Genomic DNA, 72,089 nt, shown 5'->3' on the forward strand with positions numbered 1-72,089 from the left:
TTTTGTCTCTGTCCTTATTAAGAACTACTTAATCATATGTGCATACAGTTGTCTAAACAACCACAGACCATTAGCTCCAGAGGTGTTATTCATGATCATCTGGCTCTACCTCCTTATCTTAGAGAGGAAGAAACTGACATCCAGAAAAGCAAATGTGACAGGTCCCAGAACACAGCTGGCTAGTGGCCCAACAGGGATTAGAACTCAGCTCAGCCAGTCAACAGCTAAAAGAAGGAGAAGGATACCCAGCCTCCCCTTACGCACAGATAGGGAGGCTCCATGTGTGCCCCGCCTGAGCCCTTTAGTAGTGAGCCAAAGGAGAGGAGCTCCTTTCCAGAGGGGAGTTGGATGTCTTCAATGATTCAAAAGATTATTTCGTATCCTTTATAGAAGTCTGACCCTGATACTGAGCATCTAATACTAAAAAACGAAGTGTCGCATATGTTTAAAACTTGCAGTGACACTGAGCTCCAGCCAAAGTTGAAAGGAGCAGCAGTGCTGTTTATTCTGTTCAAATGGGCATGCATCAGAGACGACTGCTGTTCTTTTCTAGTGCAAATAGAAGTAAATCGTTGGGTGCACAAAGCTGATCTCAGATCCCTATGATTTAACTGAAACACAAGAAAGATTTCCAGAAAAACACTAATTTTCCTTCTCTGCAAGAGATATTATTCCTTTTACTGGCTTCACATTTTGGTGGTTATTGAAAAAACAGAGAAGGGTAAACTTCTTTCACATAACTTATATTTATATAGGTCTTTATTGTTTGGGAAGTATTATCACATGCTATCTTGTTTGGAGTATAAAAGAAAGTTGTACACACTAAAGCTATTGAGATGAGCTCTTTATTCCAAAATGGTGCATGGATTTGAGACATCTACCTTTTCATAAAATCTCCTGCACGAATAAACTTGTAGCAGGCTGACAGAGTTCTGGCTTGTTTCTCTGATCTATTGCCTTTTCCTATGGTATTTAGGATAATACTTTCTGTGATCACGAGCTGGCTGTAAGTGGTGATACATGTAAGCCTTGTTTTCCTATTTCCTGGACTTTTGAGGTACACACTTTGTAGTCGTTATGAGGAAGCCTATTTCTGTGAGTTTCAGAACTTCTGGTACTTAAAAAAAAAAAAAAAGCTGCAATGTTTCCTGTCTAACATATGTCAAGTACATAAATAATACTTTTCGGAAGGCATCAATATTTTAAAAGTTAATATTAAAATTGGAATAATGGAAGCTCACACTGATGTGTTAGCCAATGCCCCGTGCAAGACTGCACTTGAGATTTACACTCTTGGCATTGGAACGCAGTGAGGGTCTTGGCCTGGTCAGAGGTAATGACATGGGTCAAGGATGCCAGGCATCCTGGCAGTTCCTCATACTGAGGGTGACAATTACTAGTAGCAAAAGTCATCTGCGGAAAGTGCTCTCCTCCACGAGAAGAACAGAGAGCGGATGTGGGTGGGGAATGGGTCACAAGGACTGAGTTCTGGAATTCATTCTCCTTAGAAATAGGTCAATTTTGTTTTTCCTAGGAAGTCCCCTGGGCAAAGACCCCATCTCCTGCACTCTTTCGAATATAAATTGACCCTGACAGTGAAACAACCTCCAACTTTTGCAACTCCCTTTGGGGAAGAGCTTTAAATACAAGTTTAGAAATGACCTTGGTGCTCTGGGGAGCTTGGGCTCAAGGTTGTAACCTCCCTTCGGCCCTGGGGCCTAGAAATCCAGAGACCAAAAGACCCAAGAAAGTAGGCTCACTGGCTTGCATTTCCTTTACTAAAAGAAACACTTCCCTGCATCCTGTAGAGCCTTTTCCTTCCCTGGGCCTAGTGTTACACATACCTGATGATATCCAGACAGAGCTAACCTCTGGACTCCATGAGAAGCCTTTTAGCTAATCATTCCACCCTTAATAGTCAAGCTGTCCAGAAGATGCAGATTGAACTGATGTGAATAACTTTGGTTTTGGTTTCTTTGAAGACTTTTTTTTTGCTCCTTTGAGGAAAATGAGATCTTCTAAATAGATTTTCCTTTATTGTTGAGAATTATGGGGATGAGGAAGAGAAAGAAATAATTCATTCTTACATTGATGAAGGAACATGCTAAGAATCTCAGAAACAAGACTGTATTGTTGGAAAATATTACTTAATAAATGCGAATTGTCTTCTGATAACAGAAACTTGCCTCACCCCACACTTTGCAGTTGTGGTTAAAAGACACACTATGTTCAAATTTGATTATTTACAGAATCAAAGGACACATGTCAAATGCAGATTGGGCAAAGTCCCTTCTGTTTGTGTTTTTAAACCAGATCAAAGGGGGCCCTTTATTTAAAACAATGACTGTAATGCTCAGCTTGCGTCCAGACACCAGTGATCCAGCCTGTTGGGAAGGGGGAAAGAAATGGTCTCTACACCCTCCCGTCTGCTTTGCAGGCTTTTTTCCAGATAAAGGGAGACTCATTTGCAAGGTTCTGACAGCCCAGTGAGGTTAGGACTATTCTCTAGGGCTAGTTCAAAGGGGATTTTGGGTGGGTGAGAGAAATGTCTTCTGAGCTCACCCCTTTTCTTTGGATGGCCTGAGTCTATATATAGAAGAGAATCTGCATACATGTAAAAGCCAAGAAAAATTGCTAAAATGCTTATTTAAAAAATTTCCCTCACTACTATCCAATGGGTTATATTAAGACCGTTTACCTACTAATCAAGTTGAAAGCCATGATCCTTGTCTTAAACATCTTAACATCTAAATATACAATGCTGGCAGAGTCAAAAACAGAGCTAAAAAAAAGGAGAAAATATACAGAGAGAAAACCTACAAAATGAGTTTAGTAATGGGATGAATATGGATGAATTTCAGCAAAAGTCTTAGGAAAGGCCAAACTAATATAGCTAACTTAGAGATTCTTGGATTTAAGGGAAGGAGATGTGTTTACCTCTTCCACACCTTCTAGTAGAAATATTGAAAAGGATTCTGGGATTCACTCCTAGGCCCTTTGGGTATCAGATTCATTCACTGATTTGACGATATTGATTGAGCACTTGTTATATGCCAGGCACTGTTCTAAGTACTTGTGAACCACAGACTTAATTCCCTGTTCTCATGGAACTTATATTCCAGTGAATATGGTGGACCAGATAATAAAATAAATATGTAAGTTCTGTAGTATGTTGGGAGGGGATAAGCACCATGAAGAAAATAGAGTGGGGAAATGGGAATGTGGAGTGCAAGGGTGTCGGGGGTAGAATGTGCCAGGGCAACCCTTGCTGAGAGGGTGACAACTGAGCAAAGGCTTGAAGGAAGAGGGGAAATTAGCCATGCAGATATCTAGGCATTTTAGGAGGAGAGAATAGCCAGTGGAAGGGCCCTAAAGTGGGGAGTGGAGAGGGAAGAAGAGTGGTAAGGTTGGAGACATAATATGGGGGAGCAGATGTGAAAGGCTTTGGAGGCCAAGGTGAGAATGTTGACTCTGAAGAACACTCACTCTGAGTGAAATGGGACAAGACACAATTTGACCTGTATTTAACATGAGTATTCTGACTGGTTTTGAGATTAGATTATGACGGGGCAAGGAGGAAGCAACAAAACCAGTAAGGATTCTATTTTCATCATCAAGACTAGCAATGGTGGAAGCTGGGACCACTGTGGAAACAGTAGAGGTGGTGGTAAGTAGTTACATTTGCAATATTTTAAAGGCAGAGAGAAGAGAATTTCCTGAGCAAGTGAATATGCAGTATTAGCAGGGTTGGATCTAGGATTTAAAGGGCCAGAGTTTATATAATTTGAGGGCAGAGACTGGCCAGATGTTTACTCATCATTCTCTCCTTGAGTACACAGAAAGACTTTATTTCCCACCTTTTCTTGCAGTTCTATTGGACCATGTGACTGAGTTAGGCCAATGGGATATGAGCTGAAATGAGGCGCTACTTCCAGTCTCAGGTCATTAAGAGCACATGTGTATTCTCCACCCTCTTTTTCACCTGTGTGGCTGGAAGTGAAGGACTCTAAGATGGTAGAATAATAACATGGAAACAACCTGAGTGGCTGAATCACCACTTGGGGGTAAGCAGGGTAGAAAGCCACCAGAGCAACAACAGACTATGGTGTGAACAAGAAACAACCTTTTGTTATTAAGCCCTTGAGATTTAGGGATTTATTAGTTATTGTAGAATGGTTATCCTTACTGTTATTGTCTAAATCTGAAAAGATGTAACACAATCTAATAAGGAGGAAATGTATATGCATAATATGTATATCTCCATGACCTGAGTAGTTCATGACCAACACGGAGAGATATGTTTGATACTAGCAACCTGGCATCCCACAAATATTTCCTGATTGGGTCTCTGGAGGTCATGAAAAAGTAAATATTGAAACCAAAAGAACAAAGATATTTTATAATTACCTAATATTGACGTAATTAAGGTTGACCTAAAATGCTCAAATTATTGGAAGTAGAAGTTTTTCTTAGTCTGGAAATTGTGGAATATAGGTATAGGATCAGTAATGAGAGAGAATAGAGCATTGGGCTTGAGCGCAGGCAGGCAGGGAGAGAGGTGATAGTAACCTCTGAGCAAGCATGTCAGCCACTCCAAGAAATGGAAGGATCTGAATGATTTGGAATCTCGGTTCTGCCATGCACAGAACCTGTGTGAGACGGTGGCCACAGATGAGTCCAGAAGCATCCATCACCATATAGGTTCCATAGGACTCCACAGCTCAAATGGGCACAGGCGACTGGTTCATGGAAGGATCGAATAATCTAATAGTGTTATAGCACAGTGAGCATGAATTAGATCACCAGGTTAATTATCTTTCCAGCTCTAAGTCTTGGTTTCATTTTCTGTAACAGGAGGTTAATACTTACTTAGCACATTGGCTGGTCCATGGTACATGATCAATAATTATAGCTATTGTTATCATCGTCTTCTTCATCATTATTGTCATTTTTCATATACTGAGAGCCGAAGTATTGTTATGAGAGGTCTGCCCCATGGAGTGTTGATGAGCATGTTGTGATGTGTTACATAACTAGCACAGGAGTACTGATCAATAAATTCCTATACTAATCACCCTGTGATTGAGGGTATGGCATAATTGGATTTTGGGTGGATTTTTAGCTGTGAACTCTACTTCAGTCTTTCTAAGGTCCAGCTGCATGGCTGTGGTGTAGTTCCTTTAGGGCTAGCTGAGGTTTCCATCTTTCTTATTTCCGGATATCACTCTATGGAATGTTCTCCTGCCATGACTTAACTCCAAGGGGGTCTCTGAACTGACCTGTAGTGCCAGAGCTCTTTGGCTATGAAGAATTCCCTTTACTGCTCTGGAGTTGTTTCCTCACATATAAAATTAAAGCACTCCTCTGGACCTATTTCACTGGCACTGGCTGATATGACAAAACCTTATAAACTCGGGGTATCTGGGTTTGATGCCACCGCATTGGCACATGTGCTCTTCACAATCATCACTGATAATGTAGCTAAGAAGACATCTGACGATATCTATTGGCCGTAGTCACAGAGAGTACAAATTATGACTGGAATGGAGTTGGCTTTTCTGTGATCCTCAGAATGGCCAGCTTGGAGAGATTATCTCTAAAGTCTTATTCTTGGCTTGCAAAGAAATCTAACTTATCGTATAGGTATAAGCATATGGAGCAGGATGTCTCCTGAACATTTTAGCCTGTGATCTGTCATAGCGATCACAATTTCACGATGAGAAAACCATCCCTTTTGGGGCACCTGGGTGGCTCAGTCAGTTAAGCATCTGTCTTCAGCTCAGGTCATGATCTCAGGCTCCCTGCTCAGGGGGGAGTCTGCTTTTCCCTCTCCCTCTGTTCCTCTCTCCTGCTCATACTCTCTCTCTCTCAAATAAACTAAAAATCTTAAAAAAAAAAAAAAAAGAAAACCATTCCTTTCTTTCTGAAGCCTTTCTAGCCTTTAGGAGATTCTTCACATAAACTCAGTAGAGAAAAGTAAAATGATTACAAGAATGGCATTGGAATAACAGGAAAGGAGACACGCTTGAGAGAGTTAGATTGTTTAAATTATTCATATTTGTTGTTATGTAAGGAGAAACTGCCTCTGGGTAATACTCTCCATTCACTGCGAAGTCCCTCTCTTGACCACAGAGAGTCATGATACTACACTTTTTTTTTTTTTTTAATTTTATTATGTTATGTTAGTCACCATACAATACATCATTGGTTTTTGATGTGGTGATCCACGATCCATTGTTTTCATATAACACCCAGTGCTCCATGCAGTACATGCCCTCCTTAATACCCATCACCAGGCTAACCAATCCCCCCTCCCCCCTCCCCTCTAAAACCCTGTTTGTTTCTCAGAGTCCATAGTCTCTCATGGTTCATCTCTCCCTCCAATCCCCCCCCCCCATTTTTCCCTTCCTTCTCCTAATGTCCTCCATGCTATTCCTTATGTTCCACAAATAAGTGAAACCATTTGATAATTGACTTTCTCTGCTTGACTTATTTCACTTAGCATAATCTCCTCCAGTCCCACCCATGTTGATGTAAAAGTTGGGTCTTCATCTTTTCTGATGGCTGAGTAATACTCCATTGTATATATGGACCACATCTTCTTTATCCATTCATCTGTTGAAGGGCATCTCAGCTCTTTCCACAGTTTGGCTATTGTGGACATTGCTGCTATGAACATTGGGGTGCATATGGCCCTTCTTTTCACTACATCTGTGTCTTTGGGGTAAATACCCAGGAGTGCAATTGCTGGGTCATAGGGTAGCTCTATTTTTAACTTTTTGAGGAATCTCCACACTGTTTTCCAAAGTGGCTGTACCAACTTGCATTCCCACCAACAGTGTAAGAGGGTTCCCCTTTCTTTTTTTTTTTTGAGGGTTCCCCTTTCTCCACAACCTCTCCAACATTTGTTGTTTCTTTCCCTGTCCATTTTTGCCATTCTAACTAGTGTAAGGTGGTATCTCAATGTGGTTTTGATTTGGATTTCCCTGATGGCTAATGATGATGAACATTTTTTCATGTGTCTGTTGGCCATTTGTATGTCTTCTTCAGAGAAGTGTCTTTTCATCTCTTCTGCCCACTTTTTGACTTGATTATTTGTTTTTTGGGTGTTGAGTTTGAGAAGTTCTTTATAGATCTTGGATACCAGCCCTTTATCTGTAGTGTCATTTGCAAATATCTTCTCCCATTCTGTGGGTTGCCTCTTTGTTTTGTTGACTGTTTCCTTTGCTGTGCAGAAGCTTTGTATCTTGATGAAGTCCCAAAAGTTCATTTTTGCTTTTGTTTCACTAGCTTTTGGAGATGTATCTTGAAAGAAGTTGCTGTGGGCAATGTCAAAGAGGTTACTGCCTATGTTCTCCTCTAGGATTTTGATGGATTCCTGTCTCACGTTGAGGTCTTTGATCCACTTTGAGTTTATCTTTGTGAATGGTGTTAGAGAATGGTTGAGTTTCATTCTTCTGCATGTGGCTGTCCAATTTTCCCAGCACCATTTATTGAAGAGACTGTCTTTTTTCCATTGCATGTTTTTTCCTGCTTTGTCAAAGATTATTTGGCCATAGAGTTGAGGGTCCATATCTGGGTTCTCTATTCTGTTCCATTGGTCTATATGTCTGTTTTTGTGCCAGTACCATGCTGTCTTGGTGATCACAGCTTTGTAATGTAGCTTGAAATCAGGCAACGTGATGCCCCCAGGTTTGTTTTTCTTTTTCAACATTTCCTTGGCGATTCAGGGTCTTTTCTGCTTCCATACAAATTTTAGGATTGTTTGTCCCAACACTTTGAAAAATGTCATTGGAATTTTGATCCGGATGGCATTGAAGGTATAGATTGCTCTGGGTAGCATAGACATTTTAACAATGTTTATTCTTCCCATCCATGAGCATGGAATATTTTTCCATCTTTTTGTGTCTTCTTCAATTTCTTTCATGAGTGTTTTGTAGTTCCTAGAGTATAGACCCTTTACCTCTTTGGTTAGGTTTATTCTGAGGTATCTTATGGTTTTTGGTGCTATTGTAAATGGAATCGTTTCTCTAATTTCTCTTTCTACAGTTACGTTGTTAGTGTATAAGAAAGCAACTGATTTCTGTGCATTGGATTTTGTATCCTGCCACATTACTGAATTGATGTATGAGTTCTAGTAATTTGGGGGTGGAGTCTTTTGGGTTTTCCACATAAAGTATCATGTCGTCTGCGAAAAGAGAGAGTTTGACTTCTTCTTTGCCAGTTTGAATACCTTTTATTTCTTTTTGTTGTCTGATTGCTGTTGCTAGGACTTCTAGTACTATGTTGAACAATAGTGGCAAGAGTGGGCATCCTTGACGTGTTCCTAATCTTAAGGGAAAGGCTCTCAGCTTTTCCCTATTGAGGATGATATTCGCTGTGGGTTTTTCATAGATGGATTTTATGAACTTGAGGAATGTTCCCTCTATCCCTATACTCTGGAGAGTTTTAATCAGGAAAGGATATTGTATTTCGTCAAATGCTTTTTCTGCATCAATTAAGAGGACCATATGGTTCTTCTCCCTCCTCTTATTAATGTGTTCTATCACATTGATTGATTTGTGAATGTTGAACCACCCTTGCATCCCGGGGATAAATCCCACTTGGTCGTGGTGGATGATCCTTTTAATGTATTGTTGGATCCTATTAGCTAGGATTTTGTTGAGGATTTTGGAATCCATATTCATCAGGGATATCGGTCTGAAATTCTCCTTTTTGATGGGGTCTTTGCCTGGTTTGGGGATTAAGGTAATGCTGGCCTCATAGAATGAGTTTGGAAGTTTTCCTTCTGTTTCTATTTTTTGAAACAGCTTCAGTAGAATAGGTATTATTTCTTCTTTGAATGTTTGGTAGAATTCCCCAGGGAATCCATCAGGCCCTGGACTCTTGTGTTTTGGGAGGTTTTTGATCACTGCTTCATTTTGATCATTACTGGTTATTGGCCTATTCAGGTTGTCAATTTCTTCCTGTTTTAGTCTTGGCAGCTTATAGGTTTCCAGGAAGGCCTTCATTTCATCCAGATTGCTCAGTTTATTGGCATATAGTTGTTGATAATAATTTCTAATAATTGTTTCTATTTCCTTGGTGTTAGTTGTGATCTCTCCCCTTTCATTCATAATTTTATTAATTTGGGTCCTTTCTCTTTTCTTTTGGATAAGTCTGGCCAGTGGTTTATCGATCTTATTAATTCTTTCAAAGAACCAACTTCTAGTTTCGTTGATCTGATCTACTGTGTTTCTGGTTTCTAATTCATTGATTTCTACTCTAATTTTAATTATTTCTCTTCTAATGCGTGGCTTAGGCATCGTTTGTTGCTTTTTCTCTAGTTCTTTAAGGTGGAGAGTTAGTTGGAGAATTCGGGATTTTTCTATTTTTTTGAGTGAGGCTTGGATGGCTATGTATTTCCCCCTTAGGACCGCCTTTGCAGTATCCCATAGGTTTTGGACCAATGTGTTTTCGTTCTCATTGATTTCCATGAATTGTTTAAGTTCTTCTTTGATTTCCTGGTTGACCCAAACATTCTTGAGCAGAGTGGTCTTTAGCTTCCAAGTGTTTGAATTTCTGCCAAATTTTTTCTTGTGATTGAGTTCCAGTTTTAGAACATTGTGGTCTGAGAATATGCAGGGAATAATCTCAATCTTTTGGTATCAGTTGAGACCTGATTTGTGACCCAGTATATGGTCTATTCTGGAGAAAGTTCCATGTGCGCTCGAGAAGAATGAGTATTCTGTTGTTTTAGGGTGGAATGTTCTGTAAATATCTATGAGGTCCATCTGGTCCAATGTATCATTCAAAGCTCTTGTTTCCTTGTTGATTTTCTGCTTAGATGATCTGCCCATTGCTGAGAGTGGAGTATTGAGGTCTCCTACAATTAACATATTGTTATCTATATGACTCTTTATTTTGGTTAACAGTTGGCTTATGTAGATGGCTGCTCCCATGTTGGGGGCATAGATATTTACAATTGTTAGATCTTCTTGTTGGATAGACCCTTTAAGAATGATATAGTGTCCTTCTGTGTCTCTTATTACAGACTTTAGCTTAAAATCTAATTTGTCTGATATAAGAATTGCTACCCCAGCTTTCTTTTGAGGTCCGCTGACATGGAAGATGGATCTCCAGCCCTTCACTTTCAGTCTGGATGTATCTTTAGGTTCAAAATGAGTCTCTTGTAGACAGCATATGGATGGGTCCTGTCTTTTTATCCAATCTGCAACCCTTTGCCATTTTATGGGAGCGTTTAGGCCATTCACGTTGAGAATGATTATTGAAAGATATGAATTAATTGTCATCATGTTGCCTGTGAAGACGTTGTTTTTATAGATTGTCCCTGTAAATTTCTGTTGTATAATACTCTTGGGGTCTTTCTCCTTCTATAGAACCCCCCTTAATATTTCTTGCAGGGCCGGCTTAGTGGTCACATATTCTTTCAGTTTCTGCTGGTCGTGGAAGTTCTGCATCTCTCCATCCATTCTAAATGATAGCCTTGCCGGATAAAGTATTCTTGGCTGCATGTTCTTCTCATTTAGTACCCTGAATATGTCTTGCCAGGCCTTTCTGGTTTGCCAGGTCTCTGTGGATAGGTCTGACGTTATTCTGATGTTCCTCCCTCTGTACGTAAGGAATCTCTTCCCCCTAACTGCCCTTAAGATGGTTTCCTTGGTTCTAAGATTTACAAGTTTTACTATTACATGCCGGGGTGTTGGCCTGTTTTCCTTGATCTTAGGAGGGGTTCTCTCTGCCTCTAGGACTTGAATGTTTGTTTCATTCCTCAGATTAGGGAAGTTCTCGGCTACGATTTGCTCAAATACATCTTCTAGTCCTCTCTCTCTCTCCACTCCCTCCGGGATTCCAATTATTCTGACATTGGAACACTTCATGGTGTCATTTATTTCTCTGATTCTATTTTCATGGATTCTGAGTTGTTTTTCCCTGGCCTCCTCTTTTCCCTTTTTATCTATTATATTGTCTTCCAGGTCACTTATTCGCTCTTCTGCCTCAGTTACCGTAGCTGTTAGATTATGTAGATTGGATTGGATCTCATTGATAGCATTTTCAAGTTCTGCCAATTCACCTTTTATTTCTGCCCTTAGAGACTCTATGTTGCCATTAATTGATTTCTCCATTCTAGCCATTGTCTTCACAATTGCTAGCCTGAATTCCATCTCCGACATCTTGGTTATATCTGCATCCATTTATAAATCTGCAGCATAAGTCATAATCTCTGACTCTTTTCTGTTTTGGGGGTTCCTCCTCCTAGTCATTCTGTTGATGGGTGTTTGAGGGAATGTATAGAGTCCAAGTTATTGACCAGAACCCAAGCAAGATGCACCTGTTTTCTTGGGACCTTAGGGTTGCTGGCCTCTTGTTTTCCCAGCCTGTCTTCTGCGGGAGGGGTCTGCTGCGCTGTTACTCAGGCAACCCTGTTTGGGCGGAGTTGCCCTGCCCCCCTGTGGCGGGGGATGGGCTCAGCGGGAATCAGTTTTGGGGGCTTTTGTTCTCTGGTGGCTTTCCCTGGCGGCTTTCCGCGTCTCTTCTGCGAGTCAGAGCAGAAGAGACCATTTCCAACCCTCTGCCTCAGAGCAGAGAGACTGCAGTCTGTTCTTCAGTGAGCTCTCCAGGCCACAGCATCTCCGTTTCTGTCTGTGCTGCTATAAACTGCAGCGGCCTGGGTTGTGCGCCCCTCCGCAGCACTCCCTGTCCTGCCTCCAGGTCAGGGCATGTCTCTGCCCTTTGTGCTTCTAAAACCGCCAGCCGCTCCCTGTTCACGTGCAGGCGACCCCGACACTCCAGGTTTCCGCCCCAGGGGCTGCCCTAAAGTCCTTTCCCTGCCACTACCGGTCTGTGAGTCTGTGCCAGGTCCCCTGCGTGCGAGACTGTCGCTCACCGGTGGTGTAGGATCCCCAGGTCAGACACCCTCCCGCTGCCATTTATCCTCTGATATCTGCCTGCGGAATCACGGCTCCCCGCTTTGTACCTCAAAACCAACTGCCTGCGATATTCTGTTTGTAGAGATCCAGATCTTCTTACATCTCAGGGTGGTTTTGTGGGTGCTCAGAGTGGTCTGGTAGATATCCAGCTCAATTCCGGGGACCAGTTGAAATAGGGTCCCCTACTCCTCTGCCATCTTTCCCCCCTCTCTTGATACTACATTTACTTGCAGTAAATCATGGATTGATGAGAAACACCTGCTCAGTCTCTTTCCTTTCCTGAAGGTACCATTTGATACCCGCCTGATCTAGGTTCTCTGCCCCAGATCTTTTGGACTGTGTAATTTCCATAGCTCCTGATTTGCATTATTTCCTCTCCATGCCTCTCCCTCCTTCCGTGCACCAGGGAGATCTCTCCAGTAGGGCTCGAGAGATTTCATGATCTTTGACAAAAGTCATTCAAAGGATTTCTCTATTTTGATTTCTCCTTCCTGGCTCAGAGTAGATGACTCTCCAAATTTAGAAAATGTGGTCTATTTTTGAGAGTGATTAGAACAAAGGTAGTCTGCTGAATGTCAACACTCCAGAGTCAAATCTGTTACTCCTAGGGTAAAGTGAATGGAATATAATCTGCATGGCTTTATTTTTTTTTAATTTTTTAAATTATTATGTTATGTTAATCACCATACATTACATTATTAGTTTTTGATGTAGTGTTCCATGATTTAATGTTTGCGTATAACACCCAGTGCTCCATGCAGAACGTGCCCTCCTTAATACCCATCACCAGGTTAACCCATCCCCCCACCCCCTCCCCTCTAGAACCCTCAGTTTGTTTTTCAGAGTCCATCGTCTCTCATGGTTCGTCTCCCCCTCCGATTAACCCCCTTCATTCTTCCCCTCCTGCTATCTTCTCCTTCTTTTTTTTTTTTTAACATATATTGTATTATTTGTTTCAGAGGTACAGGTCTGTTATTCAACAGTCTTACACAATTCACAGTGCTCGCCATAGCACATACCCTCCCCAATGTCTATCACCCAGCCACCCCATCCCTCCCACCCCACCCCCCACTCCAGCAACCCTCAGTTTGTTTCCTGAGATTAAGAATTCCTCATATCAGTGAGGTCATATGATACATGTCTTTCTCTGATTGACATATTTCGCTCAGCATAACACCCTCCAGTTCCATCCACGTCGTTGCAAATGGCAAGATTTCATTCCTTTTGATGGCTGCATAATATTCTATTGTATATATACCACTTCCGCTTTATCCATTCATCTGTCAATGGACATCTTGGCACTTTCTACAGTTTGGCTATTGTGGACATTGCTGCTATAAACATTGGGATGCATGTACCCCTTCGGATCCCTACATTTGTATCTTTGGAGTAAATACCCAGTAGTGCAATTGCTGGATCATATGGTAGCTCTATTTTCAACTTTTTGAGGAACCTCCATACTGTTTTCCAGAGTGGCTACACCAGCTTGCATTCCCACCAACAGTGTAGGAGGGTTCCCCTTTCTCTGCATCCCTGCCAACATCTGTCGTTTCCTGACTTGTTAATTTTAGCCATTCTGACTGGTGTGAGGTGGTATCTCATTGAGGTTTTGATTTGGATTTCCCTGTTGCCAAGTGATGCTGAGCACTTTTTCATGTGTCTGTTGGCCATTTGGATGTCTTCTTTGTGCCCTAAAATGTCTGTTCATGTCTTCTGTCCATTTCTTGATTGGATTCTTTGTTCTTTGGGTGTTGAGTTTGATAAGTTCTTTATAGATTTTAGATACTAGCCCTTTATCTGATATGTCATTTGCAAATATCTTTTCCCATTCTGTTGGTTGTCTTTTGGTTTTGTTGACTGTTTCTTTTGCTGTGCAAAAGCTTTTTATATTGATGAAGTCCCAATAGTTCATTTTTGCCCTTGCTTCCCTTGCCTTTGGCGATGTTTCTAGGAAGAAGTTGCTGCGGCTGAGGTCGAAGAGGTTGCTGCCTGTGTTCTCCTTTAGGATGTTGATGGACTCCTATCTCACATTTAGGTCTTTCACCCATTTGGAGTTTATTTTTGTGTGTGGTGTAAGGAAATGGTCCAGTTTCATTCTTCTGCATGTGGCTGTCCAATTTTCCCAACACCATTTGTTGAAGAGACTGTCTTTTTTTCCACTGGACATTCTTTCCTGCTTTGTCGAAGATTAGTTGACCATAGAGTTGAGGGTCCATTTCTGGGCTCTCTATTCTGTTCCATTGATCTATGTGTCTGTTTTTGTGCCAGTACCATACTGTCTTGATGATGACAGCTTTGTAATAGAGCTGGAAGTCTGGAATTGTGATGCCGCCAGCTTTGCTTTTCTTTTTCAACATTCCTCTGGCTATTCGGGGTCTTTTCTGGTTCCATACAAATTTTAGGATGATTTGTTCCATTTCTTTGAAAAAAGTGGATGGTATTTTGATGGGGATTGTATTGAATGTGTTGATTGCTCTAGGTTGCATTGACATCTTCACAGTATTTGTTCTTCCAATCCATGAGCATGGAACGTTTTTCCATTTCTTTGTATCTTCCTCAATTTCTTTCATGAGTATTTTATAGTTTTCTGAGTACAGATTCTTTGCCTCTCTGGTTAGATTTATTCCTAGGTATCTTATGGTTTTGGGTGCAATTGTAAATGGGATCGACTCCTTAATTTCTCTTTCTTCTGTCTTGTTGTTGGCGTATAGGAATGCCACTGACTTCTGTGCATTGATTTTATATCCTGACACTTGACTGAATTCCTGTATGGGTTCCAGCAGTTTTGGGGTGGAGTCTTTTGGGTTTTCCACATAAAGTATCGTATTAAATGCAAACAGTGAGAGTTTGACTTCTTTGCTGATTCGGATGCCTTTTATTTCTTTTTGTTGTCTGATTGCTGTGGCTAGGACTTCTAATACTATGTTGAATAGCAGTGGTGATAGTGGACATCCCTGCCATGTTCCTGACCTTAGGGGGAAAGCTCTCAGTTTTTCCCCATTGAGAATGATATTTGCTGTGGGTTTTTCAGAGATGGCTTTTATGATATTGAGGTATGTACCCTCTATCCCTATACTCTGAAGAGTTTTGATCAAGAAAGGATGCTGTACTTTGTCAGATGCTTTTTCTGCATCTTTTGAGAGGGTCATATGGTTCTTGTTCTTTCTTTTATTAACGTATTGTATCACATTGATTGATTTGCGGATGTTGAACCAAGCTTGCAGCCCAGGGATAAATCCCACTTGGCCGCAGTGAATAATCCTTTTAATTTACTGTTGGATCCTATTGGCTAGTATTTTGGTGAGAATTTTTGCATCCATGTTCATCAAGGATATTGGTCTGTAATTCTCCTTTTGGATGAGGTCTTTTTCTGGTTTGGGGATCAAGGTAATGGTGGCCTCATAAAACGAGTTTGGAAGTTTTCCTTCCATTTCCATTTTTTGGAACAGTTTCAGAAGAATAGGTATTAATTCTTCTTTAAATGTTTGGTAGAATTCCCCTGGGAAGCCATCTGGCCCTGGGCTCTTGTTTATTGGGAGATTTTTGATGACTGCTTCAATTTCCTTAGTGGTGATAGGTCTGTTCAGGTTTTCTATTTCTTCCTGGTTCAGTTTTGGTAGTTGATACATCTCTAGGAATGCATCCATTTCTTCCAGGTTATCTAATTTGCTGGCATAGAGTTGCTCATAATATGTTCTGAGAATTGTTTGTATTTCTTTGGTGTTGGTTGTGATCTCTCCTCTTTCATTCATGATTTTGTTGATTTGGGTCATTTCTCTTTTCTTTTTGATAAGTCTGGCCAGGGGTTTATCAATCTTGTTAATTCTTTCAAAGAACCAGGTCCTAGTTTCGTTGATCTGTTCTACTGTTCTTTTAGTTTCTATTTCATTGATTTCTGCTCTGATCTTTATTATTTCTCTTCTCCTGCTGGGTTTAGGCTTTATTTGCTGTTCTTTCTCCAGCTCCTTTAGGTCTAGGGTTAGGTTGTGTACTTGAGACCTTTCTTGTTTCTTGAGAAAGGCTTGTATTGCTATATACTTTCCTCTCAGGACTGCCTTTGCTGCATCCCAAAGATTTTGAATAGTTGTGTTTTCATTTTCATTGGTTTCCATGAATTTTTTAAGTTCTTCTTTAATTTCCTGGTTGACCCATTCATTCTTTAGTAGGATGCTCTTTAGCCTCCATGTACTTGAGTTCTTTCTGACTTTCCTCTTGTGATTGAGTTCTAGTTTCAAAGCATTGTGGTCTGAAAATAGGCAGGGAATGATCCCAATCTTTTGGTACAGGTTGAGACCTGATGTGACCTAGGATATGATCTATTCTGGAGGATGTTCCATGGGCACTAGAGAAGAATGTGTATTCCGTTGCTTTGGGATGGAATGTTCTGAATATATCTGTGAAGTCCATTTGGTCCAGTGTGTCATTTAAAGTCTTTATTTCCTTGTTGATCTTTTGCTTAGATGATCTGTCCATTCAGTGAGGGGGGTGTTAAAGTCCCCCACTATTATTGTATTGTTGTCAATGTGTTTCTTTGCTTTTGTTATTAATTGTCTTATATAATTGGCTGCTCCCATGTTAGGGGCATAGATATTTATCATTGTTAGATCTTCTTGTTGGATAGACCCTTTAAGTAGGCTATAGTGTCCTTCCTCATCTCTTATTACAGTCTTTGGTTTAAAATCTAATTTGTCTGATATAAGGATTGCCACCCCAGCTTTCTTTTGGTGTCCATTAGCATGATAAATGGTTTTCCACCCCCTCACTTTCAATCTGGGGGTGTCTTTGGGTCTAAAATGAGTCTCTTGCAGACAGCATATCTATGGGTATTGTTTTTTTATCCAATCTGATAGCCTGTGTCTTTTGATTGGGGCATTTAGCCTTTACATTCAGGGTACCATTGAAAGATATGAATTTAGTGCCATTGTATTGCCTGTAAGGTGACTGTTACTGTATATTGTCTGTGTTCCTTTCTGGTCTATGTTGCTTTTAGGCTCTCTCTTTGCTTAGAGGACCCCTTTCAAGATTTCTTGTAGGGCTGGTTTTGTGTTTGCAAATTCCTTTAGTTTTTGTTTGTCCTGGAAGCTTTTTATCTCTCCTTCTATTTTCAATGACAGCCTAGCTGGATATAGTATTCTTGGCTGCATATTTTTCTCATTTAGTGCTCTGAATATATCATGCCAGTCCTTTCTGGCCTGCCAGGTCTCTGTGGATAGGTCTGTTGTCAATCTAATGTTTCTACCATTGTAAGTTACAGATCTCTTCTCCCGAGCTGCTTTCAGGATTTTCTCTTTGTCTCTGAGACTTGTAGGTTTTGCTATTAGATGTCAGGGAGTTGACCTATTTTTATTGATTTTGAGGGGGTTCTCTGTGCCTCCTGGATTTTGATGCCTGTTTCCTTCCCCAGATTAGGGAAGTTCTCTGCTATAATTTGCTCCATTATACCTTCTGCCCCTCTCTCTCTTTCTTTTTCTTCTGGGATCCCAATTATTCTAATGTTGTTTTGTCTTATGGTATCACTTATCTCTCGAATTCTGCCCTCGTGATCCAGTAGTTGTTTATCTCTCTTTTTCTCAGCTTCTTTATTTTCCATCATTTGGTTTTCTATATCAGTAATTCTCTCTTCTGCCTCATTTATCCTAGCAGTTAGTGCCCCCATGTTTGATTGCACCTCATTAATAGCCTTTTTGATTTTGACTTGGTTAGATTTTAGTTCTTTTATTTCTCCAGAAAGGATTTCTCTAATAACTTCCATGCTTTTTTTCAAGCCCAGCTAGTATCTTTAAAATCATCATTCTGAACTCTAGTTCCAACATCTTACTAATGTCCCTATTGAGTAGGTCCCTGGCAGTCGGTACTGCCTCTTGTTCTTTTTATTGAGGTGATTTTTTCCATCTTGTCATTTTGTCCGGAGGAGAATAGATGAATGAGAGAACAAAATGCTAACAGAGTAACAATGACCCCAGAAAAATATACACTAAACAAATCAGAAAAGACCTGAAACTGGGGGAAAAAAAAGGGAAAGAAAGAGAAAAGAAAAAGATAAAAACAAACAAATAAAAACAAAACAAACAAAACAGAATATGATCAAATATGATCAGGCTGGTGCATAGATCAGTGCCACACAGTTCCAGAAAGTGGTTGCTTTTCTGTTCAGAGAGTTGTTGCTATTCTTTTCTTCGATCTCCTGTTGAGTTTGTAGGTGTTCAGAATGGTTTAATCCCTATCCAGCTGAATTCCTGGGACCAGACGAAATCCAGGTGTCCTACCCCTCCACCTCCTTCCCCTGCTGCATCTAGTCTGCATGGCTATAAATGGGTCAGTGGAGGCATTTTAAAAAAAATGCTAAAATAATAGCAATTGAACTGAAAATATAAAAATGAAAAGTAATAGAATAAAATAATAAAATATTGTACAGTAGTGATAAATATTAATTTCTTCTGAGATGGTCTTATCTTGATATGCAGAGTCATCCTTAGGTGTTTAGGAAAGATGTCTTTCAGTTTTATGATTCCCATTTACTATTTACATCACAGTCAATAAACTTTTATTCTGTTGCTCCTGTCTGTCTCTCTACTTCTCCCGGCTTTCAGGTAGAAAGTAGAAAATTTCTACTTTGTCAAAACATATAACATTTACATACATAAAATTTTTCCACTCTTTTTCTCCATCTTTGTTTCATTCTAAGCTCCACTAAATATATTGCGTTCTTAGCACCAGACTTTTTGCCAGTTTCTCCAGCCATCTCTCAGTTGGAAGAAACTTCTCTGTTAGCAGATTTGTCAGGAAGAGGCTACGAGCGCTGTGTTCTCTGAATTCTTGCAGATTAAAACCGTTTTTCTGTGCCGTCGATGGTTGAAGGAAAGCTTGCATAGATATAAGATCATGCCACTTACACTTTAAATATTTTACAAAAATATGCTTTGTAGTTGACAATAGTATATACATTGTAGGCATTTTCAATACATAGATTCAAGTCTTTTATTTTTAGAAAGAGGTTTTGGATGTGATTTTAAGTATGTTCAAATTAAATATATGTTGGATATTCTTTGTGATTTTTCTCTCTAAGATTTTTTTTTATCCTTTTATGCAGTTTCTTAGACATTCCTCTCTTGGATGTCTCTGACTACGTTTTCATCCAAATGTCTTTTCCTTTGGGAAACTTGTAATTTAGTGTTCATTTCTGAGATGAATTCTTTGAAAAAAACTCAATTGCTTTACCAAGGTCAATCAACCATTTTCACCTCTTTTTGTTGTTGTTCATTTCTTCACTGAGTTTCGAATCTCTGACTTGAGATATTCCTTCATTAAACATACTATTAAAAATCGTTGTATATTTAATTCATGTTGGGATGTAATGTTAAATTTTTTATATTTTTCCTGGTTAGTAATTACACATGTTTGTAGTAGGCAGAGGAGTGGGAACTAAGTTTCTTAGTCTAAAAGCCTGTTCATGCAGTAAGGTGATATTTCTTTAATAAATGGTGCCTTTTTGGGTGAGGGGGTGGGATATTTGGTGTATGTCTTTGTTTTTATTTTAATTTTTATTTTCCAGAAATTGCTTCTTCTTATCCTTCACCACCATGCCCCCAAGAGCTACCACTCCTGTCCGGGTCTCCCTCTCTCCCAGAATCTGCCTTTCCAAGACCACCCTCTCTGGTCATGCATTCTTGTAAGCAGCCTCCTTTCAGATTTTTAATAGTCACAACTCAGCTTTACCACCAGTGACCAGATCTGTTTTCACTATTCTTCCACTCAGGGTGGACTCTTTTGGGGTGTTTGTGTCTACATGCTGTCACTGACAGCCTTTTTTTTCTGTTATGGACTGAATGTTTGTGTCCTCCCAAAATTCATATGTTGAAGTCCTCACCTCCAATGTGATGGTATTTGGAGGTGGGGCCTCTGGAAGGTGATTAGGTCCTGAGGGTGGAGCTTTCATGAATGGAATTAGTGTTCTTGAAAAGATATCTGAGAGCTCCCTTGCCCCTTCCTCATTGGGAGGACACAGTCATCTGTGAGCCGGAGCAGACAGCCATCTGCAAACCAGGAGGTGGGCCCCATCAGATGCCAAATCTGCTGGTGCCTTGATCTTGGACTTCCCAGCCTTCAGAACTGTGGAAAATAAATTTCTGTTGTTTATAAGCCAGCCAGTCTATGGTATTTTGTTACAAAGGTCCACATGGACTCTGACACATCCTATCCTCCTTTCTGCAGGAGTCCCAGGCAGTCCTTGCCTGCCTCTCCATTCCAGTGTGAGATTTAGAAGCAAGCTCATGTAGTCTGGAGTATCTATTTCTCCATTTTCATGAAAGTAAAGTTTATAGTAGCCTTGGTCTTTGGGCATGGCAGAGAAGTGAGGATAGGTAACTTGACTTGGATAGGTAACTCCTTTTTGATCTCAGTGATTTGGTAGTGCCATAAGAATTGGCTTTAGAGAGCCTCCATTATCCCATGGGAAACTGGCCGCCCAAGGATGGCCTTGGCTCTAGAGGTCTTTATTAAATTGGGAAAAGGCAGACAGTAATGGATACCTCTATTTAGTGCCTACTGTGTCTGTCATTTAATCCCACATTCCCAAATGTCTTGAGTACAATCTGGTCCACAGTGGATGTTTATTGAATACTGATGAATTAAAGTGCAACAGGCAGTTTGTGTATGTATTATATCTGATTCCACATGGTGGGTTCTAATATCACCGGTGAATAGAGGAGGAAGCAAGGCTATGGAAAGGTGAATAATCTCTTCTTGGTTACACAGCTAGTAAGTAGCAGAGCAAGTCTGAGCCCAGGTCCATCTGGCCCACACTACACATTTTTTCATTCTTACTAGGCTGCCCTGGAGGCCTTAGGAAAGAAGTGTTGAACAAAATGAGGAGGAGAGGCTTGGGAGTGCAGAGAAAGGAACAGATGAAAAGGAGCAAGAGTTTTTAAGAGAGCAACACAGATAAAACTAATCAGGAGGTAATTTCCTTTTTCTTCATCTTCATCTTAATTATGCCAGGAAAGGGGACTCTACAGAAAGGGTGGAGTTGCTCCATTATATGTTGATGTGGTCACATATTAAGTCAATCTCATCAAAGTCTGGAAACTCCTAGATTGCTTCATCATATACGTATTGAAGGAACAATCATTCTTCTGGAGACCATATTGAAGGGAGAGCAAGAACAAGAGGGAGAGAAATGAGGACTGCAGATGCAGAAAGTTATCGGACTTGAACCCGAAGTTGTAACTTCAGTGACTTGTCTTTGCTACATGCTACAGTGTACAAAACACCTACCCATAAGTCACTGCTCTCAATCAGTCTCTCAAGGACGTGGGACCAATGTTATTAGCATAATTTTAAATACAGGGAGACTAAAGCATAGAGAAGTGAAGTGACTTACCTAAAAGTCACAAAGTAGAAAGCAACGCTGGGGCTAGAATTTAGATATTCTGATCCCTCGAGCAGGGCTTTTTCCACAGAGATATATTCAAATACAGAGTGACATGAGCAATGAAGGATTTATCATCACTTTAGTAACAAGCTTGATTTTTCAAAAATTTGGTGGGTCTATTTGACCCTCTCCTTTGGGTGAACAATCATCCCTCTTGCTTGAGAGAGACTCGATCCCTCTTTGTATTTTGTAAGATTAACCAGTTCCTGAAATAAGACAAAAAGTACTTTCTACAAGAACGACAATAAGTAGATTAACCTTATTTTCGCTCTTGAAGCTGATTAATGTCAATATGATTTGATTTGTTCCCTTTATTATGAATACTGTGATTTCCAGGATAATGAAGAGAGCAAATCTAAACATGTAAAAAGTTGATTCACGGTGATCTGGGTGGTAGTCCAACTTTTTGCCTCTAATATAGAGATCAGCCATTATTCTAGAACACAAAACTCTATAGGCTAAATAGGGGTCATGATAATAGCACCGTGTGGTCTATTTCTGTGGCTTTTGCCTAATCTGCTATTGTAGGACTTTACTATGCCCTTGTAAGTAAGTCCACACTCAGTATTCCTTATATTTTTTAGAATATCTTGGATGTACCCACAAATGCATCCTTTTAGCTATCACCTAGAAGCCATCGTTTTCTTCCTGTTTTCTGAGATCTACACTTAAGGCTCTGAGCCCTGTGAAGCAGCCAGTGTCCACCAGGGGCACTAGATTTTGGGTACTAGACAAAGGTGTCCCAGCTCTTGGTCATACTTAATCGGCATCTGAGTTTTGGTGACTGATACTTGCTGGGTGCTCTACAATGCTCTACCAGCACTGGTGTCTGTCTGCCCAAAGGGGTTACCAAGAGCTCCAAAGAGCACAACAAACCCATGGTGGCTGAGTCTCTCTCTCTGACCTTTGTGCTACAAGATTCCAAAGCTGAACTTCCTGATGCCTCCAAAGTCTTCTAGACACTCAAGTGACATAGTTGTTTCTGTTGTCACTCCTGGAGGGCCCAGAAATGAGTCCTTGGGGAGTGGGCCAGACACCTACCGATGTGTGCCTTAATTGCCCCTCCTCACCACTGGGGAGACACTGCTCTCACCCACGCGCTCTTTCTCCATGGTCTGTTCTCCGCCAGGAAGCTCCTCAGATCCTCACGCAAACATCCTCCTCGAGCCCCACTTCCTCAGCCTGGCTCTATGTCTCTCCTCTTTGAGCCTTTGAATTGAAACATTCTTAAAAAGTCAAATTTATACCAATGCCGGCTCCTTTTCAGTAACTTCCGATTAACCGCTCTAAAGTTATTTCTCCCCCTCAGTTGTTAAAAAAATTAAGTTTTTACTACCCCCTGAAATTGCAGCCTAAGGAGTTCAGTGGTTAGTGTATGACTACACTGGGGGGACAAAAGGCTCTTTTCCAATTAAAGTTAATAGTGGGATAACTTCAGACACACAAAGGGAGGAAAAGGCACTTATGAGTCACGGTGAGTTCAAAAGGAAAGCATTAAGGTGGAATCACAGAGCATCATGGGAAGGGCTATTCAAGCCACCATGTCAAAAAGGCTGATTAACAGCCGTTCCCAGTCGGCCTGATCACCAGGGAGTCTTTTTTTTCTTTTTTTAAAGATTTTATTTATTTATTTGATAGAGAGAGACACAGCGAGAGAGGGAACACAAGCAGGGGGAGTGGGAGAGGGAGAAGCAGGCTTCCCGCGGAGCAGGGAGCCCGATGTGGGGCTCGATCCCAGGACTCTGGGATCATGACCTGAGCCGAAGGCAGATGCTTAACGACTGAGCCACCCAGGTGCCCCTGATCACCAGGGAGTCTTACTGATAAAATTATTTCCCCTCCGGAGAGAATCTCCCTGAACCGAATAAACGTTTCACTTCTGAATAGGATTCATGAAAAGGCAGGGGGATGGTGGCGGCCAGAATAAAGAACCGCATTCATAGAGCGATTTGCCATGTGTAACTGGATCTTGTTTATCAGTCTTCACCCCCTCAATGAAGTCGAAATCTATACTCTGTTTTAAGTCATTAGAGTGCCAGCATTTCAAGTGACTTTCTGTGGATACAAAGTTAATAGTGCTAAAACATAAGGAAAGGTCATTCTAGATTATTTAAACATATTATTTTAATGCCTCACAACTTTCAAGTTAGTATTTTTAATAACATGTTAATAAGTCCTGCTACGTATGAAGGTTTAAACAGCTTAATGTTTGTAGTAATTCAACAATATTTTGAAATTCTTATTGTAAATGTTTCTTCTTCCTTGGATCCACTTGTTTTAAGACGTTTATATTGCCTTATTTCTTTTAAACACGCTTTCATTTCTTTTCTCTGTAAGACACAAGCAAACGGCATGCAGCATATATAGGAAAGGATGGAAACCATAAGGAGAAACTGTACAGTGAGGAAAAAGGGTATTTGTGTGTCACATAGGAGCACATTATTTAAAGGGGCAATATGCTGTGCCTGAGTCCTATAAATATGTCATCACTCCAATGAAATGATAATGAAGTATTTGTGACCACGTATTTGTTACCCAGGCACCAAACCATGACATCATAAGCTCAAATGACTGACATAATTGTAGGCGGCAGCTGGACAGTGAAGGAAGGAATCTCATATATATCTATTTCTGACCGCAACAGCTGAAATAACACTTTCTAAAATTAAATGCAATAAAATGATATAGAAGAAAATATAATGATAGTCAATGGCTGCGGGTAAAACAAAGGACCTTCACAAATCTTTGCCAAACACGGAATTCCTTTCCGAAGAAGTGCCGTCTTACATCAACAGAGTTTTTGCCAAGAAGTCCAATTAAAAACCTGCAAATGATCTGGGGGGACACCTATATTCAGGGACTGTCCAGAGAAGGAATTGGGAAATTTGGGCAGGAGCCAGGAAGGTAGCTGTAAGAGAGAACGGAATCTATGGCTCTCAGCCAGCAAAGCAAGGAGCACTGCAGGTGTCCAGGGAGGGCCAGGGTGGCTCCGTCCTGTTCAGAGCAGTTGGTATAGAAAGACAGCAGAACCTGGCGAGAGGGAGAGTAGGCTGCGGGAGGGCAGCTGGAGTAGAAGAAAAAGAGCCACAGAACAAGAGGATGGGGAGGACGTGGATATAGACCTCAGCTGGGCCTCCTCAACTGTTGGTGTCTAAGAGTTCATTTTGAACACTGATATTAGAATTTTCTAGATTGTTACTCTTTCTCCTTAGTGCAAATTCTTTCTGCCTCTCCTTAAAATCTTCACCAGGTATTTCTCTGAGCTTCAGAGAAGAGTGTCACCTGGGCTCAGAAATAAATGTGTTCACGTTCTTCTTGAAGCTCCAGATTGCTTGCGGGGTTTGCTGTCTGCAAATTATTGGAGGGAAGTATGCCAACAGCAAGTCTGGCCGTGATCGGGGAGAATATGCCCTGCCTGCTCCCGCCAGCACCCACACTCTCCACGGGCATGCGGGCTTGCCGCTTGTGTTTCCCACTGTGCATGGCAGAGCTATGTGGGGGGGAGGAAAATGGCCCCACCAATGCTCAGGAACTCACAAAGTCTCTCAAGAAAACTGATCTCCATCTTACCAAGGTGTTCAATATAGTACAAAGTAGGGGCAGACATTATGCCACCTTACATTATCCTTCTCTCTTCTACCTGTCTCTCTGGCACCACATACAGACCTCTTCCCACGTCATCTAGGAGAAAAAAATCCATCATACACAACGACTGTGTGTAGGGACCCAGGCCGGTGGGACAGAGGGCAGTGGGGTGAGGGCTGGCCCTGGACTCATAAACTCAAGCTCCGTTTAAGCGTGGCTGTGTCCATGACTGCTTCTGTATTTCAATCTTCATCATCAATGCAATGGATTCTTTCCCTAGTTCCAAATCCTCTCGTGAAATTTGCCATTAGTTCTCTCGAATTCTATCCCCAGTCTACGTCCAAAGTCACTGTTGTTCATTCCTGGAAAGCACCACATTTTTCTTCCTTGGTCCTAGAGGTAGGCAGCCACCTGGACTGTAGGTCCACTGCTGCCCCTGGGTATTTTGGTAAAGAGCTTTCTTCTAGTTTGGAAGGCAGAATAACCCTCTACCCCAAACCCGATGCTCTCACAGATTTCTTCATCCTACCTCTGAGCTCCTAGCTTTCTAAGGATCGCTCGGCTCACCTCTTCATTTTTAAAACCACCTACCTCAACCTTCATGTTAGGTATGTATGTTGGGCTTCTAACGTGAGACTAATGTGTCCCTCCCCTGTGGGAGGCATGCATTCCAGTTCCCCTCCCCCATTATCTGTTTTAAAGTCGTTGTGACGGTGGATTCATCTGACATGTCACAGTTAACCTTTTACCCTCTGTTGGGTACCTTCAAATGGGTGTTATGTTTGGAAGGTTTTGTCCTTTTCCCACGTTCTTCCTAGACAAAGAATTTTTTATATTCATTTCATTGATTTGCTTGAAGTCATAGAATCCTTTGAGAATTACGAATTATCTCTTCAGAAAAACATACATATTCTCATATTCATATAATATTGCATTTGATTTGACAACCCCCCGAAGTCCTATCTTGGGATATACATTAATCATCCCTGAACTGGATTTGGAGTTTAAATTAGCTTGCCGCTCAAAATCACTTCTTCCAGAAGAACAGTGGTGAGTGCTGGGTTAGACCCTCCTTTACATTCATTAGGTAAAGTAAATGTCACTAGAGCAAATATCTGTGAAAAGAAAGAAAAGTGATTAAGTTGATACATTGGATTATCTTAATGATTCTGTTGTAGCAGATAATAACTTATTTTGCATAACAGCGCTTGCCTTGGGTAAAACTTTCAGCGATAATGAGTAAATAAAAATGTCGCTAAATTTCCATAAGTTTAAATTTCAAACACTTGGCCGAAATGGGAGCAAGGTTCAAATAGCATTTTCACACGCTGATAACTTAGCAAGGTCTTAGGCTCAGTACAAACACTAGGGTGACTATGGAATTATAATTTATGAATTTGCTAGTTCTCCTTCCTTGCTGTGATACTTGGGTATCTTTTTTCATTCGGGACTTGGAGCCAACTAGCGTTCTTGTTGCAGAACCAATGAACATGTGTATTCAATGAAGTCAAATCCTAGTATGCACTGGATCTCCTACTGTGAGCCCCACTGGGCTTGGTTTGTGGAATTCTGGCCCAAGCAGTAAAGTGTATTCAACCAGAGTGGATTGAAGTAAAGTGCAGTTGGATATTCCTCCTTTCTGAGTCATTTCTGGGAGCAAAGTCTAAAAATTGATTTAATGTCTGTATCCCAGATAACAATTCAAAAATAATCTTTTAGCCCTAAGTAATGACCTTTATTTGTTAGTTTGAGGAAGAAGCCTACTCCTATGTAGGTTTAAAATTTCCTTAGAAATGCATATGTTATAGGAAAAGACTACTGTTCTCTCTCAGGGTCCCCACAGATTAAAAAGGCAATGGCCAAGCCATCGAATTCACCTTCCCCAGAGATCTCAACTGAGGGCTGGCTTCCAGCTTGAGAGCTTGGGGTGGAAATTTCAGGAATTTCTTACTGTTTGCCCTGCTTCCTGCGTCTGATAGACTGGGTCTCCTGGAAGCTCAGTGTTTTGGGTGGATTCTTTCAACATTGTTGTCCAGCTCTCTTCTTACAGCTGAGAAAACAGGCTCAGTGCTTCGTTCTGACTGAATCTTTCTACCTTCTCAGCTTCTCTTCTGTTCCTCTTCTCTGGCTGTACTCATCTCTGCCCCCAGCCCCCAGCCGGCACACACAAACAGATCAAAACCTGCTTTCCTTTGAATACTTTCTCCACCCCCAACCCCCAGCAGGAATAGAGTATTTATAACAAAAGAATTTACTCCATGTGTGCATAGCAAAGATATTCTCTGGTAATCTAAACTTATAGTTTATCTGAAATTTTTGTTGTTATTTTTCTGTTTGTGCAAGTGTGGAAATAAATGGGAGGGTCACTTTAAGGAGCCAAGTCAAGAATATTTCAAAAACAATCAAATGAAAAATTAAAAATCTAGTTTTTCAGCCATCAACATTATTTAAAAAAATCCATATGCAGAGTCTTGTGAATAATTACATCGTGTCTTCGAGGTTAACTAAGTGTTAGATGACCAAAGTCACCAAAAAAAATGCTTTCACAGGCTGCCAAAGTCAGCAGGGCACCAGCGGGCATCTGTAGCTCTCTCCTTTGGAAAATATGTTTCAGACAGTGATGAAAACGTAAACCACATAAACCACTTGGTTTCTAAGAGAACAAGTTTTGGGAAACCATGTTTTGGAATAAAGCCTCAATTTTCCATTTCAAAACAAAACTCTCCAAAGAAATGTTTTCAAATTATAAGGGACACTGAGGAGAGCATGCATAAAGAAGTCTTCAAAAAAGAAAATAAAAGCCTCAGTTAATCACGAAAGACTCGATTGCCCAACTAACAGAACTGGTGTTATAGGGTCCCTCTCTCCTGTCTCACAAAACCCCAACAACCAGCCATCACTTTCAGCCCAAAACTCCCTGAAATTTTCCTCTTAGAGATGAAGCTCCAGAATTTTATTAAAGTCGAAATTCTGATGGAAGAGGAAACACCAGGCTGTATGCTAATATTCACTGAGTTTAAGCAGAGGTGTTGCTAAGAAATTAGCATGGGAGCTGAGGACACTTACAAGAGTCAAAGGGAAAAGTTACAGAACAGAGAGTTTGGAGACATGGGAATATTTTGCCCATGTGACCAGGTCCTGTGATGTTGATTGCAGCCAGCACACCTCCATCCTTCCTCCTGCAAGGACCGGGTGGGGAACAGAGTAGGAACTGGAACTCTCTGAGCTCCCACTGAACAGCCCTGGGCAAATAACTTAGCTTCTCTGAGCCTCAGTTTCTTTCTATATAAAATGAAGTTATACCTGTCTTCAACCTGAGAGCATTATTAGGAGACACAAATGTGGTAACAAATGGAAGCATGCTCAATAAATTATTAAGTGCTGTTCAATCTTAAGGATAAGCTTACACATAATTTTGTTCTTTTCACTTTGTAAATAGAATTTATATTTTTGAAAAATTAAAAAGAACAGAACAAACTGTAAATGGTTTAGATGTACTCTATTGCAGCAATTAAATGCTTTTCTTTTTTGTTATTTTAAATAGACATTGAATCATTAAAAATGATTGAAACTCAGTGTCTATCCAATTTTAATATATAAAAGCAATGTAGGGGAAAATCTGAAGGTTCACCCAGAACTATGAAAATGAAAGAAGAGGTCATTACTTTAAAACTGTTACAACTAAGTGTAGTTACAGTGCTCTGTGTGTGTGTGTTCACATTAACTTGATTACCGTCAAATTTGAAAACAAATCACTCAGGCATACAACATATCCATTTCATAGCATTTGTTCAACCTTGCACGAACTTTTTTCCCTGTAAATGTCAAATATACAGAAAAAGACATACCCTTGAATGCAGAGTACCTGCTCAGCTCATTAGAGGACACACACTAAGCTGTCCCCTGTACGGATTGGTAACCTCCCCAAATCCTGCAGTGTATGCTCCTCTAAATAGTGTGGATATGATAAGCAGGGTCAAAAGGCAAATTTTGTCATGCTCTCTGTCCAGGCTAACACTTCTGTAGGCAGAAGACAGCTGATAGAGAGGATTTGGGGGACATGCATGTGCACGAATGACAAAGATGGGATCTGGTTGTTTAGCAACATATATCCCCAGAGCAAAGCCAAAGGACTGTGAACGGCAGCACCTGGTTCTGTCTCATATCTGTGCTTCTCCCCCCTCCCCCTGCCAGTTCTGATTATCTCCCAGGGGTGAACTTTTATCTTAAACCAGAATAATTTGCAAACTCTGAGTCTGTCTGAGCATGTTCAAATCCACCTCAAGGATTCCCAGGAAATTTTGTGAGTCACAAGTTTTCCTAACGTCAAGAACTCATTCCTAAGGTCAAGAACTCATTCCCAAGGTCAAGAACATTTACAGTCTGGCATACATGGTCAATTTTTCCAACTTCCCTGTGGTTGATTAAGGTCTGATTTAGTCAGTTCTTGGTTTTCCTTGGTTAGTGTCCCAAGTCAATTGCAGGCAGCATTCATTATAATTACAGCCTTCCATTAAATAATTCATTTTTGTTTCCTGAGACTTTTTCTAAGTGAACTGTGTGTTGACATTTAAAATTTGAGTTGGGGAAAAGTGGACATTTGCAGCTGCCCCCTGCTTTGGTGTGGATTTCTTTTATGAAATGTTTAAGGAAAGGCGCAGCCATCGCCAGGGGTGCATGTCCTGAAAACTCATGGAAAGCAGTGTGTCTGAACTGGAAGAATTTTAGAGTTTATTTGGTCCAACTTCTCAGATTGGAAATGAAGCTCAGACAAGTGTTTGGCCCAAGAATTCGATGCTGTGTGGCAGATAAGGGGCATGAACTCAGATTTCCAGTTCTTGGTCCTATAATTCCATTATACCACTCCTAACAGAAGAGGGAGAGAGATTATGAAGGATTCGTCTATTGCTTCACATTGACTCTGAAATATTAACTTGTTTCTTTGTGTAGGCGATGCTGTTGGCACCTCACCCATATTTCTTCAACAATCACGTTTCACAGGCTTGCTGGGCTGTTGCTTCCTCCTGGAAGCTTCAACAACTTCTTCTTCTTCTTCTTCTTCTTCTTCTTCTTCTTCTTCTTCTTCTTCTTCTTCTTCTTCTTCTTCTTCTTCTTTTTTGAGAGAGAGAGAGAGAAAATGATCAGTGGGGGAGGGGCAGAGGGACAGGGAGAGACAGAATCTTAGGTAGGCTCCACGCTCAGTGTGGAACCCGACTTGGGGCTCAATCTCATGACCCTGAGATCATGACCTGAGTCAAAATCAAGAGTCAGACACTTCACCGACTGACCCACCCAGGCACCCCCTCCTGGAAGCGTCTAGGATTCTTGGCCTGAGGGCTTCCAGGAAATGCCCTCAGGAGTAGTCCCTCAGCCAATGGTGGACTGATGAGCTGTCCTTCAGAGTAGGACAACTTTGAGGGGAGTTCTAAACCATCTCCCAGATGACCCCAGTGGGGTGGAGCCCCAGTGACCTGGTCATTAATGCACTCTGTGGGCTTTCTTCTGCTGTCTCACTTCCACGCTACCTGTGGCAGGCAGAATAATAGCCCCCAAAGATATCCACACCCTACTCCCCAGAACCTGTGAGTGCATTACCTTACAGGGCAGAGGGGACTTTGTAGATGAAGGTTTTGGGACTTGAGACAGGGAGATTATGCCGGACTATCTAGGTGAGCTTGATCTGATGGCATGAGTCTTCGAAAGCAGAGAACCTTTCCCAGCTGTAGTGAAAGACGACGAAAGCCTATTGAGATCAGTGTCAGACTTCCAACCTACAGAACTATGCAATAATAAATTTGTGTTGTTCTAAGCCACTGCAAATGTGATAATTTATTATGGCAGTAATGGAAAACTAATTCATTCCTGTACTCATTCCAGAATTACCTCTGAAATAAATCTCTTGCATTTAAACCCTTGTCTCAGGGTCTGTTTCTTGGGGCAATCCCCTCTGCAAGGTGCTATATGGAGTCCTCTATTGCTACCTATTCTTTATATACCTTAGCTCCCCAGTCAGGAATTAGACTTCTGTGTTTCTTAATGTGCCTCTTACGATTTAGTGTAATGTCTAGCAGTAAACAAATGTTCCATCAAATATGTGTTGATTCAATTGAAGGAATAAAAACATCCATTAATTAAGTTCAGCAGCTATATATGCCATCACGTGTTGGAGTAGAAGTGGATTCTTAGGGCAATTTCATCTCAAATGCCCTATCAGTAATTGCAATTCTGTTCTGGTCATGGCAACATTCAGAGTTTCTAGTACTAAGTCATAAACTTCTAGTACTAAGTCTAGTACTAAGGACCAACCAAAGAGGCACTTTGTTCTGAATCAGACAGCAAGGACTACTGTAATTAGCTTAAACATATATCTTGTACATTACATTTGAATTCATGACTTCGTTTGAAATAATAAGCACTCAGTAATTTTTCTTTTAGTGGAAATATGCTAGTAAATAGTCTTGATTTCATTTGAAACCACAACTCCTGCAACTTTTAGAATAACATTGGCAGAGCAGATTCCAGCTGTGGCAGAGACCCTGAGTTAGGCATTCTGAGTGCTCGCCAATATCTCGTTCTCCCCTTCTGAGCTCACAGAAGGCAGCACTTCCCAATCCCTGTGGTTGGACAGGGCTAGGAGATTAATTCTGAGTCAATGTCACCCTCTGGCTTGAAGCCCTTAATTGCCAATATCATACCCTCTCCTCACTTTCTTTTTTTAATGATAATCAAGGCGGCTGTGTGTTCCAGATGTTGTAGCTTCAGGATATGGAACCACCTTCAGTCTGGATCGGGTATAGAGGATAATTGCTCTGAAGATTAGACTGGGTTTGCAGTGGGCTTCACACCAAAAAGGAATAAGCCATTGATGTGCTAAACCGCTGAGATTTTGAGGTTGTTCCTCAGCATAACCTAGCTTAAATAGGCCCCTCCTAGGGTTACTATAAATATAGACAATGCCTCTTCAAAAGATCGGGGAAGGAAATGTAGTCTGTGTGAATGGTGTCCCCATGCCTGTGGCCTCGGATGTGTATAAATTAGTAAATATCACTCAAGTTGGATAAGTGAAATCTGGATGAGGGGGTGTATATACATTTTGTGAGCTACCGCATATTTCACATTAACAAAGATGGTGTAAGCCTACCTAAAGTTTATAACATCAACATCAGATTACTAGTGAGCCCACATATACTTTGCTAAGTTATATGTGGGCTCACTAGTAATGATGTCACCATCAAGAGACCAGAACCTCACCATAGTGAAGCTGTTGACATAGTTCTCCACTTTTTCACAAAATACATTTGATGCCCATGCATATAGGTAAGGAATAATAACTCAGTGTGTGTGTCAGTCTGAATGAGAATATTCAGTTGACTGGGAAGTGGAATTTTTAAATGTTTACCATATCAGCTATTCTACTTATCAATTCTGCCCAGTTTCAGGGTGATTTTCTTCTGAGTGAAACCATATTGCGTCACTCATATTGTATACTCAACTGAAGCCAAGTCAGTCTTTGCTGGCCATTCGTTCTGGGTTTCAAATTATCCCAGTGCTCTCAGAGGCCCTGAAGCAATGAATTTGCAATGCATTTAAGCACCTAGATCAGGATTTCTCAACTTGGCCCTGTTGGCATTTTGGGCCAGATAATTCTTTGTTGTAGAGGACTGTCCTGTGAATTGTAGGATGCTTAGCAGCATGTCTGGTCTCTACCCACTAGATGCCAGTAGCTCCCTTAGTTGTGAAGTCAAAATGTCTCCAGACACTGCCACATGGCTGCTGAGGAGGCAAAACCACCCCGGGTGAGAATCACTGGCTTAGCGAGATAACATGTAGGGACAAGGAATTACTTGACCACAGTATATATTATATCATAAACAAGATATACACTGAAGTTAAATTCAACTCAAATGGTACCAATAATTGTAATAAAGTGACAGGAAAGGTAACTGGAGTGTTTCATGGAGGGGAGAGGAAAGGATCTCTGCTCTACAGAAAGCAGTACCTCGAGGGTTTCAGTTAGTGTTTGTAGAGCTCATATTGCTAAAATTTTTTTTGGAATCAACTCTTACGTTTGCATAAACATACATTGATATCACCATCATCTCTGGAGGTAAATTGGGAATAAAGTATGGTGGTTCCTTGTTTCTCTTTTGGTTGTATATTTCACTTTCCCTCGTTCTCATGTTCTTCCTAATCTTTCATTCTCTCTTCTTCTCTCCTGACCCTTTGCTTTCCTCTTGTACCTCCTACTTTCTCCTCCCATTCATTAGGATATAAAGGAAAGGGCAGTGGTGATGATAGTGGATGTTTGTTGGTTATTCATCTGTCATTCACTTTCCTCTTCCTCCTTCCTAAGGGCACCCAGACTTTCCTTTGGTTGTTTAGCAGCCATAATTTTGGGTAGGATTTACTCCAGTGGTCAGCTCCTTAGGTGAGCTTGGACCACTCCTAGCCAGACTAATTTCACTGCAATAGCTCCAGTGACCAGTTCAGGGATTGGTGTATAACCCACAATAAGCCAGTCAGTGATCGACTTTCTCCTGGTCAAAGTGATTCATTCAGAAGTAGGCAAGTGAATGGAAGAGAACCAAATAAAATGAAGGCCAGAAACTTTGCCTGTTGGTTGGGAGAAGGCAAGGTCTATCTTCTGGAGAATGTGGTATGAGGTGGTATAACTGCTGTAGTTCTCTCTGCTAACGTGTAAGGACCTGTGGATAGAACTCACATATGGAAGTAAAAAAAGAGCTGAGAGAATGGGAGAGAAATGGGGTGCCCTGCCTTACTCCCTCTCCCTCAACTCTATTGACCAGTTGACTGAGGAAGAAAAATCATAGCCCTGGTTTATAAATGATTCCAGACAGTATGTTGGTGCTAGCTCGAAGAATGATGGATGGCTACATCATATGCCAAATAGGAGTGTCTATAGACGTTAGGGAAGGGAAATACTCTCAGAGGGCAGAACTCTGAACAATAACATCCTGTTGTTCTCTTTGTCTAGGTGACTAGATGGACAGAGGGATACACATATCTACACTGCTTATGGTTGACTGTATAATGCATGCTGGTTTGTCTGAATAGTCAAGGTCTTGGAGGGAAAAAAGAGTGGACAATGGTGACAAGGAAGTGCCTTGAAGGGACACATGGATGGACATCTCGGAATAAGCACAGTGCATGAGGACATTTGTGCCATGTGAATGACTCAAGAGAAAGCACTCACTGAACAGGAGGCTCTCTGGAATCACATAAACAATATGCCCCAGGACTAGGATTGCCCTTGCTATTATCACATGGCCACTCTGCAGTGGTGGTGGCCAGATAAACCTTGATTGGGAAAGCCCTTGTTATCGGCCCCTTCATAACCTCTGTGTTTGGATGGCAGCTTCAAAGCTACCGCTGCTCACTCCTGACACCAGCAGTAGGAATCTTCCCACTAGAGAAAATTACCATTGTTTGAGTACCTACGAGATATTGTTTATTTAACTCTCCCATCATTTCTATAAGGCAAATGTTTTTACAGTTCTTAGATAAGGAAACCAAAAATTTGAGAGGCAAGTTGCTTACAACCACAAAGCTGATAAGCAGGAGAGCCAGCACCACAATCCAGATCTGTCTGACTCCACAGCCCGTGCTCTTTTCGTGGTTCCTTGTGATCTCTCAGCTGCATGGGATAAGTGACTCTTGGGGGGGAGTTTAGGTCCACTTGGAGGCTTCTGTACCCCAGCTGGGACTGCCCCTTTGGAGCTGATCTGTGCTGCAACTCTGGGATGTTCATTCCAGTATAACTGGACTATGCACACTTCTCTCCACTGTGCTGCTATAGCCTACTCCAAGCCTTACTTTTCCCCATACCACTTATCACCTCCTACCATATTCATTTACATTATTTTGTTTGTTCACTGGCTCTCCACACCCTCCACCTCTCTCTTCCCCACTGGACTACAAGTTTCATGAGAGTAAGAGGTTAAAAAAGTAATAGAATTTATATTTTAGAGTAGTTTTAGGTTTATAAAAATATTAGACAGCAAGTGCAGAGTTCCCATATTCTTCTCACCCCCTTTCTCTCTCTCTCCATCCTTTCTTCTCCCCGTCCTCTCCAAATCAACCCCTGGTAGTCACTGATCTTTAACTGTCTATAGTATTGCCTTTTATAGAATGTCATATTGTTGGAATCATTATAATATGTAGCTTTTTTTCAGGTTGGCTTCTTTCACTTAGCAATATGCATTTAAGTTTTCTTTATGTCTTTTCATGGCTTGTTAGTTCATTTATTTTTATTGCAAAATAATATTCCATTGTATGGATATATTATGGTTTATCATTCACCTATTGAAGGACATCTGGTTGCTTCCAAGTTTTGACCATTATGAATAATGCTGTTATAAGTATTCATGTACAGGTTTTTGTGTGGATATATGTTTCAACTCATTTGGGTAAATACCAAGTGGTGCAATTGTTGGATCTTACAGTAAGAATATGTTTGGTTTTATAAGAAACACAAACTCTATTCCAAAATGGCTCTACAATTTTGCATTCCCACCAACAATGAATGGGAGTTCCTATTGCTCCACATCCTCACCAGCGTTTGTTGTCAGTATTTTGGATTTTGTACATTCTCATAGGTGTGTAGGGGTATCTTACTGCTGTTTTACTTTGCATTTCCCTGATGATGTATGATGTGAAGTATCTTTTCATGTGCTTATTTGCCATCTATGTATCTTCTTTGGTGCAGTGCCTGTTCAGATCTTTTGTCTATTTTTTTAGTTAGGTTATTTGTTTCCTTATTGTTGAGTTTTAAGAGTTCTTTGTATATTTTGGATAACCATCTTTAAAAGGTATGTGTTTTTGCAAAATTTTCTGCCAATCTATGGCTTGTTTTTTCATTCTCTTAACAATGTCTTTCACAGAGCAGAAGTTTTCAATTATAATGAAGTCCAATCTCGTTCAGTTTTTTTCTTTCATGAATTGTGCTTTTGGTATGAGAATAGGGTTTTTCACCTGTTTTTTTCATTGCTTTATCCTTAGCTCGTGAAACATTTCTTGGCGCATAGTAAGGACCCAATAAATATTTGTTGAATGACCAAGTGCTGTTACCTTGGGGAATTATATGCTTTCTTCTTTCTTTCTTTTTTTTCCAAGGGAAATACTCATTTACCGCATCACCCTTGAGAAGCAACTCTGGCCCAAAGCCCATCTAGTCAACCAAAGGATCTATAATGTTGATGTGAACATTATCTACCTGAACGATATGAATAGCTGCAGTTTAGAGTGTGTACTTTTTCTTTAGGATGATAGGATTTTGCGTCTCCTTTTTTTCTAAGCACCTTTGGTTAATGTGGGTTTTCACTCTCTCGGTTAGAATAAAAATGAAATAATAAGGCTAGAGTTTATGATGACACATAATATGCTAAGTACGTAAAACTAAAACATGATTTGTCTTTATGAAAGAGAAAGCTGGTTTGTGGGCCAGAATGAACATGCTTTTTATTCCCTTAAAGAAGTATGCTTGTGAAATTGAATTGCTGAGTAGACTCAAGAGAAGTTGTCCCACCAAGAATTGAGCCCCCCAACTACCAAAAGCAAGAGAATAGCCTTTCCTTCCTTCTTTCCTTCCTTCCTTCCTTCCTTCCTTCCTTCCTTCCTTCTCTCCTTCCTTCCTTCCTCTCTTTCTTCTTTCTTTCTTTCTTTCTTTCTTTCTTTCTTTCTTTCTTTCTTTCTTTCTTTCTTTCTTTCTTTCTCTTTTTCTTTTTCTCTGGAGAAAAGAAGTCAATAAACTTTGATTATATGTTCTGGAGATAAATGGAAAAAATTGATCCCTAAAAATATGTAGATGGGTGAAAGTCTGTGATATAGGTGGAGAGTTATAGAAATGAGAAAATGTTCCTGAATTTGTTACTCTTGACCAAGATGTGAAGGAAGAAAAATGCCGTTCAGTCTTTTAGAGAGAGAGACATCTCACGAGAAGCAGCCTGATAAGGTTTCATCATCGTTACACATCAGAGGATTCTGAAAACTTTGAGTGCATTGCATTGCACTGGTGCTAGAGTTTTAACTTAGGATTTTCAGGATTTTTTTAAGGAAAATATTCCTTTGCCCTAAGTATGAAAGAGTCTTTGGCTTTTCACTATCTTCCTACCTCATCAATGAACAGATGCACTGGGAGTCCTAGGAAGTACTAGGATAAGACACTGGAAAGGAAATAACCTTCCATGAACACTTTTGACTTTTTTGTTATAAAGGGACAAAGCTGAAGCTAAAAGAAGCCCGGGGAACTTAGCCTGCACTCATCCTAGAGTGTGGCCTCCTTAGATGTTGACCCTGGGTGCCTGCCTATGTAGCTTCTAAGGCAGTACCTGTGTTTATGGCAGCTCTGGAGGTGCATAGGCTGGGGCCCTTCAAGAAAGAACTTGCTATTCAGCTGCAAGGTAGGTAACATCCTCCACCTGCTGGCACCTTTGGGACCGACCTCTGTTTCCTGCCAGGACCACCTCTTCTTAGGTAGCCCCTTGAGAGGTTGTGTCCCAGAGCTCCCATTGGATTGGTCGTGGTGTTATCAGATCTGCATTGTGGTCTGAAGCCCCCTTGCCTAAACCTGCTTCCTCCTCCCTCCCTAGCATTTGGGAGAGATCTGCGGTTGTCTGAAGTCTTGTTGCCCAGTTCCAGCCCTTCTTATGTTATACCAGTCTCACTTCCAGCAGACCACTTGCACTCCTGATGTCTCAGTGTCTGCCTCTCAGAGGACCTTGCTGGCCCAGGGTCTTCTTCATTTCTAAACATTCTAAAAAACAAAAAACAAAAGCAAAAAGGAAAGACTCTGTCCATATAAATCAAGTTTATTGTAAAAAGTAGTCTAGGAGTATATGGTATAGAGGTAAACACTGTATAGAGCTATTCACATCTAACAAGCAGCGAATAAATCCTCCTCTCCAATTCTATCCAATTTAATTCTACTCCTCATAAGAGCAGTAGATTTGGTGTACATCTTTCTCCACATTTTTCTAGGCATATACACATACAATTTTGTATTACACAAGTAACTCCATAATACATGCATTGTTTTGCACCTGGATTACCTTTTTTTTTTTTTTTTTAGTAATATATCTTAGGGATTTTTCCATGCCAGGACAGTAAATCTGCCTCCATCTTTTAGCTGCATAATATTCTATTGTGTGGAAATTCATGAATGTTTCTTTTTCTTTCTGTCCTTCTATTTCCTTGTTTTTCATTCTTTCTTTTTTTCTCTAAATGAAAAAAAAACATAGAAATTGCTCACAGTAACAAAAATTCAAACTATGTGCAATGAAAAGTAAATGTTATTCTGTATCTCTGTATGCAAACCCCACTTCCAAGAGATTACACTTCTAACACTTCTTGATTTGTCCTGTTTTGATGGTTTCCATGATAACTCTTAGTGTTATACTTCTATTTCTTTTTTAAGTTTCTATCAAAATAATAGTTACCATAGCTAAAAAAGGCAACAACAATAAAGACTTGTAATGAGTAACATCATTTAAATGGGCTCATAGGACAGAATGAAGGCATGCACATGTGCTCGGTTCACCATCTTGAACCCAAAGTCTGATTACATGGGAAGACATCATGTTTAATACTCAAAGGCAGTCTTAGTTCTAATCCTGCTCTGTCACCTCCTGGCTGTATAGCGTTGGGCCCTATATGCTTCATTTTCCTTATCTCTAAAATTAGAATACAATAGTACTTAGCTTATAGGGTTTCAATGAATTGGAAAGAATGGCCTGTATTGTATATGTCAGGATTTGGATTGTACCTGTGGCACATACTGACCACATGATGGCTATGTCATCCTGGACCTCTTCTCAGGTATCAGTAAAAATGGGACTGGTCAGAGTTCCCTCCTAAAGTTACATGAGGACTCAATTAATGAAATAGTAATGTAAAAGTATGTAGCATACCATAGGCACTACATAAATGCTAGTTTCTCTCTTTCAGTCCTGTTAAGAATGTATGATTGCCCTAGACCTGAGAATCTTATATAGTTTTCCATGGTATCACTGACAGTTCATAAACTTCTCGATTGTTAAAGGAATGTCTATTGGGTCTACAATTATTTCATGACCGCAAAAACTTCAGTCTTTGATGAAGAAGAAAAAACATCTCTGATTCTAACACTGACAGAAATGCAGGGGAACACAAATTTTGTCTATTTCAAACTAATGTCTGCTTATTCATTATATGTCAAGGCTCTGCACATTTTTATTGATTATTGGAAGGAGAAATGTCATTTTATTTAATTTTCATGGTCATTATTATTTTCTTGGTGATTTGCTGTTCCCAGTACTAAAATTAATTGTAGTTGACTTTCTTAAGGTCATATGTATTTATGATTTTGATTAATTTGAAAAAGCATTCTAAATATGAAGAAACATAAAGATTTAGTATAATGTTTGCTTAGTTACCAATCTTCCTCACATATTCATTGGGATTAATACTAAACTTAAAAAATTTCCAATTATATTTGTGCAATAAAAGATTATCTGTTGCAGCTTCGAACATTTATGATGTAGTGCAAGAAGACATTCTAAATTTCTAGTTGATTGTCCAAAGTAAATAGGTTGGTTGATCCTGGGCGCATTGCCCTTCTCATGGAAGAATTATAGCTAAAGGAAAATATCAGCAGCAATATCATAGAACATTAACAAGTCTCTGTATTTAGAAAAGTAACCATAGTGTGGAAAAAAAAATCTTGAAGACAAAAGCACATCTGATGTTGGTACTATTTGAATTATTTTGTCTTTCATTTCTCTTATACCAAGTATCTTTGGCTGCATTTCCCAGAAGTCAATCCTAAATCAAGGATGCCAGTATAGTCAATTTATTAAGAGCATGGTCCCAGAGGAATCTAGTAAGGAAGTGGGTGAAGCAGGACAGGGAGTGGGAGGGTGCCAAGCCAGGGGACACTTTTAGCCTGGTTCTTAGTGCGCTTCCACAGAGGAACTCCCTAAATTGCACTCCAGAAAGAGTCCTGTCCTGAGTGTAAAGAGCTTTCATATTTCCTTTTCAGTCAGTCCCTGGATCTGTGAATGCCCAGACACTTACAGCTACAGAGACCGCAAATCTGGTGGTTTGAAGACAGTTCCCTCCAGAATGTCATGGGTGTGAGCTGTTGGCATCAAAGCACACAGCACCTAGGGGAGGGTGCACAGAATTGGTACCAGGAACCAGGGAAACTGGACCAAGGATAGTGTCTACATTGAGCAAAATTCTTAAAATTCGAACTTGAATTCTAAGTCAATATAGGCCAATTAATGGTATTGGGGGAGAAAACTAGAGATGTTTCTGGTAATACATATAGAGCAGGAAAAAAAACAGTTTAGAGATTTATGCAAATTCATTGTGAAAATTTTATCTATTTATATTTTAAAGTTCAGAATCCAAAGCACCTGAGAAAATGACAATGTATAAGAATTCTTAGAATGAATATGGCCTGGATTTACTTTTTCCAAAATAGTGTATCACTTAGTAGGCCTGCCATTTCTGTTTATTAAGGTAGATTTTAATTCACACCATGAATATTCACAGAAAATCTAACTATGTGTCATGTATTCTGTTGGGCACTCCGAGAAATATAAGAACTGTTCCATTTCAGCATTCAATTTGACTTCTAAAATAATCAAGTATGGGGAAACAAAGTCATTGTAATACGCTCTACTGTGGGCAAACAGGGAGTAGAGGGGGCCTAGCAAAGAGGGAGAAGGACTTTCACAGGCTACTTGATGCATTCAGTTAAAACTCGGAATTATGACTACATGAGTTATGTCTCCAATAAACACAAGTTCTACCAATCTGCTCATGTGCATCAATGGTCATCCATGTAGGGCACTGCTTCTCAAACTGATGCATGGAGAGCTTGCAAAGACACCGATTTTTCAGATCTCACACTAAGAGATTTTGATTCAGGGTGTCTCAGAAGGGTCTGAGAATTTGTATTGCTAACAAATTCCCAGGTGTTGCAGACACTCTTGGTCTTTGGACCACATTTAGAGTATATCATTAATGTAAAAGCTCTTGCATATGTTTGCAGACTATTGGATTGTTTTTCATTGGGAACTGCAGTGGGCAGTGGCACAGCAGAGTCATTTTTCTAGAGTTGGCCAATTGGTAGATCAGCTTTGTTTTTCCTTCTTTATCCTAAGGTCAATATTTTGATGTGACTATTTTAATAAGGCAAGAAAGTGACTTCATTGTGTCTTTCTGCTTATTACAGAGATGTCAGCACATGCATATTTAACTGAGTACTGAGGGATCTTAGAAGTAAGAATCATATTGCTACTACCTTGCTTGGAATCATATTGCTATTACCACTCTTGGTCAAACACCAATGCATCCATTTTTGTTCCTTTGCTTTCAACAACATAGGCTTCTCTTGTTCACGTGAAGTAGAAAAGCTAGTATTTTTAAATCAGCTTTAGGGTGCCATTAGATCTATCTGGAACAGTCCAAATGTATTCTCAACTAATATTGTTTTATTTGGTAAGATCTTAGGCTAAACTATTAATTGGTTAGAAATTCTGAACTCTAGTAGGAACCTCTGACTTTCTTGGTTTCACTCCCCATTTCATTCTCATTGCTGATCAACACTTTCAAGAGAGAGGACCTCCTATAAGAGTCAAGGAACACCTAAGCTCCAGGGTCACAACGAGACCACTATCACAGGAAAATGGATTTTCTAGAGCAGGAATAGTAAGACTGCAAAGAGAACCAAACTAAGGAAAAGGCAAGATAGTGGTACTTCTTACACTGAATTGGTTGTGGACCCCTTGTGCTCCTGGGGTTCAGAGAAATGCAGTTTAAAAACAATCACACTGTGTTTTAAATGATATCACTTAGGTGATGATTTTGTGCCAGTAGATTTTGTACATATAAGAAGTGCAGGGACATGATAGAGTGGCAATACTCAGTTGCAAAATGATTAGCAAGCAAATTAGAGTATGTTTACTGTCTACTAATTTATTTTAGGTTACAGATGACATGAAAATAAAATTAAGGGAACACCCTTCTGGAAAACTTCTGGACATATGATAACAAATCTATGGACCTACATAATCCCATTTGAAAATCATGTTCTGGTGGATCTTTTGGATTATGTTTCCTCTTTGGATTGATTCTCCATTTCCTCTCCCATGGGGTTGTTATAATGAGAAGGCTGGTCCTTCTCTCTTCTGAAGGAGGAATATCTTTGCCTTGACTCTCTCTTCCCCCACTTTAGACAGCCATTTGGGGATGCACTCAGAGGAAACAGGGCAGCTCTGTTCTAGGTGTTAGGGAGAAACGTTTTGCCTGAAGTTCATCTTTTCAAGCCTTTTACTGATTAAGGCTGACTGAAGGCCACAATGAGACTACAAGCAAAGGGGCAATGTCAAAGCAGATTGCTCCAATTACTTTTATTTTTTTAACCACTTTATTGAGGTATAATTGACATGTGAAAGGCTGTACATATTTAATGTAACAACCTGATGAATTTAGGGATAAGCATAAAAATAAAGGCCATACAGGGATGCGGAGAAAGGGGAACCCTCCTACACTGTTGGTGGGAATGCAGGCTGGTGCAACCACTCTGGAAAACAGTATGGAGGTTCCTCAAAAAGTTGAAAATAGAGCTACCATACAATCCAGCAATTGCACTACTGGGTATTTACCCCAAAGATACAAATGTAGGGATCCGAATGGGTATGTGCATCCCGATGTTTATAGCAGCAATGTCCACAGTAGCCAAACTGTGGAAAGAGCCAAGATGTCCATTGACAGATGAATGGATAAAGAAGATGTGGTATATATATACAATGGAATATTATGCAGCCATCAAAAGGAATGAGATCTTGCCATTTGCAATGACGTGGATAGAACTGGAGGGTGTTATGCTGAGCGAAATAAGTCAATCAGAGAAAGACATGTATCATATGACCTCACTGATATGAGGAATTCTTAATCTCAGGAAACAAACTGAGGGTTGCTGGAGTGGTGGGGGGTGGGAGGGATGGGGTGTCTGGGTGATAGACACTGGGGAGGGTATGTGCTATGGTGAGTGCTGTGAATTGTGCAAGACTATTGAATCACAGATCTGTACCTCTGAAACAAATAATGCAATATATGTTAAGAAAAAAAAAGAAAGAAGAAGATAGCAGGAGGGGAAGAATGAAGGGGGGGAAATCGGAGGGGGAGACGAACCATGAGAGACGATGGACTTTGAAAAACAAACTGAGGGTTCTAGAGGGAGGGGGTGGGAGGATGGGTTAGCCTGGTGATGGGTATTAAAGAGGGCACATTCTGCATGGAGCACTGGGTGTTATGCACAAACAATGAATCATGGAACACTACATCTAAAACTAATGATGTAATGTATGGGGATTAACATAACAATAAAAAATTAAAAAAAAAAGAAAAAAAAAACAAAGGCCATAAATCATCACATAGACATACCCTTAACCTCCCAAAGTGTCCTTCTACCCCCACTATAATTATTGTTGTTGTTGTTGTTACTAATGTATTGGTATAAGTTGTGTGTGTGGGGGTGGGTGTGTGTGTTGTAAAAACACATAAGATCCGCCCTCTTGGAAAAATTTAAGTATCAATATAGTATTGTTAGGTACAGGCACTATAATGTAGCTCTCCAGAACTTATTTATCTTGCATAAAACTTTGTACTCTTTGACCATTACCTCCCCATTTTCCCTCCCCCTAGCTCCTAGTAACCATCTGTCTGCTTCTATGAATTTGAGTATTTTAGATTTCACATATAAGTGAGACCATATAGTCTTTATCTTTTTATCTTTCGTGTCTGGCTATTTCACTTAGCACAATGTCCTCTAGGTCCATCCATGTTGTAAATAGCAGGATTTCTTTCTTTTTTAAGGCTGAATTATATTCCATTTTATATATATATATATATATATATATTTCATCCACTGATGACACTGAGGCTGTTTCCATGTCTTGGCTATTGTGTCCAACTACTTTAAGTTAAGGCAAAAAGAGTCTTCAAGTCTTACCCAGGAGCCAACTCTCAGCACAAAGGCAGGAGAGTAGAGTGGGATTTGGGCCAAAGATTAGTTTTATATTACAAAAAGGTATGTGTGTGTGTGTGTGTATGTGTAAGGGGTATGTTAGTTAACTAAAGAAACTATTTAGACATCTAGGGTGATGGAATGAGCCAAAGGATCCTGGTGAAAACCATCTTGGCAAATAAGATACATGGTTCTCTATTTGAGTGTAGTTTCCTGCCACAGAGGCATGGCACTATCCTGCATTGTGAAAATAGATGCTCCTCTTACAGAAGCATCATAGAAGCATTTTCCACTTCACTACTATGTAAAATTCAAACTTCTGGCATTAGCTTGGTTTGCTGACAGGTCAGCTAGGTTTCCAAGTTTTTCATTTTATGTGAGCTGAACTTTAAATGGGTTGAATGTGGAGTTGGTGAATATTCTGGAGGAGTACTCTAAGACGAGATTTGGTCAGGATTATCATCTAAGACAAGAGAGTCTTTGAAACCATGGGCCTTGTTTCAACTTGAAACTACAAATATGGGATCATAGCATCAGTTCTAACCTCAAAGAATTTTCAGTGGATGTTTGAATATTATCTAGGATGTCAACTCATTTTTACAACATATCACCTAAAAATCTGAGCTCATTGGTGATTTCCTGATGTAGTTATTACAATTTTAGTTTTTAGAATCCTTTTGCTTCTTGCCTGGATTATTTACAATTGTTTTTTAGAGTAACATTCCACTCAAGTATTAAGTACTACTTAAATTCTAGAATCTTATATCATAGAATCATAACTTGAGTATTTTCAGTCCCATTTTCCTAATGTTGATGATCCCAATGATCTTTTCCTGATTTTCAAAAGGTAATAAGGCCACTTTCTGCCTAACTCTTCATCAACTTATTTCTAGATGCAGGTCAGAATTAGGTTTATAGCATTTGTTCCTTAAATAGTTTCCATTGTCAGGAGATGCCTTTTCATTTTTAGTTTTTCAGTGAAAGTTATTTTATAGTTGCTACAATTTCTTTGGAGATTTTGTTTGTTTGTTTGTTTTGTTATCCACACTGAAACTCTGGAGAGTCTAGAGAGGCAATGAGAGTCATTCTTTCGATGTGGTAATAAATGAATATTAATTCCAATTTAAACAATAACCTCTATATCTTTCAAAGAGGAGGGAGGCTTACCAGGTTTTCTTAAGGAATTTTCAGTGGAGGATTTGAGGCACACAAGTAATGATTATATTGTCACCAAAGTTTTTGCAGGACTATGTACAGATGTAGACACCAGGAAAATATGCCTATTTTAATTCGTGAACTTTATGTAAGAGGTAGAATTATATAATACCTAGATCCAGGTAAAAGCTGGTTTTAAATTGCACCTGAGCTCAGAATTGGCAGTTCTAACTGGTGTGCCATAAATTGTTGGGAAATAGTGAGTGCTTTCAAAATATTTATGGGTGAAAAATGCAGAATGTTACTCTAAGCTTTGCAAAAAGTTATAGATCCAGTTGGAACCTTTACACTAAAATAGTAATTTGAGAAGGGAATTTGCCTCCTTTAGCCAATTCGGCAGCGGGAGTATCAGCCTGCCTTTTCCAGAATTGTGTAATTTATTATGAATTTAGGAATCAAAAGATTTTTAAATTAATGTGCTAATGTAATTATTTTTCAGAAGTTGGGCAAAACTGAAATAGAAACCCCAGCCCTGGTGGTCCTCAGGTGTACCTAACTTGTCTGCTTGTGGATGATGGTAATGCAATCCGTGGGAATGGCACACGTCCACCTTCATCTCAGAAGCCGTCAAAGAACAAAATTGCTCTCTCAGGAGACGAGCTTGAATCACATTCTTCCAACATCCTCCAAAAAAAAAAAACCGTGCCCTGGGTTCGTTTTGAGAAATAGAAAGAGAAATCAGGCACAGCCTCACGTGCTCCTGATTTGGGTTCTAAAATGCCGAAATGGATGAGGATAAAGGGGCTTCTGATGCATCTCTCAGTCACAGGCACTGACCTGTCACACATCTGTCGAAGTCACAATCAGCCCAGGGACTTCATATCTTTGAGGTAATAGAGAATTTCTCTTTCAGGTGGACTTAAAGAAATGAATTAAGGCTTGTCAGTGTGATTTAACAGACACAACTCTGGTTTAAACCTTCTCTCTGGAAGATAGATGGATATCCAGAATCATAAGTTCAGGAAGGAGTATTCATTGGTTGTAAGAGCCGATGAGATAGAAAAAATGATAAAAGATCTCCAGGGGCCATCAACTGATTGGCTTGCTCTTTGAAACTCTCTCCCTCTGCGTGATCTGGAGACTTATCCAAAGCTGGGGCGACTGGTGCCATCCCTGCCTTTCCTGTCCTTCCAGAGCTACCCACTTGCCCAGTGGTCCAGAAAAGACTCCAGCACATTTGGTGCTGTTTGGATGTCTGTTCTAATTAAATTGTATGTTGTCCTGTGTTTCCCCCAGTGGGCAGGAAAGGTTCTACTTCTGCATTGGCAACATGACAACATCGAACCGTGAGGAGGGACTGGCTTGTACTAGAAATACAACAGGCCTCATGCAGCCCTTCCTCTGGGTTTTACTGACTACCTGCTCTGGTCAGGCCAGGCAACAGAATCAGGAACCCAGAAGCAGATAGGAGCCACGCAGTTGAGGGAGTGATGTCTCAATATCTGGAGGAATGATGTAATCCATGACTTTATGAAAACGAAAATATATAAATTAGTTGATTGGAACACACTGCAGAATTAGAATTATGTATGTTTTATAATGAAGAGGCCCATGAATATCTGAACATCAAGGATGATAAAAACAGATTCTCCTCATGAAGAAAAGTCCATTAGGATCTAATGTCCATAGATCTAAGAAGCTAGGGGAGCTTTCACTCCTCCACTCCCCTCAAAAAATTGTTGAGTGAAAAAGTCTGGCCAGAGAGGCAAACAGAAAAGAGAGTTCAAACAGTAGTTAATTTTTACAAGGACAGAGGTGAACAACGAGGCTGGTTGGAAAGTGACAATGAAACATAAAAAAAAACATCTCCTGGGAGATTCTTCCCATGTTAGGTTGCCTCTGAAGCCTGGAGTTCCTTCTAGGCAGTGAGTGGCCCCTGGCCATCCCGCTGATCTGGAGGCCTCTGTTCTCTTGGGGCCAGGTCATGATAGTTCTTGTAAACCAGGAAGTTGTCCAGACACTCTGTCACCTGAGCTGTGTGCCCACAATCCACAGGCCCAGAGCTCCACCCTGACCTGTGCTCTGAGAACTTCCGCTCCGTGCAGCCTGGCTGGGACCCCACAGCCCCTTCTCCAGCTGCTTGTCTGACTTGGTCTGTGGACACATCACTAGTCTCCATGCCATTTTGGAGTCAACACAAGACTGGGGTCTTTCTCATGGCTGTCCTGCTGATCATGCTTTTTGTCAACACATCCCAGTCAAGGAGATGGTTTCATGGATTTTTCCTTCACTTAGTAAGGAACTAAAGACAGCATAAGATGGGCATGAAGGACGATGGTGACTTCTGGAGGGCTTCCATGGCCTGGCATGTTTCGCAAGGTAAGGGGGTGCATTTCCATGCCTGTCCCCCCCCCCCCCCCCGCCCCGGGAGAGGGCAGGAAGGCAGGGACCTTCCTATTGCATTCCTCAGCTCTGCTGGTTCCCATCGGTCTGATTCTCACGTGTGCATCTTGTAGGATCGGTGACAGAAGACCAGGACCTTCACCTGTTCCTCACCATTTGCATGTGGCCATGTGGCTTTTGTCAATGGTGAAGGTGCCCTTTGTGCTAAGCTGCAGAAACAGAACGTGCATCAAGCATTTGAGTGCAGGTAGTTTATTTCGGAGGTGTCCCCAGCAAACATGGGTGCTTAATCCCACTGGGAAACTCCAGAAGCCAGTGTAGAACACGCAATTCAGAGTTACCCCACCTGAGGGTGAGAGTTAAGGTGTTTCTACAGTCCCTCCTCTCAGCTATTGGCCGAGGGCTGCTGGCCTGGGTGAACAGGCGCTTCCAGCCTACCTCCAGTGTGGGCCAGTGGAAGCCAGAGGAAGCACTTGGGCAGCCACAGGCCGAGGCAGGCGGTTGGAAGTCAGGCTGGTGTGCATGCATGGGACAGAGAGGAGCAGCCTCTGGAGTCCTCTGTGCTCTCCTTCCCTCTCCATCTCTACCCATCGCAGTCTCCAGAGAGCCTTGCTTCCATAACCGGCAGCGCTAGACTTGGTTCAGGCACCCTGGACCTGGTGGCCTGGGAAGGTGAGGCCCCAAAGAACAAGACTGCCGCTGGCCTCACTCGGACACAGCCCTGTGACGCTTTTGCCACGTTGGCCACTCATGGAACCCAGGCCAATTCAGCTCGGTAGAGGTTGTTTTTATAGGCCAAGTGACGCCTTTATCAGGCCACGGGGAGTGTCCTGTGACTAAACCCATATTCCCGACACCCCAAATCTGCCTCTGCTCTTTCCACATCACAGCTCCTGGGATTTTTGGAATTTCCTTGATATTTCTGGGAACCTCTGTAACCAGTCCCTACTAATTACCCTGGGCTTGTCTGTTCATCAGCCTACATTTCTTGCATGTGGCTCTGAGCTTTGTTCGGCAGTCTTGACATGCGGAGCTTACGCACATTGGTGGAGAAGGAAGGCAGGGAGATGAGTCTGTACCTGCAAGAGGGTCAGAGTGAGGTGCATGGTTCCCAGTCCCCAGCTCCCAGTGGGCTTCCTTTGGTCTTGAGCGAGGGGGCCCTTTGGAAGGACTGCCACACAAAGATGGCACACACAGTCTCAGCCCGAGGTTATGGCCTTCAGGAAATCAGGAAAACCATGCTCCCTTTATTTCAGCCTCTGAAGCCTCCAGACAAAGAATTTTGTTGTTTTTTAATTAATCGATCAATCAGCCAAGTAACAAATGTTAATTAGGCAACCACTGTTTGCCAACCAAAGTGGCAGATGCTGAAGGAAACTCCCAGATGTTGGAAAGGGATCTCGCCTTGGCAAGTTTACGACCTAGATGAAGAGACCAAATTTATAATGTGTGACTCTAAGGTAGCATGACTTAATTTTTAGAACAAACATGCCAGAATTTTTACATGGCTAATTCCCCCTCATGTGTTCCTATATTAAAGTATTATTGTTTCCAATTATGTAATGCTTATTATTATAGTTACACAGCTTTGCCCTGCAACATGTTTATGGTAACTATGTTGGACAGCAGAACTGTGAAAATGAGATGATTTTTCTCAGCCACCACGTAACCTGAGGTTATTCTCCTTCATCACTGAACAGTGATGTAACATTTTCTATGCACAGAGCTTGGAGATGCAGTTAGAGAAAACGCTGACAGGACTGGACCAGCAGCAGGGCATGGAGGCGAATCTGTTTCACCATTATTGGATGTTGCAGTTGGAGCTTGTACAGAACAGGGGATTTTACTGCAAAAAGCCTAGTTTATGGTGATTCTTTCTTTACAGGGAGGGGGACTGATTTCTAGAGATACAAAGTACTGAGCACCTACTGCGAGCCAAGTAATTTATACGTATTTTAGCCTCACACGCTCCTATTAGGTAAGTTGTGTTTTCCTCCACTTGCCAGATGAGGAAACTGGCTCAGAGAGCTTGGAAAACTCACACACCAACAGGCTCCTAGAGGTCAAGGCAGGTGTGAATGGTCCCTAGGACCTCAGAGTTAACATAACACATACGGCCTGGGGAGAAGTCTCTCTCAGCAAGGGCTGCAATGAATAGAGGACTTGTCTCTTCATTTCGGTGGAGAGGAGAGTGTTGCCAAAAGCCCTGGCAGGGTTTTGTTTCCAGGATAACTGCAGTGGATGCCTGCCAGGGGTTGAGCTGGGACCCTAGCTGCAGTGGCCACATGTTTGCTCTCACACTATCCAGACATGGACGTGGCTGAAGTGACTTTATCTTTGAGACTAACAACCAAATGCTATCAATGTCGATTCAAACACCCAAATCTAATTCTTGGTGTGAGAGATACAGAGCAAGGGAAAGGAGGAGAGATGTCCTAATAAAAGAACCAGCACAGTGCGAATTCCATTTCTTAGAAAGAATCTTAAGAAGTTCTTTCTTTTGTCTGCATTGTCATCAACTCTCTGCCTGCTGTGCTTGCTTTCTTTCCGCTACCCCTTCCCCTCAATATGCATCGAAACTTCTTTCTCCTCTTTTGTTCAGTTTAGCAGGAAAGATCTTTGGAGCAGAAGGAATGGGCGCCTTTAGCAAGCTCAGATATCAAATAATTTTTTCACCTCCCTGTAATTGAAATCACAGGATCAAGATTTGCTTCCTTCTGGCCAGCTCCTCTCTTGTTCTCTGGGATCACAGATGGAGTGGGGCGAGGGTGCTGTTGACTCCCCACGGCTTGTCATCTGACAGACGGACACCCCAGCCAGGAAGGGGTCTGACTCTTAGATGAATTCTTTTATCCTCAAAGGGGCTTCCTGCAAAGGAAACCATTAGTGTTTTGCTATTGGGTTTCTACTCCCCATGGTGTCTAAGAAACCATTCATTTAATTTTGTGACATTTTGAGTGGATTTGGAGAGCTAAGCCCATTTGAAAAGGCCTGTTCCTGTCTGGGAGGACAGAGGGAATGCAAATAGAATCCAAATGGTCAAACCACCAGCAGGCTGAGTGTGGGCCTGCCTGGCCCTGGGGGCATTTCTGCATCTCTCTTCAGCCTTTGAGACACATGTCATGGGTTATGTTCCTCATAGTTGGTGATGTGGCACCCATCTTCTTCCCTCGTCGTGGCTAGGAACTGACCCCAGGACATGAGAAAATAGGCTTGAAATTCTACAGCCAAGACAGCTTAAGAAATCTCATGCATTAAGGAGAATGGCACTGTACATGTTTCTTCCTAATCCTAATCTCGTGGACAAAGGTGAGCGGGGCATCAAGGTCAAGAGCACATGATCCAGGGTTTGCAAACCTGGATGGGAGGGCTGGCTCTGTCATCGATGGCTGCATTGTCTGAGTAAGGTCATGGCATTGCTGTTAAAAAATGTAGGCGTTACCTGCCTGTGGGTTGTTCTGAGATAATTTATGTAGAATATTTAGCATGGTACTGGTACCCAGTAAAATCGCAGTAAACATTACCTGTCACTAATACTGTGTTCAATATTGCTTTTACTTTTATGCTAGTTATCCACGGTGATTTGTTGTATATCCCTTCTTTTATGAGACCAGCACTGTCCAATAAAAGTATAATGCAAACCACATATGTAATTTTACATTCTTTAGCAACCACATTAAAAAAAAATAAAAAGATACAGGTAAAATTAATTTTAATCATATATTTAAACCCCTCAAATAAAATATCATTTCAACATGTGATCAATATAAACATTTTCTTAAATATTTTATTTTTTTAAAAAGATTTTATTTATTTATTGGAGAGAGAGAGTTCACAAGCAGGGGGAGGGGAAGAGGGACAAGCAGACTCCCCACTGAGCAGGGAGCCCACCTGATATGGGACTTGATCCAAGGACCCTGAAATCATGACCTGAGCCGAAGGCAGACGCTTAACCAACTGAGCCACCCAGAAGCCCCTCAATATAAATATAAATATTTTTAATTCTTTTTTTTTTAATCCCTGGGCTTGGAATCTGTGTGTACTTAAATGTACAGATCATCTCAATTCATATGAACCATATTTTAAGTCCTCAAGAGCCACACAGAGCTCGTCGTTGCCCTAATGGATGGTGTGGGCCCAGGTTCTATAATTTATAGGGACTATGTACTCCCCGGTATTTGGAAAAAAATGCAAAAGCACTCAAGGCAGTTCTTTGATGATTTCATTTTTTTAATTTAGGTTTTTGTTTTCTTCTTGAGTCAATGTTGATAACTTGTATTTTTCTAGATATTTATCTCTTCTATTAAAATCTTTAAGTGTAAAATGTTTAACATACGATTCTCTTTTGATCTAAAAACTTCCATGCTTATGGCTATATCCTATTTTCCATTCCTAATTTCATGAGACTAAGAGATGTTATACCTGTTTACTTTAGCAAGGAATACAGTTACTCTTTTTTGGGCAATCTTAATGAATTTCCATTTTAACATAGACTGGGAAGTGTCTTTGTCTTTAGAGCCAGGAGGTCATGAATGGCCCGGGTTAGAGCAGATCTGGAGGCAGAGCTAAAATAGAAGTCATATGACTGTGGGCTGAGGGGAAAAAAGGAGCCAAGAATGTAGAAATGCAGACTATTCTAAAAAGAGGTCCATCCAAATAAGAAATGTATGGGCAGTGGGGCTGGAGGAGAGGTGGGTCTCAAGATTAAGAAATAACCAGCTATTAATTGGTTGGGCTGGCATTCATCCTTGACCCATCCACCCAAATCTATGCTCTCAGAGAGAGACCTCCCTGCCCGCTGCCCAGGAGTTGTACCCTGATATAAGCACAGCTTATGTTTCTTTTCTAGTTCTTTTAATATTTCTCATGGTGTACTCATTTTGTATTCATCATCCCTCTCATTCACTAGAACCTAAGCTTCTTGAAGGGGAGGGTCATGTCTACCTTGTTTGCCAACAAATTTCTTGTATCTGCCATAGTGGATGGTAACTACCAGGCTTCAGTAAATATTTCTTGAGCAAAAAATTGCAATACTGCATTTCAGCTTTGATTTTGGGTTAGAAGGGAGAGAGTGATAAGGTGTGGGGAAATTACCATCAGCTATGAAGAGGTTGAAGCTATGAGAGAGAGAATAATTATAAAAATATCCTTCACAAAATGGGATTAAACAAGACTAAGAACAAATACAAAAAGATAATTATTGAGGAGGAAGAAGAAAAGAGACACCCTCTTTTGAAGAAGATTAAAAGATTGCCATATGGGTTTGTAGGTAAGAACCAGAAATTTGGAGCCACTACCACCTGATAATCCTAACTGTCTTGATAACGTGAGATGGGAGCTGATGTTCTCAGGGGTGCCCAAGGGAAGTCGTGAAGGTCAGTTGCTGAAGGGAAGAGGGGAATGGAAAAGAAGTGGAAAAGGACAAGTGAGGGACCAGCAATGGACATTGGGATTTAGTGGAAAATGGAGCAAATGGGTGGGGTTTTCTCCAGCCCATCAGCAGCTCAGTTGGAAGAGAAGGTAAGGTTTCATTGGAAGGCAACCACACTGAGGAGTTGGTAAGAAGGTTTAGGGGACTAGTCCTAGGATGTGGACTGGACAAGTAAGAAAGTACAACCAAGAGGCTACAAATATGGGAAGCATCAAGGAATAGGAAGATGTGGATCAGAGAAGTGGAGATTGGAGTTTAAATTTTCACAAGTGGAGTTCTCAGTGATGGCTAGGTCCCTGGGGTGACCAGAGAGTAGGTAGCTGAAGCCAGTGGGTGTGAGATGGGGTTTTATATGGTTATTATCTTGACCATTGGTATACAACCCTCATGCCTTTAGGCCATGTGTTGGAGAGAAAGATTCAGGTTTCACGTCTCAATGACCATGGCAGTAGGGAAAGGTAGTTGATAGACAACAGAAGCAAAGAAGGGTGTAGCTGGAGGGAAGGGTTAGCCTCAAAACTGGAGGTCCTTATATGAGGATGAAGAGCAAGCAGTGTGGCAGCTGATTTGACAAACTAGGGAAATGCAGATCCTGGCTCTTAAGCCAATGTCTGGAAAGTCATTAAGAGTTTTTTAGGTTCCCTCTGAATCATGGTGGTGGTGGTATTTGGGTGGTGAGCTGCTACATTCCTGACATCCATACTTTCTCAGACACTAGAAGCCATCCTTCCACTTCTCCCACACCTCAGCCAGTCAGGCAGCTATACTGAGATTTACTAGCTCAGAGAGTCTCTATGTTTGATTAAGGACCAGAGATTCTCAAAGCCCAGAAAACTAAGATGCTGAATGGAAACATGGAAAAAAATAGTCAGAACTGACTCCTTGAAGTTACTGCCAACAACTGATGTGCTAAGGACTTTGTAGTCAAAACGCCCACATCATTTCTCCATCTGAGGAACGTTTGTGTAAATAAAATAGTTTGTTCTCATTAGTGTTATCAGCTTTAGGGGGATCAAGCCTCATCTTAGATTTTGTCTTAATAATACCAGGAGATTCAGGATTATAAAGTGTACCCATGCTACTTAGAAAATATTCTAAGTCAGCATTTCCCCTCATCCCTCCTTTTCTCCAAGAACATTTGTGGGCCAGATCTTGTCCTTTGCTCCACTTGCTATCTGGTCAACTTTCCATTAGTGACCCCAGACCACAAACCTTGTATGTGAGGCCTGGGCAGGTGCATGAAGGTCTGCAGTGAAATTGATGTCTGTCCTTCAATTCCCTGCTCACTGTTGGGAAAGTAAAAGAACTTTGCAAGCTTAGCAAACTTTCAAACTTCCTTGAGAGTGATAAAAATCTTAAGGGAAAAACTATTTGGGATGTAGGTAACATATCTTCAGATTAATCAGATATTCACCAGAGGCCTGGACAGCTGTCAGCCAGTGACTGAGAGGTATGAAAGATCCATAGGAGCTTTGGAGAAGAGTTGAGGGACCTGACAGACACAATCTGCTTTCTCTGAAGGTGCTGGTTTTAGGACTGTTGACCCATTTCTCCAGAGAGTGTGTGATTCTGCTGACTATTTAATGAATACAAGAGAAAGGAGTGATCCACTGGAATCTGGCATGGGTTCTAGTCCTGCCATTACTTGGCAAGTCCCTTGGCACGCTGGCCCGAGTTTCCTCATCTGGGAAATGGAGCTGGTGGTCAAGCTTGATGCAAAAAGTGTTCCAGTTTGAAAACCTAGGGAGTGTCTTAGCATACCTATGCCTCTTGTTCTCATCTCTTTGGCTTTCAAATTCTTTGATTTCCTGGCCCCAGCTTTGACACCTGTCTTTGGTGACTCATTTGAATCCCTACCTTGGTTTTTTGGATCTTGTCTCAATACTCAGCTCTTACCTAGATTCATTCTTCTAACATAAGGATCCCTACCAGCCTCCAGAAATTGGATACCTCTTCATGTTCCAAAGGGAATTTAGACATCCACCATCAGAACACCCCCGAGTCCCTGGAGGGATACTTAGCTGGAACCTGAACATTACACTTACCACACCCAGTCCTTACCTTGTCACTAGTGAATGTCCACCTCCTGGACCATACCACAGTACATTCCAGAGCATCTGTGGCCCTGGCTGGGTTCACAAGGGCTTCAGTGGAGAACTATATGATGATCAGCTCCAGGGATGAGCGCTCTGACAGCTCAGCCTTCACCGTCTGTGTTTTGACTTGGAAATGTGTTTTGGAGCCCTTTTCCTCAGTACTGCCATGTACAGGTGTGCACTGCATATCTCTGGGAGGTGTTTCTGGTATATACTATACTATGATGCAAAAGGTGTCCCTAGAGCTATATGGGGCATAGCTTGCATGGCCATACGTAGCAGATTGTTCATTCTTACCCCTGGAACAGATCCTTCCCTGAGGCTGTTGAGGAAAGAATGCACAGTTTTATTAGGAAGGCAGAGCATTTGATATGTGAAGCTGGACCCCACTAATGGCTTAGTAATGGCTGATTCCTGATACCTGAAGTTCAGCGACAGTCAGGTGATGTGGGCCATGTCCTTTAGATGGTTCAACTTTGACATTATCAATGACCTGGCATCCCATACTGCTGAGCAGATAATTCATGACATGAGTCAGAGTACCAAAGATAAATTCAGAATCCCAAGAAACCTTCTGGACCGGGAAACTTTCAGCCCCCTGAGACTGTATAACTGTTGATGGCAGTGACTGAGTGAGGGCAGCAGATGAATGTTTACTCACAATGGCTCCCAGCTAAGATCCACACAGGGGCAGAACCCACAGATAGCTGGATCTCCAAAACAGAAGTCTCTATCCCCCTGGAGGAAAGGCTGTATCCAAGGACTGTGGCTGTGCCTCAGCTGGTCCATGGAATCTCTACTCGACCTGTGTCAGACATGGCACCTTCCAGTTCTGATCTTCCCATTATCATAGGGAAGTACAGATTTTCATCTATTTGTATACTCATCTGTCCCAAGGCCTGGGACACAGTGAGTACTCAATAACTATTTGTTGAATGAATGTATGATTACTCAGTAATAGGTCAATGATGAGTTCTGGACTCTCAAAGAATTTATGCATCGATTTTTGTCTTAGCATACCATTACAATGCACTCTCTTGGAGACCTACCTCTTCCATAACAGAGATAATCTCAATCTATCCTTGAACACTGGTCATGTATCTGCAACGATTTTAACTTCTCTGTTCATTATAGAGATTGAGTACACAGACAAGCCAGACTCTTGATCTACAACCATGATCGCTACCTCATAATTTTTCTTCTCTCTCCCTTGTTCGTTCGTTCGTTCGTTCTTTCTTTCTTTCTTTCTTTCTTTCTTTCTTTCTTTCTTTCTTTCTTCTTTCTTTCTTTTTCTTTCTTTCTTTCTTTCTTTCTTTCTTTCTTTCTTTCTTTCTTTCTTTTCTTTTAGAAAATATTATCCAAAGCTGTCTACCTCTGGACTCACTAGTCCATTTCCCAATGTCATATGGAGTCCATCAACAGAACCCTTAATATATCCCCAGATAGCACCAGGCAAGCCCTCAACCACTAAAGACATAGTCCACAGAAGTCCACAGAGTCCACAGAAGTTCATACACCTGTCCTAATTCCTAGAACCAGTGAATGTTGCCTTATATGGGAAAAAGGACTGCAGATGTGATTAAATTAGGCTCTTGAGATGGGAGATTATCTTTCATAATTTGGAAGGGCTCAGCATAATGACAAGTGTCCTCTTAAGAGAGAAGCTGTGGGAGATTAGGTTACAGAAGAGGAGAGGCAATGTGAAGACAGAAGCAGAGATTATAGTGATACAGCTACAAACCAAGGAATACCAGCAACCACCAAAAGCAGAAGAGGCATCAGATTCTCCCCTAGTGCCTCCAGAAACAGCCTTGTCAACACTTTTTTAGCCTCATAAGACTCATTTTAGCTTCATAAGACTCAAGAGAATAGCTTTTTGTTGTTTTACACCACTAAATTTATAATAATCTGTTACATGAGAAATGAGAAACTAATATAACCTCACCATGAGTATATTTCCTCCCTTTTTAGATGCTAACAAGTATATCATAGCATTTCTGAGCAACGTCATTATCCAATCAGCCATCCAGTTCCTAAAGGACTATAAACTTCTCAAAAGAATTATAAATACCTTCTGACTTCTCTGATAGGAACATCATTCACAGTAAGGTCCCAGCCAGAAACCCATGTCTGCAGCTCTACCATCAGGCCAATCTTTGGCCAACCTTTGGCACCAATCAAGTTTCCAACAGGCCTGCCCACCTCCAACCTTACAAGAACGTGTGTATCTGTGACTTGAAAATGAAGGGTTCTCTGGCAAACAAAATCTGGCTCCCTTGCCTTCATTCGGGACCAATTATTTTCCCTACTGGAGAGTCTGTGTCTTGTGGCTGATCTTTTCCTTCTCTAGATGACTTTGAAGCATTTTACTATTTACTCATGTCTCTCATATGAGGCAAAGAGAGAAAATAAAATAGGTTCACAAACTTGCAACTAGGAGATGAATAAGTTCTGGAGATCTCATGCACAGCATAATGATTATAGTCAACAATACTGTGTTACATACTTCAAAGTTGCTAAGAAACTAACTCTTAAATGTTCTCACCACAAGAAAATAAATGATAATTATGTGGTCTGCCAGAGGATTTAACTAATGCTACAGTGATAATCATATTACAATATATAAATGTATCAAATCAACATGTATACCTTAAACTTACACAATGTTACAGGTCATCTATATCTCAATAAAAAATAAAAATTTTATTCTACATTAATATTTATTTTATATTAATAGAAAAAAATTTATATTAGGGAGGGAATAAGAGGGACTTAAGATTGTTTCTTTGTATCAGACTGTTTCCCTACTTTGACTGCAGGTTTTTCCAGCATATCCAGGATGACATTTGTACTTGTTTGGTCTGATATAGTCACCATGTTTGCATTGTGGTCGACACACAGCTATGAAAAGAGGATATCGTGCATTACTTCTAGGTCAGCAGAAAAAAAAAAGAAAGAAAAGCATTCAATATGTTCACTTGTCTCTTTGTTTGTAAGCCACTAGGGAGTTTGTAGGAAATAAGCCCTCAACTTGACAGCCTTGTCAATTTTGACAATTTTTGTGCTCTATATGATTCTTACTTCCTTTTCACTTAGTTGAAGTCCTGCTGGAAGAACTATATATATATATATATGTATATACACACACACATAATTATTATATGTTTATATATAACATATATAGTTAATATATGTTATATATTTATGTTATATGCATTATACATACAATACATAATATATACTATGTATATAACATATATATGTGTGTATATAACAATATTATATATATTACAATATATACTATATATAACTATATATAACAATATTATATATATACTATATATAACAATAATATGTATATAACATATATGTATATATATACATATATATATAATTAAGGGAGTAGAGTCTATGAATATTTAATCAAGAGAAAGAGGGTCTAAACTGTTTAGCTAGGTGCAACTAACTGAGACCAACTCTGTGTCAGGCACTATTTTGGAAATGCCAGGCTACTCCTTTTGGAAATGAATAGTGACATATAAATCCTACAATAAATTTGTTGATGTTTTCAAACCTGTTTGACCAAGGAATCCCATTGTATATATTATCTACCAACATCTCTTAAAACCTATGTTCTCAAGCACTTTCCTTGGGAAAGGCTGGGAAATGAGCAACTCAGAGAATACAGCCTAGGCAGAAGCCTAATGGTCCCAAAGCCACCGCCTGCTGGTCTTGGCTGGGTCTAAGACATATCAAAAAAGCAGAACTTGGCAATTGCACAGGTGATTTGATCCACAAACTCAACCCACCTGCATCACTCTGAGCCCTATCATTGTTCATTACATGGTTGTGCTGTCCACACAGATTATATTAACCAGATGACTGCCAAATATGTGCCTCCATAGGGCTGTAATGGGGGAAATGGAGTAAGTCCTTTGATTTGGGATACCTAAACTTCACCATCTATAAAATGGGACCTAAACATGTGTTTCTCAGAGGTGGAGTGAAGATGAGGTGAAAGGTTCTCTGAAATCTCCAGAATGTGGGGCATTATCTTAGTGCTGAGTACAACTCTTAGAGATAATGACTGCTATTAGTACCGCAAGGGAGGTGAAGCACATTTAATGCAAAGGAAAGTGATGCTATTTTGAACAAGGTTCACACAAGGGTGCATGTTATATGCATTTAGCTTGAAGATAGAGTGACAAGGATGGAGGAAGTAAAATAATTCTACCAGTAGGCTGAAATGCTCCATGCCTGTGCTCATGTTTTATGTGAAGATGAACTGATAATAAGAATTTTGTTCATGAGAAATCAAAATGCTTCTACATTTTCAGTATTGAATATTTAGGAAAATAAATGAATGTTGGTGACTTGGTTTAATTATCCCCCTCCATTCCAACCCAAATAAGCTCTTTCCTCTTTTAGGAGATTAGTACACATTTAGTCCACTTTTTTGTACACTTTGTACATTTATTGATTTTTATATTTATTCTGCTGTACAATGATAATTTATATTCAGAGATGCACAAGATCTTCAATCTATCAAAAATATTATATCTCCAGGGTACCCACAGGAAACATAGACAAGCACTTATTTACCCATTTTACTTAATTATATCCTGCCTCATTCCCCAAAGGATTTATAGGAGTTTATAATGAGACATATAATGAGAAATATTTAAAATAAATTTAAACTCAGGTAATAAGAAAATAAGGTTGAAAAATAAGACCAGGCATAAATTATGTTAGTAAAAGCAATTTCAATGTAATTCACTACAGTTTTATTTAAAACCTAGGGAAGATCTCATGGCATTTGACAAGCTGAATCTAAAAGACATATAGAATAGTAAAGACACATGTAAATCTAAAAGACATATTGAAATGAAATGAAATTTGGCTACAAATAGCCAAAGCAACATTTTTGAAGAAGAACATCATGAGGGAAATTTTACCCTTCTGGGTAGAAGGTCATAGGAAGCTGGGGCACATTGGGCAGTATAATATTGTACAGGATCGAGAAGCACCCTACAGAGTCAACTAACTGATGTGCGTGGAAACCTAGTCCGTGATAAAGCTAGCTTAACAAAATAGCAGGAAAGATGAACTATTGAGTAAATGGCATAGGCAGAACTGGCTATCCATTTGTAAAACATAAAATAGATTCAGCCCTCTCTGTCGTACAATGCTCCCAAATCAAGTCCAGGTGGAACATTGACCCAACGGTAGACTGAGGCACTGGATAAAGCTTAGGAAAAAAGATAGAAGAATGCCTTCATGGTATTAGCATAGAATAGGACACCTCAGACAAAGACAGAAAAAAGTAAAAAAGGGAAAAAATATCAATGTAATTGCATTAAAAGTACAACATTTTGTATAAAAAGGAAAAAGGAAGGGAGGAAGGAAAGAAGGAAGAGGAAACTATAGACTAGACTCAAAACTTAAAAGACTTGAAACTTACAGACTTAAAACCTACACAACACAGATTAATTTCAATAATATATAATAAATCATATACATGTAACGTATATGTATAATATATAATAACATACATATGCATGTATATGCAATGAATAGTATATAATTAATTAGAAAAACAAACTTCAATAGAAAAGTGAAATGGGGAAAGGATGAACCAGAAATTTTTGGTAGAGGAATCCAAACATCTGAAAAAAATGTTTAAACTCACTAATGTGGTAATAGAAATACATATGAAAAGTAGAGGGGCGCCTGGGTGGCTCAGTCGGTTAAGCATCTGACTCTTGATTTAGGCTCAGGTCATGGTCTCAGGGTCATGGGATTGAGCCCTAGGCTGAGCTCCACACTCAGCAGGGAGTCTGCTTCTCTCCCTCTGCCCCTCCCCCTGCTTGCACACCTGCACACACACTCTGTCTCCAATCAATCAATCAATCTTTAAAAAAAAAGAAATGCACATGAAAAGTACAGTGATATACTATGTCACTCACATCAGATGGGGGAAAAAGTCTATGGAAAATGTCAATTGTGAGAAAAAATATGAGAAATGAGAATCATCAAACAATCAGTACAATTACTTTGGTGATGACTGCTAAATGGGAAGATGTGCTTACCCCATGACTCAGCAATTCCATTTTTAGGAATATACTCTACAAAAACTTTTGCAAATGTGCACATGGAGGCCCATATAAATAAATTGGTGAACGTTAAATGTTCCTTAATGGGAATATGCATGCATACATTTTGGTGTGCTTATGGAATGGGATATACTGTATGCCAGTTAAAAGACAAAAGGAGCACTTCAAGTATCAAAACGGATACATCTCATAAATGTAATGTTGAGAGAATAAAATAAGTTTTACAAAGATTGATAAGATAACATTTATCTAAAGTTCAAAAAATAACAAAATAGTACTTTGTATATTTTATAGAAACATGGTAAATCAATCAAGATTTATGAGAAAAATAAGCACTAAATTAATGATAACGATTTCCAAAGAAGGCAGAGTCAAGAGGGCCTCAACTTTATCTGTAATTTTTGTTTTATATAAAAAATTTAAAAAACAATGGACAAGCAACCCAACAGAAGATGTGCAAAATTAACAAGCGTTTTATAGGGAACACAGATAATCAATAGACATGAAGAAATACTCCACTTCATGAGTCACCATAAGAATTAAAATCAAGACCAGAATGAGATGCCATTTTGTACCTATTTTATTGGGAAAAATTAAGAAATCTAACTTACTAAGTGTTGAAGATTCAGGATCATTTCTGATGGAAGTAGTAATATACTGTTGTAGTCTTCCCAGTCTACAACAGTATATTACAACGAGTCACAATATATCTTAATACATAACAGTGTATCAGAATGTCACAGTATATCACAATGTGTCATAGTGTCTCACAGTATACCATAGTATATCCAAGTATATCACAACATAGAGGTGGATATTATTACAGACTGTCCAAGCAACTCCACTGCTAGGAGTATACTCAAAAGCACCAAAAGACACCTGTGAGAATGTTCATCACTAGTTCTTGTAATAATAAAAAAAACTGCAAACAAACCAAAATCATGCAAAACTGAGGCATGTCCTCAAAGTGGAACAAGTCAGCGGTGAGTGGATCAGAGCCACATGTAACACACAGGTGAATTTGGTAATATAATATTAAGTGCCTGGAACATCTCAGAAAACTTCATGCATCATGATATTCTTTTAGTGATGGTCAAAACCAAGTAAAACAATATATCAATTGAAAACAGCATACCAACTTGGTGTGTGTGTGTGTGTGTGTGTGTGTGTGTAATTCATAATAATGATTTGTCGACATGGAGCTTAAGCATACAGAGTAACTAGATCAATTCAGCTCAGTTCACTTAATATTTATCGAGAGCTTATTATGTACAAGGCACTGTGCCTAGTGCTTGGGATACAAAAGTAAATGTGTCCTACAGAGATAGTTTATGCCCTCGTGGGGTTTCCTGGTGTGTAAATTGTATCATTTGGCACAGCTCTTGAGCTTTTTGGTTTGACTCTTGGTTATTTCTTCCATATCTGTAAATAACTTATATGTCAACAGGGTTCTTGGTATCATGTGAAGATGATTATAAAACATTGCACATTTTTGTACACACATATGTACCCACCCACTTTCCTTCAATAACTTTCCTTCACATTTACTGAGATGCTAAGTACCGGGCATGGTCCCAGGTAATAGAGTTCATTGCTTTTGTGCAAAAGGTTAAAGTACTCGTGTGAACACATGGTGCATTACTCTATTCAGTTAGCTCATCTGGTGACTCATATTGAAAGCTCAAGGAAACAGCCTGTGGACCTACATTTCTATTTCTTTTTTTCTAACTGTACTCAGCACAGCTGTGGGTGAGCTCATGTTAGTTCAGATTTGGGGGCTGCTCAGAGCAGAAACTCATTCATGCTACCTCAAGCAATGGGATTCCACTTGGGGATATAGATGATATCAAGGGAAACAGACTCTCAGGGGATGAGTAGATGTATCTGAGCCAGGGCATTAGAGAAGTGATTTATACGGTCCTTGTGGTCCCCAAGTGGCTGAAGGGACTATGGTCCTCTTCTATCTTCTCATTGTTTTCTGTGCTGACTGCCACACAACATCATGAGTCATCTCTCTCACCGTTGAGGAACTACTCAAGAAGTTAATACTTTCTTCATGGGCCTGTTGCTAACATTAAATGGGCTAATGGATACAAAATCCTTAAAATAGAGCCTGGCATTTTGTGAACATTGTGATATTCCTGTTTATTTTTGTTGTTACTGTCTCAAAGTTTCAGTCAACTAACACCCTGAGTTTATCCATCACTTACACTTATTTGGTGCCCTCACAGCTTTCCTTCTCCAACATTTAATCTTCTCAGACTAAAAGTGTCAAAGAGGCAATCTAACTGGTACTGGTGCAGGTTTGGGTTTTTTTGTGTGTGTTTTTTTGTTTTGTTTTGTTTTGTTTTGTTTTTGTTTTTTGCCAGGCCCCATCATGGTCTGCTGGCTACCTTGATGATAGGCCTTTGAGACTGCCTACCCAATTAGGATGGCTGGAGCCTTCTGGAACAGTGGATGGCACCCAGCTCATGGAACAACCTCAGGCTTCTCCCTTAGTACAGACTGTGGCCTTGGTAGTTCTTCAGAAGGGACCGTGGCTGGTCTTGGAGGGCAGGCACTGAAGCTGACCTGTTTTGCACGTGCTTATTTTCCCTTATACAAATCATTTATATAAAAAATTAACTTAGTGGAGTCATACTAATCCCCAAATACAAAATCAGTGATATGGATTTGGAGTCACTGTACCCATCTACCAAAGAAGTTTTACGAGAACATCTGTTTTAGCTCTGGAGTCTTTCTGCACAGATGGAAATCGTGCCTCAATCCACTTTAGAATCATTCTGAATCAAGTATAAGTCAGATCAAAATAATCTTTAATAAATTTTGGATTTACCCAGATAAATTTATGACTAACACCAACCAAAATAAATTGACCTAACACTTGTTTTTCAATGTCTACATACATTGAAAATATCTAAAAGCCAATATATATTGGAAATAAGTATGGATCTTGGAGTCAAAGGACTCAAGGTTGAATCCTGACACTGTCACTCAATAGTGGGTGACTTTCTGCAAGTAATTTAACTTCTCTGAGACAAATTCCCTTAGTTTTGAAGTTTTTCAATATTATTAGCACAGCCATGTTCTAGAAACACAAAATAACACATTAAAAAAAAGAGAGCTTCCAAGTCAAATACCAGAGATAGAGTAGGCTAAAATAAATGAAAAATAAAATTGGAAATTCTTTATTACTCATGTTACTGATTTGTTTTTGTTATTTCTCAGAATATGACACATTCCATGAGGATGAAGGTATAGGAATATAACCTAAACATATGTCAACTGAACAAAACACAACATAAGGTTTTTCTATTGACTGACTTAACCAATGCAGGTTATATCTTTGTTTTTTGTAGGCAGAATGACTAACTGGGTACTAAAAGATCTCTACTACTTTTACATCTACTTTCTCCAATTATATTGAGGATATGCAAAACACAGGTGAGTGAAGAATTCCTGATCTGATTGAAGTGTCTTACAGACCAGAGTTTTAGTTTGTACAAGGGTATATATGACTCTTTCCCAAGTTATGGATCCTTCAGTGGAGTTATTACTATGTGGTTTTTAAGTTGTATTTTTAAACAGCGGTATACCTTAGAAGCATTTGCTCTTTGGAGCAGCTAAAGATATTACCTAGTACATTTGAATGAATTTTTCAGATAGCGAGTATAGGATACATCGTGGCGCTAAGGCCTTCTTCACGGTTGACATAGGTGAGGAGGGGGAGGGGCGGGAGTGAGCTGCTGAACTACCCGGTCTCCCCACCTGGGCCTGGCCTTTCTGTGCTCATGGAGGAAAAGTCCAATGCCTACAGCAGCCAATGAACATGCAGTGGGAAATCCAGGTGGAATAAAGCAATTTCTGTTTCCCATCAGCACAGCCTCCAAGCAGCAATTATAGATGAAACCTGAATCTGGAAAGCCTCACTAATGGGGATGCAGCAATTGGCAGAGCTGTGATTTTTCACAACCTAATGTATGGGAATGTCTCTCCTCTCTCCTCCACCTGTGCCTCAACCTCCCCTGGTCGGGCCTTCGGTGCCAATCATCACCCTCTGCCTCGCCTCTGGGACTTCCATCTTCAATCTGCCCAGAAATTATAATAGCTCTATACTGAAAAGTATGTACGTATAATATATATTATTATAGGGATTATAAATAAAAATTATTTAATCCCCACAGCAATCTCACAAATAGTTACTATTAGACTTAATTTATAGATGAAAAAAATACGAGGTTTGGAGATGTTAAATAATTAGTTGGCCAAGGTTGCACAGTTAGTTACTAACTTGGGAGTCAAACTCAGGCCCTTCTGTTTCCAGAGTCCCAGTCTTGTGATGCTGCTCTGAGCGGGCAGGGCAAGTGGGATCCGCACAGAGAGAAGGAGGAGGGTACCTATGGGTGCCAGGGAGTGTATGTCTGTGTTGGGAGTGACGATCTCCAGTACCTCTAATCTTGCATTTGCAAGTCTGTATTTATTTTCCCCTTGTTAGGAGTTTGCCTACACTTGGGGTGTCAGCAAACTGGGGTGGGCTATTGGGGTGAATATTTTTGGTTATATGTCTTATGGCTAGCCTTTCCAATAACACAGACAACTGTGAGAGAAAATGGCATGTCTTTTCTTATTACGGTTTTCAAAAAGTGAAAAACAAACAAAACTTTTCTTTAGCTAAACAACCAAGAATCAACATTACTCAGTATTGCTAATTTCAGCAGACAGTTTCCAGCTTGGAAACATGTTACCATTTAAAACTCATTTTTAGGTTGGTTGTTTAAAATTCAGACCACATTTTCAGAAATAGTATTATAAATGGCAATTTGGTTTCCAGGCTACCTTATAAAAACCTACTTAACCCATAACATAGCTCAAATGTTTTGTATTTCTAATAAAAATAGTAGAGAATAATGCTATTGCAATGCTGGCAATTAAAATAAATAATATTCATGGGCTAATTAACTTTTACATAATTTGCATGACCTATAGCTTGAGGAAACCCATTATAGTATAAGAGCTAAGAAAGAGCTTGCCCTGGTGTCAGAAAGTCTGGTTCAAATATTAGCTCTATGGACTACTGTGTGACCATGGGACAAGGTGTGACTCACTAAGCCTGTTTACCTAACAGTAAAATGGGGGTAAAAACTTCATATGTTTGGTGTGAGGATTCAACGAGATAATGTGTGTGTACAGGACAAGTGTTACGGGGTTTAACACACAAAGTTCCCAGGGAATCATAGCTGTAGTGGATAGGATTGATACCTACTGAGGAGCAAGCCCTTCCCACTGGACAGGCACTATGCCAAGGATTTTGCATATAAATTAAACCTAATAGCCCAGAGAGTAAGTAGCTCTATTTTTTTTTAAAGATTTTATTTATTTGAGAGAGAGACAGAGATAGCGAGAGAGAGCACAAGGAAGAGGGAGAAACAGACTCCCCGCTGAGCAAGGAGCTCGACGTGGGGCTCGATCCAGGACCCTGGGATCATGACCTGAGCCGAAGGCAGACGCTTAACTGACTGAGCCACGCAAGCGCCCCTAGTAGCTCCATTTTTATAAAATCTAGGCTCTCCTAGATTAAATAACTTTGTCCAAAGTCCCACACAGAAATGTGTCAGCTTGGGGCTCCTGGGTGGCTCAGTCTGTTAAGCATCTGCCTTCAGCTCAGGTCATGATCCCAGAGTCCTGGGATTGAGCCCCACAGGGGGCTCCCTGCTCAGTAGGGAGTCTGTTCGCCCCCCCCACCCCGCTTTCATGCTCTTTCTCACTCTCTCTTTCTCTCTTAAATAAATAAAATCTTAAAAAAAAAAAAGAAATGTGTTAACTTGAGTGGACCACAGGGTGCCCAGATTTTTGGTCAAATGTTATTCTGGGTGTGTCTATGAGGGTGTTTCTGGATGAGATTAACACTTGAATTGGTAGACTGAGTAAAGCAGATTGACCTTCCCCAATGTGGATGGGCCTTATCTAATCTGTTGAAGACCTGAAGAGAACAAAAAGGCTGAGTAAGAGAGAATTCTTTCTCTCTCTCTTTCTCTCTTGCCTGACTTTCTTTGAGCTGGGACATTGGTCTTCTCTCCTGTCTTGAGATTCAGACTCACACCATTGGCTCTTTCGGTTCTCAGGCCCTTGGATGATGACTGGAACTACACCCTTGGCTCTCCTGGGTTTTCATCCTCCCAGCTGCAGCACATCTTGGGACTTCTCAGTTTCCGTGATCATGTGAGCCAATTCCTTGTAATCAGTCAGTGTGTGTGTGTGTGTGTGTGTGTGTGTGTGTGTGTGTGTGTCTGGCTATCTATCTCTTCCTGTCTCTCTCCTATATTGGAGAATACATATATATGTGTATCTATATGTAAATATATTCTATGGTCTCTCTCTCTCTATATATATATATATATGCAGAGAGAGAGAGAGAGAGAGAGGTGTATATATCCCTTATTTGTTCTGTTTCTCTGGAGAACCCTGGCTGTTACAGTCACAAAGATGGAAGAACTAGGTCTAGAACCCAGGTCTGTAGGTTTGAAAGCTGAGACTCCTTAGAAGTCAGGCTGTGACTCCCTTAGGGTCCACGGTTTGGACTGCACAGTTCTTACCCTATGCAGGGCTCCAATGCCCAGGGCAGGGATGGGGGCCATCGGGGTTATCTGGTCAGGAGCGGGGAGGAGAAATGGTGGGGAAGAACATTCCAAACTGGGCAACTGTATGAGCCAAGGCAGAAATGGATTCCCAACTCTTATCAATTGTTGCCTAATTTAACTTTGGAGTTCTGCCCAGGCTTACTTTGTTTGGAGACTTCTAACTTACTCCACAACTTGGTAGTAGGAACCCGAAGTCCTCCCAAGTACACATGACTGGAGGGCCTCCAACACCACACCTGGTGCACAGTAGGTGCATGATAAACCTTGTTCACTCTGAGTATGCTCTCGTCACACTTACACCATTTTTTTCTGCTGCTTCCAATGAGTTTAACTTCCTTGGGAGTGGATCGTAAAGCCTTTGATTTCTGGAGGTTCCCTCACCAGCAGAGTGCCAATGTTCACCTCTGAACTTCAAAGTGACTTCCTGTGTGATGGAGCAGAGGAAAGATGTAAATTTGCTACCTATAGATGCCAAGAGAGAAATTAAAAACTGCACATACTCACACCCTGAACTGTAACCCATAACTTCACACTTTTCCTGACTGGAAGGAGGCTCTGTCCTGCTTTACTAACTTGGCTTCAGACTTTTCCATTTCAGGAATTGATTCTTGACAGATGGTTTCATTATCTTCAATACAATGATCATCTTTATTTATTTAAGTGTCCCTAATGAGTCAGCTCTTGAGCTTGGTTTTACTTCTCTCTCTTCTGACTCAGGAAATTCTTTAGAATACAGTTGACCTCTGAACAACATGGGTCCGAACTGCATGGATTCACCTATATGTAAATGTTTTTCAATAAATACAGTACTAATAAACAAGTACAGTACTGGAAGTGTATTTTCTCTTTCTTATGATGTTCTTAGTATTTTCTATTCTCCATCTTACCTTATTTTAAGAATATATATGCAATGCACAGAACATATAAAATATGTGTTAATCGACCATTTATGTTATTGTTCAGGCTTCCATTCAACAGTAGGCTATTAGTAGTTAAGTTTTGGGGAAGTCAAAAGTTATACATGAATTTTCAACTGCATGGGGGAGTTGGTGTCCCTAACTCCTGCATGGTTCAAGGGTCGACAGTATAGTACATACAATTTAAGCTTAACAGAAGGAACCTCTTCACATTAAAACATTGGCAAAGTTAACAAAATGCAGACTACTAAATCAAATCCACCTAAAAATTAAGTATCTATGGATTAAGAGAAAGAAAGCCATCCTAGAAAATCTGGGAAACACAAAAAAGTAAAAAGCAGATCAAGCTTTTGCAAGTAGCACTAGCTGAAGACAACCACCTCCACTACCATTCTGGAGAAACCTTCTCTGGTCTTTTCACTCTGTGTTTCTGTTTGGTGGGTTGGTCTGGCTTTTCTCTTCTGCAGCTTTATTACAATGAAGTAAAAGAGATTTGGGTTCAAAGCAGAAGTGCACTCTGGAGAGTCCCCTTCCTGCCTTTGCCATAGCCACCGCCTTGTCCAGTTCTGCAGGTGCTGCTGGTTAGGAAAATCCTAGAAAACTCAGGATGCTGAAACCCAACTCAGGGTTTCTTCACTGGAATTCATTAGTTTCATGTTGTTACTCAGACTTCCTGACTGGTTGAGGTCAGTCTTGAAAAGGTGACAACATTATCTGCTCAGGCCCCAGCTGCCATGTTCTTTTTTCCTTCCACATGCTTTTTCTCTGTACAGAACTTTTGACACTGAAGTAGATATTTGTACATGAAAATGATACACAGTATTCTGAGAGAGCCTGGAATCTCTCCCCTTATCTACTTCCATGTGGCTGTTGACAACAGAGATATATAACTTCTAGGGTACATCCAACACACAAAAGGGTGGAACATCCATATATCACCCACTTCTTTCTCTCAAGAATACTTTCCTAATTTTTGCAATCACTTGGCAGGTCTATATTTCACTGTTTAGCCACTTTCTCCCCATCACTGATTGCTGATATAAATGTGGGTAGCAAAGAATCATTCTTAAGACTTTTTCCTGGGCTTTAGAATTGCTACCAATTGCTTTGACATAAAAACTACAAATGAAAATATGCTCCACAATGAATGGAGTAAACAGGGGACTTTTAGAACCCAATAAATTGGTGTCTAGAAATAGGTTTTCCATCTGTGCTCAGCTTCTTGGCAAAACATGTGCATTTTCACTAACCTATGTGCTAAATTACTGAGTTTTACTGCATTTTAAATTATTTCATATCCAACCCATAGTTGCAGAGATATGTGGCAATTATCCAATTTTTTTTTTTTTTTGGCCTAAGTTTTACTCTTCTATGGATTAGGACAGAAGCAGACTTAAAGCAGAGCTTTACTGGTCAAAATCTACATTCCGCCCAGGCCAACTGCAAATACAATACTTTAGTGTTTGGCAGTTGCCTAGTGAAATTGCCAAAAAAAAAAAAAAAATGTTTAGGACAATTCTTTACCCCCATTAATGAATGACTCCCAGGAGAAGGAAATAATGTAAAACTCAACATATGCCAACAGCTGTTGTGAATATGAATAGTCGTTCAGGCTTGATTAAAGTCATCAAATCTTGTTCCCCCATTCTACCACGCACTCCAAGTAGAGCAGTGCATGAGTTGTGACTAATGGCAAGGACAGTAACTTTAAAACAAAGTAAACATCTAGACAAATGTCATCTGTCAAAAAAATTGACTTGAACTGCTGTACACACATTCCAGTGACCATACCAATTCCTCAGCTTCTCTAGAATTCCTCTTTTGAGTTGGTTGGAGCCATACAGAAAAATCATACATGTTATATTATGATAATTAAGTCTACTCCCAAGGACAAAGATCCATTACCATTGATTATGTTCTCAAAACTGGATCTATTTGTGGGTTACAAATAAGCCTAGCTAAAAACAAACTCATGTAACCATTGACTGCTTTGATTATTGCCTGTAGATGTATGTTAATCTACACCACACAGGTCCCATGTTGCACCCTGAAATTTGAAAATGTCCAGACACCTCTGGAGGGGCTGTAAGGAAGGTCTGTCATGGTTCCATTTGCATTGAAACAGACAGCCACCAAGAAAATAAGACTCGTGGGAAGCCTACATTTAAGCCAGGCTAAGGACAAGACATCACTGTTACAAGTGACACTGCAGAGCCTTCTATGGTATCTGTCACTTACATAAATTTCTGGGGAGGAGGGGGATAAGGCTGCAATTACAATTAAAAGTGCTGCTTCACTAAGTGTTGCAAGTCCTCAGTAGTAGAGTGTGGGGTAGTGACAGATCGCCTAGTTCTTCAATGTTTGAAACAATTTTTCATGGAGCCTTCTTATAAATCCTTTCATAATACTTATCTGGAGAATATAAATTATCACAACAGGTTTTTTTTTTTAAGATTTTATTTATTTATTTGAGACAGAGAGTGAGTGAGAGAGAGAGAGAGCACACAAGCGGGGCGGGGGGGGGGGCAAGGCAGAGGGAGGGGGAGAAGCAGACTTCCCTGCTGAGCAGGGAACCTGATGTGGGGCTTGATCCCAGGACTCTGGGATCATGACCTGAGCTGAAGGCAGATGCTTAACCGACTGAGCCACCCAGCACCCCAAGAGGTTTTTGTTTTGTTTGGTTTTAACAAAAGCACTATGATGTAGTAGCTAAGAGCACAGACTTTGAAGTGAGGCTGGTGTAAATCTGAATCCCAACCCCACCACTCACTAGATAGGTGACCTCAGGTTGGTCACTTGCCCACTCGAAGACCCAGTTTTCTGGTCTATACCAGAAAGAATGCTGGTTAAATACATAGCACATTATCTGATCACAGATTTCTAGATTGCTCAACACAAGTCCTGGGAAATTAAATCTGCCTCTAATTTTCTAGTTAATTTGCCAACTACTAAAGAAAGGCTCCTATTGGTCAGATAACTACCTGTATAATAGCCCTGTAGCTTAAAATTGGCCAGGACTTTTTTTTTTTTTTTTTAAATCGACCCTTCAGAGCAGTGTCCTGTGTTTCTTTGGTTCTTTGCTTGTGACCTCTTGTCCTGTGGCTCCTCTGGGGGTAGCAGTTGTGGTTTGAAGCAGTGATGGTTCTTATTAGACCCAATTTCATTTAACCCTATAGTCTCTAAATCTCATCCAGAAATTATTCTTTTTCTTCTACAAACTCTATGATCTTTCTCGCTGATTTGTGATTTGTTCTGGACACTGTGTGTTTAACATTCTACTCCTTTAACCTCTTTCCATCACAGGGCCAAATCATCACCCGCGCTTTGGAAATGTTCTAGTCAGACTGAAAAGAGCAGA

Source organism: Halichoerus grypus, chromosome 12 (assembly GCF_964656455.1).
Source record: "Halichoerus grypus chromosome 12, mHalGry1.hap1.1, whole genome shotgun sequence".
Lineage (NCBI taxonomy): Eukaryota > Metazoa > Chordata > Mammalia > Carnivora > Phocidae > Halichoerus > Halichoerus grypus.